This window comes from Grampus griseus (assembly GCF_964374135.1).
Source record: "Grampus griseus genome assembly, chromosome: 1".
NCBI lineage: Eukaryota > Metazoa > Chordata > Mammalia > Artiodactyla > Delphinidae > Grampus > Grampus griseus.
This window is the reverse complement of record NC_139017.1, coordinates 85,828,890-85,900,978: the sequence shown is the minus strand read 5'-3', so window position 1 is coordinate 85,900,978 and position 72,089 is coordinate 85,828,890. Positions and strand designations below refer to the sequence as shown.

At 42.2% G+C, this 72,089-nt stretch overlaps 1 protein-coding gene and 1 pseudogene across 2 annotated transcripts; both read left to right on the top strand.

Moving 5' to 3' along the window:
* The first annotated feature begins 12,201 nt into the window (after positions 1-12,201).
* On the top strand, positions 12,202-40,229 carry LOC309827360 (acidic mammalian chitinase-like; annotated as a pseudogene). Its single transcript has 17 exons — positions 12,202-12,236; positions 12,530-12,586; positions 17,635-17,784; positions 18,327-18,451; positions 18,905-19,076; positions 22,930-23,046; positions 23,839-23,965; positions 31,214-31,237; positions 31,336-31,536; positions 32,863-32,918; positions 33,415-33,580; positions 34,748-34,872; positions 35,331-35,454; positions 36,304-36,489; positions 37,328-37,444; positions 38,330-38,469; positions 40,003-40,229. The product of its transcript is annotated as an acidic mammalian chitinase-like (transcript).
* A 20,646-nt stretch (positions 40,230-60,875) lies between these two features.
* LOC309824320 (acidic mammalian chitinase-like) lies at positions 60,876-70,633 on the top strand. Its single transcript, XM_082657137.1, has 11 exons — positions 60,876-60,939; positions 62,136-62,165; positions 62,978-63,179; positions 64,289-64,345; positions 65,034-65,199; positions 67,792-67,916; positions 68,098-68,221; positions 68,510-68,695; positions 69,209-69,328; positions 69,416-69,557; positions 70,306-70,633. Exons 1-11 carry the CDS (start codon positions 60,909-60,911, stop codon positions 70,545-70,547), a joined length of 1,425 nt encoding a protein of 474 aa, XP_082513263.1. The 5' UTR covers positions 60,876-60,908; the 3' UTR covers positions 70,548-70,633.
* The last annotated feature ends 1,456 nt before the right edge of the window (positions 70,634-72,089 follow it).

Genomic DNA, 72,089 nt, shown 5'->3' with positions numbered 1-72,089 from the left:
TCATTTTTATTTCCTCCTGTGGCAGAACTGAGTTCTGAATTTCCTCCTCAAGCAAATCCCTGAAAAGCATATTTCTGACTAACCTTAGGTTAATAAGTATAGTTTTTTCCACCTTTAGGGATTCAGGTCTTCCCTGGGGTTTGAAACAGAGCTAGATCATCCCTTCCTAGGTCCCTGTTAATCAAGCTGACCCAGAGTTGGCATTGAAATCTGGCCTTATAACCAAAATGGACATCCTCACACTCCCCCCATCTGGTGATTCTCAGTTTCTATGATGCTCATAAAGTTTCTCAGTCACTCTTGTTCCTACCTGGAGACTTGCTTGAGATTTGGCTGCAGTGCATGTTTCTGACTCTTCTCTGCACCCTAGCAAAGTCAATGTCCTCTTTCTAATCCTGTCTGAAAGCTTGCTTTCTGAAGGAAGCCAGCCCGGTTCCTCCCAGCGCACTGCAGCCATTCTCTAGCCAAAGTCCTCCATTCCATTTGCACTGCTGTTCTATGTGTATTTTATTCCCTATTCCTTCATCCTGCATCTGACACAGGTCTCACCTACGTCCCCTTTCCCGGGTTAGATTCAGAAGCTATAAGTAAAGCTCGACAGATCAGACTTCAAAAAAATATTTTTAACTACACAAAGAAAATATAAACAAAATATAAAGTGAAGAAAATGGGAGAAATATAAAATAAATATGAGAGAGAAAAGATTAATGTATACATAATAGAGAGGAAACTCCTAAAAAGCAATACCAAAAAGAAGGATAATCCAGTAGGAATGGGCAGGCAATAGTATCGGCCAATAAACAAATAACATAATTGCTCAATGTTTAATTTTAATATAAATTAAAAATAAGGCATCATTGTTTAATATAAAGGATATAAAAGACTGATAATAACTATTATTTGTTAGAATGGGGGTGATGGGCCCACTCCACATATTGTTGGAGGGAGTATAAACTGAGGAACATTTTGAAGACTAATATAGAAGTAGTAAATGCATTTTTTTGGGTACAAACTCATGTCATTGCAGTATTTACTGTAATTGTGAAATATGGAAACTAAAACATCCATCAGTGGGTAATTGTAGCTGTTGAAAAAGACATATAAATTGATATATCTTCATTGGTGACACATAAGGATGTTTTATCACAAATTGTTGAGTGCACATATGTGCGTGTGTGTGTGTGTGTGTGTGTGGAGAGATAAAGAAGAGAGTTAAGAATGATATATCCTATAGCCACTATGGAGAACAGTATGGAGATTTCTTACAAAACTAAAAATAAAACTACCATATGACCCAGCAATCCCACTCCTAGACATATACATGGTGAAAACAATAATTTGAAGAGATACATGCACCTCAATGTTCATTGCAGCACTATTTACAATAACCAGGACATGGAAGCAACCTAAATGCCCATTGAGGGATGAATGGATAAAGAAGATGTGGTACATATATACAATGGAATATTACTCAGCCGTAAAAAGAATGAAATAATGCATTTGCAGCTACATGTATGGACCTAGGCATTGTCAAACTGAGTGAAGTAAGTTAGACAAAGATAAATATCATATGATATTTCTTATATGTGGAGTCTAAAAAAAAATGGAACAAATGAACTTATTTATGAAACAGAAATAGAGTCATAGATGTAGGAAACAAACTTATGGTTACCAAGGGGGAAAGGAGAGGGAGGGATAAATTGGGAGATTGGGATTGACATATACACACTACTATATATAAAACAGATAACTAATAAGAACCTATTGTATAGCACAGGGAACTCTACTCAATACTCTGTAATAACCTATATGGGAAAAGAATCTAAAAAAGAGTAGATACATGTATATGTATAACTGATTCACTTTGCTGCACAACAGTAACACAACATTGTAAATGAACTATTCTCTAATAAAAATTAATTTAAAAAAGAATGATATATACTAAATTGTTACAGTGGTTTCTTTAGAGAATGACTAAGTACTTTCACTTTCTGCTTTATATACTTTCTTATATACTTCCATATTCTTTAGGGTTTTGGTGCAGGGTACATTTGCTACAATTATATTTTTTTTTTTCAAATTTTCAGTTTTGGGTACAAAGGAACAATTCATTTATGCATTTGTCTCCACCACTAAGGACATAAGTTATTGGAAAGCTGGAACCATATCATATTAATATTTATAAAGTAGATGACATAAACATTCCATTAATCTATTTTGAATTGGTTTTCTTTTATACAGTTTAAAAGCTGATGTTCTGTTTAGGATGTACAGCATTCCCCCCTTACCCACGGGGTATAAGTTCCAAGACCACCAGAATGACAGAAACAGTGGATAGCACTGAACCCTATATATACTATGTTTGTTTGTTTTTTTCCTATACAGATATACTTATTGTAAAGTTTAGTTTATAAGTTAGGCACAGTGAGATAATATCCTAATCACCAGCATCATTACTCTTGCACTTTGGGACTCTTATTAAGTAAAATAAGGGTTACTTGAACACAAGCCCTGAAATACCAGGACAGTTGATCTGATATCCAAGAAGGGTACTAAGTGACTAAATGGGTGGAAGCGGATACAACACAGATATGCTGAACAAAGTATTGATTCACACACCAGGTGGGCTGGAGAGGGATGGCCTAAGATTTTATCATGATACTCAGAACAGCTCTCAATTTTAAACTTATGAGTTGTTTATTTCTGGAATTTTCCACTTAATATTTTCAGACACTGGTTGACCACAGGTAACTGAAACCATGGAAAATGAAACCAGGGAAAAAAAACCATGGATGAGAAGGGACTACTGTACTTCATTTCCCATAGTATTATACTTAGCTGTATAGTTGACCCTTAAATAACTTGGGGGTCAGGGATGCCAGCCCTCTGCACAGTAAAATATCTACATAAAACCTTACAATTGGCCCTCTGTATCCATGGTTTTACATCCGAAGATTCAACCACAGATTGCGTAGCACTGTAGTATGTATTTATTGAAAAAAATTCTCATATAAGTGGACCCATACAGTTCAAACCTGTGTTGTTCAAGGGTCAACTGTATTTTCAAATCTGTCTTCATAAGTACAAGTTCCTTGAGGCAGATCACATGCATCCCCTATAGGCCTCTAGAGGTTCATTGCAAAGTGTCGACTTTGCATAAAGTTTGCTGAACTTGTTGGATGGTGAGTGACTGCAAAACTTACTCGCTGCTCAGGCCTCAACCCTTCCACTCATATTCTCCTTCTCTTCCACAGTGGAGCTTTGAGTTTAGAACATACTGATGTCTCTTGTGAGAGCATGAATCTAGTAAGGAATGTCTCTAATTTAGGCTTTGAGTCAAAATAGACAGTGGAGCAGAAGACCCTGCTTGGGACAGAATCCACAACTTGGACCTGGAAGGAGACTTGTTTAAGCAGAAGGTTTGCACACAAATGTCATGACCTTGATAATGAAAACCAAAATATGTTTGCTCTTTTAGTCTTGGGGGCAAATTTATTATTTTCCAGAATTAAAATAAAGGGAGAAAAAAGATACATCTCTTCTACCAACATAATAAAGCATAATAGCAGGAAAGAAGAGATGAATCCTGAATTACTTTCTTTAGGATACTGTCCATGAGCCTGGCCATCTGATTAAAATACTGAGATGAACATGTGCAAAGAAATGCAAACCAGTGTGCAATTCACAGGTATACTCACAGAATGCTAGGGTTACCTTTTCTAGCAAGGCAGGAAATACTCACCATAGGATGGGAAGACCTCAGTTCAAACTGAATAAATTATTAGTCAAATAAACTAGATTAGGTGATTTGATCTTGTGGAAATATCAAAGATACCAAATTAGGGGCTTCCCTGGTGGCGCAGTGGTTGAGAGTCCACCTGCCGATGCAGGGGACACGGGTTCGTGCCCCGGTCCGGGAAGATCCCACATGCTGCGGAGCAGCTAGGTCCATGAGCCATGGCCACTGAGCCTGCGCGTCCGGAGCCTGTGCTCCGCAATGGGAGAGGCCACAACAGTGAGAGGCCCGCGTACAGCAAAAAAAAAAAAAAAAAAAAAAAAAAAAAAGATACCAAATTGAAATTAAGAGGTTGGGGGTTTGATTTCAGGTTCTGTCTTTAACTAGGTGTAGGATCTTGGACCTGTAATTAAACATTTCTGGGCCATGATTTTCTCTTCTCTAAAATGAGGAAATTAAAATTGATAAGTAGTTTTCAAAATTTTTGTTGTTGTTTTGAAAATTCCAGAACACTTTCTTCAAATGTAAGTTTAGAGAAGTTCCATGTATACAAACATAAAAATGAAACTACTCTAATTGAGGCTGGTATGGGTGCCTGGAACCATTTGTTCCCACAAGGCTGCCTTTGGTTGGAACCCAGGGAACTCCAGACTCCACGAAGCTCAGTGTAAAAGTTGCTGGACAGGATAATCCTTGGAATCACTTTCATTTCTGACTGGCTACAACTCAAGGACCCTAATAAAATTAATTGCTAAAATTCAGACATTATGTTGAGCATAGATTTTAGCCTGGGAACGTGGAGGCACCAACATCCAGTGATGACATGGTTAGTTATTTTTCACCCCTCGGTTGCCCTGTGTCAGAAAATCTTCTATAAGTACTAGAAAATTTCTATAAGAAATTTTCTGTAAGTCAAATCTAGTTTATTGGACTAATTATAAGCAACTGAAAAGGTCCTAATAGATCTTTTTCTACTGAAACTATTGAGACCTAATTCTGAGTTTTATAGCAAGTCCCCTACTTTACCAAGTTCTAACTAAGCAAATGTGATTATCTTAGAATAAACTCAAATTTATCTTTTCCCAGGCTACCTATCTCTGACTGTAGCTAGTTCAGCACTCGTCCAATGACAACTACTTGGGAACCATTGATCTACCCTAGTTTCAAAATTATGAAGCTCTGTATTCACCCAAAAAACAAGCACACTGGTTTTCTATATAAATCCTCAGATCTCCATACTGCTTTCTCCTAAACAAATAGATGAACAAATAAACAAAAATGCTTTCCAAAGCCTCATTTTAATTTGCAAGGAGAATGAACTCCTTTGTATGCATAATGTTAATATTATACACAATAATAATATTTTTCTCTGCTGTGTTTTGTAAACCTCACTGAAGAAACCAGAAGAAAGTTAAAGCTTTCTACACCATTTTCTTGTCCCCCTCTCAGTGGGCTGAGCTGAGTGATTTTCATATTGACTCAGGTTCTGTAGGCTTCTGGAGCCATGGAGAATCAGAGTAGGTAGGAATGAACTCCTGACAGATCAAGTTCCATGGTAAATGGTAATAAATATGACTGAGTCAGCAAAATGGTGGAATAGAAGGTTTCAGCCCTCATCCCCCCACAGAAACATGGATGTGACAATCATTCGTGGATGAAAATACCTGCATAAGGGCTCCAGAATCCAGGTGAGAGATTACAGAACCCGGGTAGAACACAGAAATGAAAAAAAGACACATTGAAGAGGGTAGGGGGGACAGTTTTATTTCACCTGTGCCACCTCTCTCCCAAGCCTACACAGCACCAAGGGCGATGCCTCACCTCACACTTAAGATGGCTTTTATTACAAAACCCAGAAGATAACAAATGTTGATGAAGATGTGCTTGTACACTGTTGGTGGGAATACAAATTGATGCAGCCACTATGGAAAACAGTATGGAGTCTCCTCAAAAAATTAAAAATAGAACTACCACATGATCCAACAATTCCACTTCTAGATATATATCCAAAGGAAATGAAGTCAAGATCTGAAGATCCTGAACTTACATATTCATTGGAAGATTATTCACAATAGCCGAGACAAGGAAGTGACATTCATCAACAGATAAATAGGTAAAGAAATGTGGTCTATACATACAATGAAATATTATTCAGCCTTAAAAAAAGGGAAACCTCACCATTTGTGACAACATGGATGAACCTGGAGGACATTATGCTAAGTTAAGTAAGTCAGACACAGAAGAACAAATTCTGCATGATACCACTTATAAAATGAATCTAAAATAGTCAAACTCATAGAAACAGAGACTGGAATGGTAGTTGCCAGAGACTGGGGGGAGGGGGGCAAAAAGAAGGTATTAGTCAAGTGTACAAAGTTTTCATTACACAGATGAGTATGTCCTAGATACCTATTGTACAGTATATATAGTTAACAATATCGTGGACTTAATTTGTTATGAGAATAAATCTTATGTTAAGTGTTCTTATCACAATATAATAATAATAATAGGGCTGGAGGAAACTTTTGGAGATGATGGATAGGTTTAAGGCATTGATTGTGGTGATCATTTCATGGGTGTATACTTATCTCCAAACTCATCAAGTTGTATATATTAATTATGCACAGCTTTTTATATGTAAAAATGAAATAAAATACAACAGAAAAACATGACCAAGACCAAGTTCTTCTCTAATTCACAGATACATTTTTAAAAGTGTTATCTTGTTCCAGGGCACATCCAAGCACTTTAAAAAGTGACAATTATTGTGTTTTCTTCCTGATCACAAAAGTGCTGCGTGATCATTAAGGAAAACATGGAAATTACAAGGCCTCTGGATTCTTTGATTGCACCAAAGGGAAAGCCAAGCATCCTTCTCCATCCTGTCCTGTTATCAGGATCCAAGTCATATCCTTCTCCATCCTGACCCCCTCTCTTCATCCAGGGATGGCTTCAAGAACTCATTCAACCTATTGGTCAATTAGTCTCTTAAAGGTCAACTCAATATTAACTCCTCCAAAATTAAAACTATTGCTTTTGGTGTACACTTTTCCCCTCTACAACATGGCATGATGAATGTTAGCTTTAATATTCTATGATTTGGTAACCATAAAAATGACTCTAATTCACATTTTGTTTTATTTTACTATCTTGGGGCTATATTTCACATCTAACTCATCTGAGAGGGTCCCTTTAGATGTGGACCCATGCAAAAGAAAACGTTCTCAAGAAATGCATGTGGCATAATATAATGTTATATATTTTAAAAAGCAGAAACAAAAGTGTATATGAGATGTGCTACAATGTTAAACTGCACAGATTCATCAATGAACAGAATATAGGGGCAGAGAATAAAGAAACTTACCTAGTAAATTTGCTACCTGAAAGTGGCATTTCAAAGCAGTTAAGAAAAGATGAATTTTTAATAAATAATATTAAAACATGTAGCTAACTATTTGGGAAAAAACTCCATCCACAGGCATTAAAGAAAAAATTAACTCTGTATAGGTCAAAGATCAAAATGTAAAAAATAAATGACAAAGTCTTAGAAGAAAACATAAGTAATTTTTAAAAATATAATCTTGGGTTTAAAAGGCCTGTTTGCTTAAGCAAGATACCAAAGCCAGAACTCATAAAAAAAAAAAAAAAAAGATTGATTTTAACTACATATAAATTAAAAACATTGTGGGCAAAAGCACCACAAACAAAATTAAAACCAAAAAAATCTAAGAAAATATATTTGCAACATATTTGACAAAGCTCTAACACACTTTATATATAAAGTCAGGGCTAATTTATTTATGGTATAGAGTTCTTTCAAATGAAAAGGAAAATCCAATAGAAAAGTAGACAAAAAAAATGTAGGCAGTGCTCTGACAATGAAATGCAAATGATTCATAAATGTAAACAATAACACTCATTTAAAAGAGTGCAAATTAAAACAATGAGGTAACATCTGTCACCTATGAAATTGGCAGAGATAACAAAGTTGAAAGACGTGCAAAGTCTTTGGAAGGCAGTTTTACAATAACTCTCAAAATTTAAAAATTCAAATACCCTTTGACCTATCAATTCTGCTGCTAGGGATTTCTCCTAGAGATAGACTCCTACACATATAAAGAATAGATATTTTCATGGATGTTCATTTTAGCTTTGTTTTAAATAACAAAAGTATCTAGAGATAAGCTAAATGTTTATCAATAGGAAGTGATTAAGTAAATGAAGGTATAGCCATACAATGGAATGCAATGAAGCCAGTAAAAAGACTGAGTTAGACAGAGACTGATTTGGAAGGATATCTGGGTATATTAAGTGGGAAAAATGTAAAGAAAATGAATATTTTATGCTCCTATTTAGACATAACACTAGATTTCTTAAAAGGTGAACAAGTATGGCTGGTACAGTGAAGTAGCAGGACGTACCGGTTAGAATCATCAAAGCAACTTTACTTTTGGCTCTGGTCCCTTTAAGTTTGCTGCTCAGTGGAGATGGTTCTACCCTCTTCCTGGATTTTTCTTCTGACTTGCAGGTAATAAAAGTTCTACAGGCAATATAAGTTACAAACACAATTCAGTTTACTAACCAGTCCCAGGTGATAACCAAGACTCCAAACTTGACTGAATGTTAAATCGGATCCTCTTCCCCAGCTCAGCCTGCTATGGGATGCTGCTTGAACCCACCTTCCTTTTCTCTTTTCTTGCTTTACTCTTCCGCCCCCTGATTTTCCATCTTGCTATTTTGATTTCTGAACCAGCTTTAGTCAAAGCCAGGGGAGGGAGAAGAGTGGCAAGAGGAATAGGGTAGTTGTCACTTAACTGGTGTGGGCTTAAGAGGGCGTCATGCCTCCAGGGCCTGGCAGATGTTTCAAGATGACATTTTTCCCTCCTGAGAGAATTTGTGCATTTTCCTGCAGCCACTGGTTCCCATCTGTCCCTGCTTTTCAAGTATGTCCCTCCAAACAGCAGACTTTCTCTGTTGGGGTCCTATTGCTCTTCCTTGGGCAGAATTTAAGATGGATCCAGGGCAGTTTTCTTTTCTGCGTGTGGCCCACATCTGATATATGAGAAACAGCAGGCTCAAGGCTGGAGAGAAGTATCCTGGGACTAACACACAGAGCAAGAGAACAGAGTCAGGAAAAGTGAGAGACAGAGACACACCCACAGAGAAAGCCAGGAGACTGGAGAGGTAGTCAGGGAGCAGATCGTGTAGGGCCTTGAGAGTCTGTCTGCACCTTAGAATCTGGGGTACAATTCAATTCTAATTAATGGAGGATCTTCAATAAATATTTGTTGAGGTTTTTGTTTTTCTTGTTTCACTCAGTTCTTGTACTTAAGAACTACACAGTCAAGTTGGGGAGATAGACATGTACACCAGTGCACTACAGTACAGTGTGGAGACATGAGAAGAAATACAATGCTCTGTGAGCAGAGGAGCCAGCTACCCTGGGCTCAGGGAGAAGCAAAAAAGGTTCCATAGAGAAGGCGTCATTGGATGTTATCAGGTAAAGAAGAGCTGTAGGGTAGGACCACCTGGGATGGTAGCACTCTCTGATTAGATGATCAAGAATATGCAGGCCACAAGTGATGTGAATATGGAGGGAGGTGAGGGAAAGAAGAAGGAGACAGATCCTGGATGGTGGAGAAAGGGGATTTGGGAGCCAGAAAGCAGTATGAAGAGGCAACCCAAAGTACCATCTCCTTCCCTTCTCAGGGACCAGATCCCTTCAGGGTGAGACTGGAGGAAAAGGACCTCTCAGTGGTTGTCTCCACTGCAGCTTTTTTTTTGACACTTGGCATTGCACAAATCTGGGTCTCCTTGCCAGGAAGTTTCACAAGGCAGATTTGCCAAGGGAAGTCCCCGGAATCTCCTGGACTTCTTCCTGCTTCCTTCCCATAAGAGAGGCTGTTGAAACCTCTAGGGCGTAAAAGGCCCAGAGACATCCCAGGGAAGCTGACCAGGGATATGGGAGAAATCACCATGGACCAGAAGTCTGTCTCGCTGGGCAGGTGAGCTCTGGGCTGATAATTCAGCAGGAAGATAATGAGGAGAGAAGGGGTAACATAGGTAACATAGACCTATGGAAGAAGCGGTCGTCTTCTCCTCCTGGGACACTAGTCTCTCTGTTCACCTCCTTATCAAAACCTATCGAGTCAAGGCAACTGCCCTAGGGGACCATCTGATCTTTCCTAGATGGGCAAGGGAGCAGCCGTGGCCAGAGCCCTTCAGACCATCAGGAGTGTTTTCAGTCTGCATTTTCACAGAGCCGCCTCTTATCCAGATTGTGATATACGAGCACTGTCTTGGGAGTCCCATGTTTCATGGGCTCTGCTTTCTGCACATGTTAAAACTTTAGGGAGCCTCACCACTTCTTGTCTTCAGAATGATCTGTTGGGGTAAATGTTTTCTAAAATCCCCCTTTCAACTCTAAAGTTCTGATCCAAAACTCTGGCTTTCATGGTGGCTGGGAATTTGGATGAAGGTGAGGATGACACTAAATAAACAGGGCTATGGGTGAAGAAGGGAAGTTTGCCGGGCCGAGATGGATTATGTCTTACGGAGGAAAAGGAGCCATTTCATCGTGTCTTTCCCTCTTTCCTCCTGCCTATGGTCTCAAGGCATGTCTGCCCACTTGGAAATGGCAAGAGCATTTTAAGTTCCCTGTTGAAGGTCTCCACTCTGAGCCCTTGGGGGAGCAGCCCACAGGAAGCTGGCAGTTTGAAGAAGGGCCTGGAGGCTGACTTAACAGCAGATGTGGCAACCAGAATTCTCCTACCCACTTAGCAGGTGTGTGGAGGGCCAGTTCCCTAAGAGTCATGTGAATCAGGAGAGCAGAACCCTTGAATCCAGTTTCCCAGCCCCAAAGTCTGTGGAGAAGGCACAAGCCCCAACAGCTGTCATCCAAGGTTTTATCTCATTTTTAACTGCCCTTTTCTCCATTTTCAGACCCCCCAAATGTCCTAGTGTGGGTAAGTCTAGACAATGTCCCCCGGGTGGGGGCATAGTTCAAGGAGTCTTGCCTGTTGGGTGAGGTTTCCAGCATCAGGGTCCTGCCCTTTCCTTCCCTTTAGGAGGGTGAATTAAGGATAGAATGGTCTCATCAGTCCTCCCAGGGGAGGTGTCCTATGGAGAAGAGGCTGGACATGACCTCAGTCATGAAGGCTTAGCACACTCCCAGAGGCAGCTCACACTCCTCAATTCACCTTGCCTTGTTTTAAGAGTTAGTTGTGTATACACACGGTGACTATTCATTTCAATTCACCCAGGAGAGTTCTGGTTCAAGCTGGTGCCCCAGGGGAATTATTAATAATACTCCTTTTCACCCTCCAAACTGTCCCATTGGATGATAAACTATTTGGTCACCTTAACTATATTCAATTCCAGACAAGGCTGTAAGCTCCCTGAGTACAGGGACAGCATCAACCTCATTTTAGCTTTCCCAATATCCAGGACAACACTTGGCACAGAGCAGGTGGTTCAATTAATTTCTATTGGATAAATGAATGAGCAAATGAATTCCCAGTCTGGAAAATGTTTCTCTGTAGGGCTGTAGACTCCACAAGGCACCCAGGAGCTGGGGACCTCAAGGCCCTATAAAAAGACCTCAGTAGCTATGCCTGCAGTGTCCAGAGGAAGTGTAGCTATATTTTGCATGTAGGCACACCCGCACACTCACTGCCACAGTCTGAGACAGAGAACCAGCTGCGGCTTAGCAGATTTCCTTCTCACCCACCTCTTACAGTTTTAGTGGTCTTGTTGCTTCAGGAAGTCAAGTAGTCAATGAGTTACCACTGCCTGGGTCCCCTGGGCTGTGTCCCTTCTGATGTTTGGTTTATATCTCTGCTTCATTTTGTTTCTCTTGATGACTCTGCCAGGTTCTGACACTAACATATTGATGACTCTGAGGTTTTGGCCTGTGTGTCTCTTTGTGCACGCATGGCTCTGCTTCTATCTTTTGAGCCTCTCTCTCTGTCTCTCTGTCTCTCACCCACTTCAGTGTTGTGTGTATCATCTCTTTTTTTATCCACTGATATTTCTGTGTCATTCATCCATCCATCCACATTGAATCTCAGTGCTCTGGGGATGAGTTCCATAGGGATGATATCTCTGTCTCTCATTGTATCTCTTAACTGGGGTCTGGATGCTGAAGAGCCAGCACTGAGGGCCCAGGTTGAATGACCCTCAGAGGCTCTGGCTGAATAAGCAAAGGAGGCCATGGTTTTTGGGGGAGAAGCTTGTGGCATTCTGGGCTCTGAGGCCACCGCACTAGGTTCACCATTGGCTCTCTTCCCTCTACTCCAGGATCTGCCTACAAACTGGTTTGTTACTTTACCAACTGGTCACGGGACAGGCAGGAACCAGGAAAGTTCACCCTTGAGAGCACTGACCCCTTCCTATGTTCTCACCTCATCTACTCATTCGCCAGCATCAGTAACAACAAGGTCATCATCAAGGACAAGAATGATGCGATGCTTTCCCAGACCATCAGCAGTCTCAAAACCAAGTCAGTAGGATAGGAGTGGGGAGCATCCAGGGTGGGTTCTGGGGGAGAGAAGATAGTTCTAAACTGGGCCTAAGGCCTTCTAGCTCCATTCATTCATTTGTGTGTTTATTCAAGTGTTTTTCCTTGGGTATAATCCTGATGCTTCCTGGTTTTCTCCCCCATGCCTCATCCCTTCACTGAACTTAGCTGGTAAACAGCTGGAGCCCACTTACCCATAATCTAGTCCTAACCCTTTAGGCAAAGTTTTCCCTGGCAGCCAGTAAAGAAATAATCAGCTTATTCTTCTACTCCAGGAATCCCAAACTGCAAATTCTCTTGTCCTTTGGAAGGTATCTGTTTGGTTCCAAAGGGTAAGACCACAATATCTCTATTTTTTGTTTATTCTGCCGTGTAATCTCTAATCATCACTGCTTTTCCTCCTCTTGAAAAGAGACATTGAATTAGGCTTTAGAAAGGTCCTCCCTTGACTTAGATGGCAAAACTGATCTGAATTTTGTCACAAGTTGAGGCATAGCACTATGTTTGCTTGTGTCTTGGAAGGAACTCTGCAGGAGTTTAACACAAGCTCAGATACTTAAGTCGTGGGAGAAATTGAACTGGAAGCAGTATTTGGTAAACTTTCAATTATTTACATGAAGGTTTTTCACCTAATGGACTATGGGGAGATACAATTTTTTAAAGGGTTTTGAAGGTTTGACTTTGTACCATGGGGGTGGGTCATGTAGGTGACTTCCACATAAAACCAAGTCCTTAGCAGCCATCAGGGGACCTCGATTTCCTGGGTCATGGTTGTACAGCTGGATGGCCTGGAAGTGCAAAGCAGCATAGGGGCAATCGGTCTGTTTTGCTTAAAAACAAAATAGTTATTAATATGAGACATATACTATAAATTATAATTCCTATTCACAGGAAAATGATACTCCATTTGCATCAAGCTAAATAAATACAAATATGTAAGGAAGAAAGGCACCTTTTTTTGCAATTTTTAAATGCAGTTAATCTAATTTTGAATTTCTTCTGCTTTAATTTTTTTTTAAAGTGCCAACATTTTAAAATGTCCAGAGATCTTAATCTCAGTCAGCAGAGGCTTTCCGCTTTCACGAGAAGTCTGGTAAGACATCTTTCTCGTGTAGCAGGTCAGTACTCTTTACAGCTGGAGTAAGCAGAGGAAAGAAGTAACATTAGAAGACCTATGTAGATGAGTGACCTAGGGAAAGTTAACTCACCTCTCTGAGCTCAGTTTACCCATCTGTAAGATGTACATCACAACATCTACTTCATAAGGTGCGTGCAAAGACTTCGAATGAGGTAACATATGTCATGTGCCTGACTTAGTTATCGACCAGTAAGTGTCAACTTTTTCTTCTCCTTTTTTTATACTGAATATTTTCATCTATGAAATAAGAGGGCTGACCTAATTAATTTCTAAAGTCTCTACCAGCTCAAAACTTGTAGAATACTTAGTAAAGCAATTTCTATACACATAAAGAAAAAAGATCAACCTACCTAACTTATCTGGTTCTGCATTAACCTCACCATGAACTCCTTTTAATTATTAATGGGTTTTCATGGCAATTATCCATCTGATTCCCAAATTCCCTCTCATTCCTAATACCTGCTTATCTTCGATTCAATTAAAAATATCTTCACTCATTCATTCTTACATGCATGCATTCATTTATTCAATAAATAATTTATTGAGTACTTATTGTATATTAGTTTAGTGGTTAAAAGTAGGACTTCGGAGATAAACAAATTTGGTTTGGCTTTCTCTTTAGCTATATGCAAGCTGCATGCAAGTTGTTTAACTTCAGGCAATTTCTTTTTTTCTTTTTTCTTTCCTTTAGGCAATTTTTTTAATGTCTCTATGCTTCAATTAAAAAAAAAAACTACACAATGAGGCAAATAACAGATTCAACCCAAGGATGAAGTTGTGAGGGCAGGCAATGCAAGCAAACTGTTTAGGTAGTGCTGATGTGCAAAAAGGACCTAATGGTTGCAATGATTATTGTTGTATATTAACGTTGTCATTATTATTAGGTAAATGCCAGGCTTTGTGCCAGGTGCTATGCAGCAATACTTAAAAATATGTAATGCACAGACTTGCTTCTAAATTTCTAAACAATGTTTGTCTTTCCTAAAATTGGAGGTTTCTGCCCAGAACATCAGATGCAACTGCTCCCTAAAAGAGGTATCCTTGCTTTTCTTCTAATCACTGTGAGCACTTCTGAAATATAAGAATAAAGTTACAAACCTACTTCTACCATGTTTTTCAGATAATAGTCCAAGTTTTGCTATCTCCTCCACTGTGCTGCTGAGATACATGCAGGAACCAAATCCTCAATTTAATTTTTTTTTCTTTTTTTTTTTTAACATCTTTATTGGAGTATAATTGCTTTACAATGGTGTGCTAGTTTCTGCTTTATAACAAAGTGAATCAGTTATACATATACATATGTTCCCATATCTCTTCCCTCTTGTGTCTCCCTCCCTCCCACCCTCCCTATCCCACCCCTCTAGGTGGTCACAAAGCACAGAGCTGATCTCCCTGTGCTATGCAGCTGCTTCCCACTATCTATCTATTTTACGTTTGGTAGTGTATATATGTCCATGCCACTCTCTCACTTTGTCACAACTTACCCTTCCCCCTCCCCATAACCTCAAGTTCATACTCTAGTAGGTCTGTGTCTTTATTCCTGTCTTACCCCTAGGTTCTTCATGACAGTATTTTTTTCTTAAATTCCATATATATGTGTTAGCATACGGTATTTGTTTTTCTCTTTCTGACTTACTTCGCTCTGTATGACAGACTCTAGGTCCATCCACCTCACTACAAATAACTCAATTTCATTTCTTTTTATGGCTGAGTAATATTCCATTGTATATATGTTCCACATCTTCTTTATCCATTCATCCGATGATGGACACTTAGGTTGCTTCCATCTCCTGGCTATTGTAAATAGAGCTGCAATGAACATTTTGGTACATGACTTATTTTATCTTATTTTTTTTGCGGTACGCGGGCCTCTCACTGTTGTGGCCTCTCCCGTTGCAGACCGCAGGTTCCAGACGCACAGGCTCAGCGGCCATGACTCACGGGCCTAGCTGCTCCGCGGCATGTAGGATCTTCCCAGACCGGGGCACGAACGCGTGTCCCCTGCATCGGCAGGTGGACTCTCAACCACTGCGCCACCAGGGAAGCCCCATGACTCTTTTTGAATGATGGTTTTCTCAGGGTATATGCCCAATAGTGGGATTGCTGGGTCGTATGGTAGTTCTATTTGTAGTTTTTTACGGAACCTCCATACCGTTCTCCATACTGGCTGTATCAATTTACATTCCCACCAGCAGTGCAAGAGTGTTCCCTTTTCTCCACACCCTCTCCAGCATTTATTTTTTCTAGATTTTTTGATGATGGCCATTCTGACCTGTGTGAGATGATACCTCATTGTAGTTTTGATTGGCATTTTTCTAATGATTAATGATGTTGAGCATCCTTTCATGTGTTTGTTGGCAATCTGTATATCTTCTTTGGAGAAATGTCTATTTAGGTCTTCTGCCCATTTTTGGATTAGGTTGTTTGGGTTTTTTTTTTTTTTTTTTTGTTATTGAGCTGCATGAGCTGCTTGAGAAATGAAAATAAAAACAAAAGTAAACAAATGGGACCTAATGAAACTTCAAAGCTTTTGCACAGCAAAGGAAACCATAAACAAGACCAAAAGACAACTCTCAGAATGGGAGAAAATATTTGCAAATGAAGCAACTGACAAAGGATTAATCTCCAAAATTTACAAGCAGCTTAATTTAATATTGATTGAAACAAATGAATTCAAGACTCTAAATCTGTCTGGGGATGGGAGGTGTTGTGAGAGGTGGGAAGTGACACAAGTCAAAGGATATGTCCTCTGGAAAATACCAATATCTTGTCTATAGCTTTGGATTTTAAATACTGTTGGTGCCCTCTGTGTGGGCAGCTAAGAATCAACTTCCTGGCTTAAGAATTCTAGTTCAGATAAAAGCTCTTGAGGGGCTGCTGCTTTCAGGGTCCTCCTGGCTTTTCACCAGAAGCCCTGGGACTGGGGAGATCTGGGTTGCTAATTCGTGCCTGGGTTTATTGTTTGGGGAATGTGAAGTCCAGCTCTGCTTTCATGAAGCTTGTCAAAATGTGATCACTTTGAGATAGATGAGGCAGGATCAGTATCTTCAATCCCAATTTAGAGATGGCCAGACTGAAGCCAGAGAGCTGGTTAGTGAACAAAAGGTCACTAGAAATGACTGTGACCTGGGACTTGAACCCAGATTTCCCAATCCTAAGCCCACCACACTGCAAACTGCTTTCTCAAGGGTGTAAGATGTTAAAGAAAACCAGAGCTGGACAGTAATTAAAGAGGTAAAAATAGCTTTTATTCAGGAAATATTATAAGAGGGGAAAGGAGACCTCAGTATAGTACTGGGCTCAATTCTGGATACAGCAGGGGCAAGTGGGGAGGTATAGCCAAGGAACAGGTTGCAGGTGTGGGTTGGTGGATGGAAAAAGAGGGAACATTAGAGGTAGGGAGATTCTTGCTAAACTGACTCAACAGAACTCTTGCTGAAGGCAGGCCAGGGTGAACAGATATCACCTGGGGGATGGTAGGGGAGGAGGAATTTGATCAGATATTGAAGAAGATCTGATATCAAGGGTGGGGCAGTCTCATTAAACTGACTTAGGATTCTCTTTTTAAACATCTTTATTGGAGTATAATTGCTTTATATTGTTGTGTAAGTTTCTGCTGTATAACAAAGTGAATCAGTTGTACGTATACACATATCCCCATATCCCCTCCCTCTTGTGTCTCCCTCCCACCATCCCTATCCCCCACCACCAGGTGGTCACAAAGCACGGAGCTGATCTCCCCGTGCTATGCGGCTGCTTCCCACTAGCTATCTATTTTACATTTGGTAGTGTATATATGTCCATGCCTCTCTCTCACTTTGTCCCATCTTACCCTTCCCCCTCCCCATGTCCTCAAGTCCATGACTTAGGATTCTTGCTAAAACTGCACTCTGCAAAGATAGGCACAGAAGTCCAAGGTCAAAGTCTAGTTGAGAAGAGGGTTCAGAGGAGTCTGGCTAAAGTTTGGTCAAGGAGTGTCTTTGTTAAAGGCAGCTCCATTACCCTGCAGAAAGGTCTGCAGAGAACCCAGTTGTCCTCTGCCCAATCCAATCAATTTTCTGGCCCAACAATCCTTCCTCTCCTCTTTTGTTCCAAAAGAGGCAGGGGTTGGGATAGATAAGTGGTGAGAAAATATTGGGGAACAGAAGACTATTTCAGGATTTCTGTGAAAAATATGTTGTGCAATGGTAATTACTTCCTCTTTCCAAAAACATCTGTATTGCTTGTATTGCTTCTACCCAGGTTCCACCGCATGGTTGGTTCTTCTACATTACGCTTGGAATTTATCAACTCCGTAATCCTGTTTCTGAGGAACCATAACTTTGATGGGCTGGACATAGCTGGATTTACCCAGATCTGAAAGACAACACTTGTTTCACTGTGCTGATTCATGTAAGGCAAACTCTGTGGTACCCTTAGTACCTTAACAAGTGGAACCCATGGCCACACCAGGAGAAAAAAAGGAAGAGATTGGCTCTGGCTTGAAGACAGTCCCTTTCTTCCAGAAGCCCCCACTGATGAAGGAAAAGCCCTTGGTCCTAGTTTAGGGCAAGGACAACATCAAAGAACAGAGCCTCCTTATACAATAAACAACACTGAAACAAAGCAACACCCACATAAAAGATTGTGGGACCATAGAATCTCCTGAGCACTGAAAGAGTCTCACAGATGTTCTATCAGATAGATTAGAGAATCCATTCGGAGGAAACTCAGTTTTTCCTGGGTACAATGTGACTGGTTGTCCTCCTACCTAATGTGTAGATTTCCTGACCACAAGGCAGGAGGCATCCCCATGTGGGAATGGGGAGAAAAGATTTGATCTTTCCATCTAATGCTGTTTCCATCTAGAAATGTCCTATCAAGCAAGAACTTTAGCGCTTTCCTCTGGGAGGGAAAATTGACCTCTTCTGGTTTTTTTTTGTTTGTTTTCATAGGAGTTAGCAGAAGCCTTTCATCAGGACTTTGTAAAATCCACCAAAGAAAGGCTTCTCTTGACTGCAGGAGTTTCCGCAGGGAGGCATATGATTGACAACAGCTATCAGATCAAGGAATTGGTAAAGTAAGTGCATTGGAGCACCCCCTCTATCTCTCTGCCTCCAGCCTGGCCCATGCAAGTGATGCATGCCAGTATGTCTGAGGGATGAAGGGAAGAGGGAGAGCATGAAGGTCACTATCCTAACCACATCATCTGGGCAGGAACTTTTCCTCTATGGCTAATTTCAATCCTTCTAACAGCATCCAAAGCCCTAAACAAATATGTATACAGTTGACCCTTGAACAAAGCGAGGGTTAATCCACATGTAATTTATAGTTAGCCCCTTGTATCCATGTTTCCTCCACATCTGTGGATTCAGCCAACCACAGACCATGTAGTACTGAAGTATTTACTGTTGAAAAATACCCTTGTATAAAGGGACTGTGCAATTCAAACCCACAACGTTTCAGGGGTCAACAGTAGTTGCTCCCACCTCTGCTCATCACAGAATCTTTTCCTTTGCTTTTGGCAATCTAGAGAACTGGATTTCATCAACCTCCTTTCCTTTGACTTCCATGGATCTTGGGAAAAGCCCCTCATCACTGGCCATAATAGCCCTCTGAGAAAGTAGCAGCTGGACAGAGGGACAAGCTCTTACTACAATGTGGAGAGTTATAAGGAGGAAGGGTGGTGGGACACTGGCTGTGGGGCAAGCTGAGGACAGTGCAGCTTGTCCAGAGTTATTTCTGTCTTGAACTGAGGAGGGGATGTGTTGCCAGAGGGACTCAGGTAACCCTGGAAGCTGGTGAGAACAGGGAAAATGCTTTGACCAGGCACAGTAAAATGTCACCAGGAAAATGTCAGAGGACCTCATATTTGAAGCGCCCTAAACTTTGTCTCTGGCCCAAGGTGTCAGCCACCCCAGTCTTCTCTTAATTCTCCATCTTTGATACATTTCCTAGTGCCCACATGGATGTACAGGACTTGGTACTCTGCTGTGTCTGTCCACATTCCCCATTAATTTGATCTTCAACATAATCCTCTGAGGTTGGCTGGTCAGGAAGCATTACTCTCACTCCACAGATGATGAAATGGAAGCCTGGCATTAATTGGCTGTTCAAGGTCATGCTGATGTGAAGGTCCTGAAAAGTGGTGGCAAATGAAAAATGCAAGGGAAAAATGTCATTAACCAAACAATTTTATTGTTGTGGTACATATATAGAGATGTGTATTCTTAAAATTGGGTGAGAGAAAATGTTGTCTAGGTTGCATATTTCCAGGCCTTCATGTTTAAAATTAAAAAATGGGTCAGTCCAAAGCTGGGTATTCTGATTTCTAGTCTGGGGTTTTCTAGAACTCCGTATGATTGTGTCACATCAAGTTCCCTTCATTCTTTCCTCTCCATTGATTATCTTTAAGGGTAAGGAGACATATCCTCATCCTCTCCAACCCCTTATTCTGTTCTGGAGGGCAGTAAGGCCCCAGCTAGCCTCTGACCTCTTACCTAGCCTCTTGGGTCTGATGTCATTGTGAGGCCCCACAGACTAGGGTCTGACGGCCACCTCCCCCCACGCCCGCTTTCATCAGTAACACAACTAGCCATAGTGTAGACAAACTCCATAGGCAATTGACTCAAAGGGGAAAGAAAGATGGCGACAACTTTGATTTCATGTTTTCTAGGTCACTTGCCCGATTTCTTTCGTGACCCATTGTTCAGTTTTCTTTCACGATTAGAAAAAGCTGAATTGGTCTCAGTGCTGAAGAGCATTAAGTGCATTAGAATAAGCACTCTGGTTCTGGTGGGACCCTCCATAGCCACTGATGTAGAAAGGGAATCAAGGAGTCACTTCTGTGAATTTGGGCTGGAGGCTCAGAAAGGTCTGACACCTTTCTTTCCCATACACACTGTGCCTCAGTCTACTTCTCTTTCTAGGAATATGCTGTGGGATACTGGCTAAACAAAGGGACGCCTGTGGAGAAGGGGGTCATGGGCATCCCAATGTATGGACGTTCCTCTACACTGGCCTCTGCAGAAACACTTGGGGGCCCCTGCCCCTGGTCCTGGAGCTGCTGGCCCCATCACCAAGTTTTCAGGCTTCCTGGCTTTTTATGAGGTACCTGGAACCACCCTGTGCCTTCAGCTGCCCCCTGTCTCTGGGTAGGAGTTCCAGCTTCAATCTGACAATAATAAAGTATCACATCCTGAATGCTGGGAAGGGAAGTATGGAGTACTATTGGAGCATGTAAGAGAAGCACCTCCCTCTGACTTGGGAGGGGGTCGGTGAATGCTTCCTGGAGGAAGTGATGTAGCTGACATCAGGAGAGGAGGTGGAACTAGTGAGGAGTGGGGATGGGTGGAGCAGTATGGGAGACTGAAAGGGGAGACGGTCCTAGGTTTCTGACTTGGGCAACTATGTGGATGGTAATGCCATTTTTACTGAGTTGGGATAGGAAGGAGCAGAGTGAGCATTGGTCTCAATCATGAGATCAGTTTTGGTCATTCTGAGTTTGAGGAGCAAGTGGGACATCCAAATGCCTGTGGGACATATAGATAAAAAGTGAGTGGTTAGGTATATGGGTTTGGATCACAGGAGGTCATTCTGTGCTAGAGATGTAGATTCTAAAATCATCAGCATAAAGACGGTATTTGTAGTGACAAAACTCAAGAACCTCCTGCACCTAAGAGATAGGCAGAAGAGGAGCCCACTAAGGAAACTGACAAGATCAACAGAAGCTAGGCAGAACCCATACTGTTCTGTGCCAAAGACCTTAGAGAAGAGGGTGTTTCAAGAAGAGAGGAGTGGTCAAATGTGTCAGATTCTGTCCAGAAGTCAGACAGACTTAACATCACAGAGATAACAGTCAAAGGTGTTTGGCTGATTAGACCATCATTTCTTTCTGCCCCTCAATCTGGGAAAAAAAAAAAAAGTTTTTTTTTAATGTATAGGAAACACTAAGAATCAAACAATAATTCACCCAACAGAAACTCTTGGGACCCTGCCATATCACAAAGACTGGGTACTGTGAGAGCTAGAAATAAGTAATTCTTCATCCTTGTCTCAAAGGGCTTACTGTCAAGGTGGAAAGAATGTAGAGTGCATTCATAATATAACAAGTTAAATAAGAGTTTAAAAACAGGATAACTATGGGGAATTCCCTGGCGGTCCAGTGGTTAGGACTCCGTGCTGTCACTGCTGAGGGCCCAGGTTCAATCCTTGGTTGGGGAACTAAGAGCCTGCAAGCTGCATAGTGTGGCCAAAAAAAAAGAAAAAACTTTAAAAAACCCCAAAGATAACTATAATAGTTAATAAAATTATGTAGGTATTGCAAAATGAGATGTGATTAAGTGGCCCATGTGGAGGGTCATGAGTTCAAAGATGGGTAACAGGGGAAGAGAGATACATGCTGGCCCTTGAAGGATGGGAAGGAGTTGGATCAGGTAAGGAAAGAATAATATCTTACATCTTGGTTTCCCCTTGGAGTCCTAGTCTAGCCTCTTGTCACTGGCGTGAGCAAGCTATAAACCCCTACTGAGGGACTTGGCATCCACTGAAGTACTCAGTGAGTGTAATGTTCAATTTTTCCTCTCTTCTCACACAGGGGAATGATTGAGGCACCTTGTTCAGTTGGCAGGGGGAAAGGGGCATGGGTCACCATGGTAATCCTCACTGAATCATTTAATATAAGGGATAAGAGAAGTCAGTGCTCAGAATCTGCTGGTAGGATTTTAGTACGGACCACTGTATACACAGTTCCCTGTTTCATGGAAAATTTAATTTGATTGTTCAGTTTACCACGCTAGATCATTATAATTTTGACAAACTGGTATTTGCTTAAATATTCAACTTTCCATTTTCTACCCTCTTTGAGACAAACGTGAGTGTAAATAATCTAAAAAATGTAAGCAAGATCCAAAATGAGTTTTCTACATGACCTTAAAATACATTTTTTGCCACTGAAGATTTATCTCTTTTAGTAGCTCTTACTTATGCTAACAGAAAGAGAAAATAGCTGATGATAAAAGTGGGGATCCCAACACAGGCACATTGGGAAGGGGAAAGGGGAGAGGGAGAGCAGCGGGATTGAAGCAGGGATAATCTACAAGGTGGGGGAATGATGGTGATTGTCATTGTAATGTTACATATTTATAAAGCACTGTACTGTTTGCAAAGTTGTTTTTTTCCTAACGAGTGTTAGTTCATTTGATCCTAACAACAATATTGTAAGATAGGTGTATAGGAGACATAATTATAATAGTTTCCATTTTTCAAATGAAGACATGGGAAGATTTACTGGTCAGTGCTGAGGTCTGATGTGGAACTCAAGTACTGTCTGCCCTCTAGCTGTTTGTGGCTCCTCCTGATGAGGACTTAGCACAAACAATTCCCAAAGGTTCACCTTGGACCATCCATTCTGTATGCTGTATCTGGTCATTTCTCTCATTGATCTCTGGAGTGAAGACTCTGTTGTCCCCAAGACCCTAGTGTCTTACCTGCCCCTTCTATTTCTAAATTTCAAGAACAACCCATTACTGACCCTCTTGTTCCTCCTTCCCCTGCCAGATCTGCCACTTCCTGAAAGGAGTCAAGATCACGAGGCTCCAGGATCATCAGGTTCCCTATGCAGTCAAGGGAAACCTGTGGGTGAGCTATGAGGATGTGGAGAGCGTGGAGACCAGGGTAGGTAGGCAAGAGGCTCTGGGACAGCAGAACACTCATGCGGGTGGGGAATGGGGTGTGAGGTCAAATGCCTTAGTAGTCTGTGTGGAAGGAAAGAAGCCTCTGGGGCTCCATTCTTGGATGGGATCCAGTGGCCTCTGTGGCTCAAACCTAGTAGTGACTCTAAGCCACACCTGTGAGCACCTATGGTACATGTGGGAGAGGTGGAAAGGACGCAAGGAAGAATTAAGAATAAGGGGAGAAGCGAGGAGTGGAGAGGAGGTAGGAGGAGAAGGGAGAGGGAACAAAGGAGACATTGGTGTCTATATAGAGTAGTTACCCACCCAGTTGATCATCTCAGGACAAACCCTTCCGTCCTTCTTATGGATTACCTCTCTAGGAGACCAAATTTCTGAGCCTACCAGTTCTTAGATCTTGCTAAGACCTTTGTTTGCCTTCCAGGCTTAGAGCAGGACAAAGGCATCAATGTAATTGACAACCCAATTGTAATTCAAATCTTGCTAGTGGCTTCCAAGTTCCCACTCCTCACACCGGAGCCTCTAGTGTTTCAGAGCCTTCAAGAACACTGAACCTAGGGTGTGGTTATTCCATGAGAAGTGGTTAATAGTGGGTGGCCTTCTCTTCATTTTATAAGCCTCCCTAAGTGACCTTTCCCTTCAGGGAATCCATGACTCCATAGGCTATAAGTCTACTTCTGCACTCTAAGCTCAAACCCTCATCTGAACCTGACTTGGGTCTTGGGCCCTTAACAGTCTCTTCTAACCTCTGTATGCCCTTCTGTGTCACCCTCAGGTTCAGTTCCTAAAGAATCTAAACCTGGGAGGGGCCATGATCTGGTCCATTGACATGGATGACTTTACCAGCAAATCCTGCAGCCAGGGCTCCTACCCTCTTTTTCAAGCTGTCAAGAGAAGCCTTGGCTCCCTAGGAAAATAACAGAGTCCAGGACAGGCTGGGAGTGGGCGGAGAGTGGGCAGAGTGGAACACAGGGGACTGGGGGAGATCATCTTCACATATTTGGATTGATCCATTCTTATGTCCTTTGGACCTTCTGCCTTGTTTCCTTATTGATTAAGCTGGTTCTGTCCTTTTGGTGGGCTTCCCATAGTTTAAAAAATATAACAGTAATAATTTGGTTACTATTTATTGAGAACAGTCTGAGCTAAGGGCTTTCTTTTCATGTAGAGTGGGCATAAATGTTGACTCCACCACAAAATCATCAGCCTGTTTTAATTTTCTAAATCAGAATAAATCTGATTTTATGTCCCCCACTCACTGCTAAGAAACCTAATCTCAGTCGTTAGTAAAGCTCCCTCCCTCTCCACATCCACAGTTGATCTTACTTTAGACATTCAGGAGGTCTCATGGTCATCATGGATGACCAAGCCCACTATTGCCTTAACGGCAGGTGGTTTGGCTCTGCCCCATCTCGGGGTGCCTGGTTCCCCAGGTGAATGGTACGCATATCCTCTTGTGCAGGTGAGAGCCGTTGCTGACCAACCAGCTGTGCTGACATCCATTGCAATGGAGGAGCAGGAGACTGGGAATCACTGCAGACAGACAACTGGAGAGGACTGGCCATGTTGTCCTGCAGAAAGGCCCAGAACAGTTTGAAATCTCCTAGACTATATGACTGGGCAGCAGCTTTCCAACTCTGAACATCTATGGCTTAGTAACTTGACTCAGGCCTCAGGTTACTGACTTGGGCTTTGAAATAGTCTTTCTTTTGTACCCAGGTTTAACTCGTAGCTGAGCAGGCAAGGAGCTGCCTGCCCCTCCTCTGCAGGAATTCCTGAGTGAGATTCTCAGAGGTTAGAAGAGGCTCTCCAGATGTCTCTCCTCCAAGCCACCCCTTGACTTTCTCTCAGACTTCAAACTGGGCCTGGCTTTGTTCTCCTGCAGCTGCTCACTTGTTGTCCTGAAGCACAATAAAAGAAGCATTTGCTCCAGTCAGTGTGGCCTCATTTGTGCAATCTTTGACCTTCTGGTATAAGGTTGTCCTGTCTCACCATTTGTGGCACCCAGGGCTGGGGTACAAATGGAGGCCTGCATATCATATGTCTAAATATTTAAATGAGCCAAGTATTAAAATATGGTTTATATTCTTAACAAGTATGATTTCACAATGACCTAAAAGACCAGGTTTGAATTCAGAATTCTCCGACTCCTCGGAATTCTGCACCAGCATGCAGCAGCTTGTGCTCTTGGTTCCCAGCCCATGTTCAACACCCTTCTCTTCCCATCTCCATCCCTGTCCCACAGAGCAAGGACCTCACGTACACACTTTGCATCCAAGGTTTGTCTACACCCCACCCCACCCCAACACACACACACACACACACACACACATACACACACGCACACACACACACATCCTCTAGCAGGTGTGTTCACACTAGCATTGTGTTCACACTCAGGATCATGGGACCAGGAAAAAGGGCTGTGCAGGCCCTGAAAGTGGGCACAGGCTGTTTGGGCTATTTGAGCAGGAGTCCTGGGTATCTGGATTAGGGTTTAAAAGAGCAGGGATGTGGGCTTCAGGTGGATGTGCCCTTAGCCCTGCAGTCTTCTCACCTCACGGGGAGGGGTGCAGCTGGAAGAGGACAAGAATGGAGCCATCAAAAGCAGGGGGTAGCAAACTGCGGCCGATGGGTCAAATCTAACGCACTGCTTGTTTTTGTAAATCAGATTTTATGGGAACACAGCTGTGCCCATTTTTGTTTACATATTGTCTATGGCTGCTTTCTCTCTACAGTGGCAGGGTCAAGAACTTGCAACAGATTCGGTATGGCCTACAAAGCCTAAAGTATTACTATCTGGCCCTTTATGGAAAAGTTTGCAATTCTTCCTCTAAAGCATGGTGTCCGAAGCAGGGAGTAAGGCTGCTTGAAGTCTAAGGCTGTTTCTGAGTTCAGACACCCTAATTTCAGGATAAATTGTGTTTCCCCTCATTCTCCCACTACTCTTCGAATCCTTTCCTTATTGAAAAATGATTTTTATCTTAAACTTTCTTTTTTTTTTCTTTTTTTTGGCTGCGCGGCATAAGGGATCTTATTTCCCCAACCAGGGATTGAACCAGTGTCCCCTGCAGTGGAAGCGCAGAGTATTAACTACTGGACCGCCAGGGAAGTCCCTTATCTTAAACTTTGAACAACACTTTCATTTGCATATTTAATCATCATGGCTTATGAAGGAGGCATTTAAGCCCAATTTGCAGATGAGCTGACTGGGGCTCAGGGAATGTAAGATCATATATCTAAGTGGTGGCAGCACTGATCTCAGAGAGACAGCAGTGAACGAGATCTTAGTTCCCTGACCAGGAATTGAACCTGGGTAACCTGGATGAAAACAGGGAATCCTAGCCCCTAGACCACCAGAGGCTAGAGGCTAGAAGCAAAATTCCCCTGGCCCTTGCTCCCACTGAAAAATGTATTTCTCAAGGAGGCAAAAACTGTAAAACCAGGTACAAAGTTTATTATTAGAGACACAGTACAACGAATGGGAGAGCCCACAGAGAAACAGTTTGTTTAGTTAAGAAAGAAGCAGGGCAAAGATACACACCAGGAGAGAAAGGGTGTGGGTGTCCTCCCTAATGAGTGCAGTAAAGAGGCGGTTAAGTCATTTATATCGGGCAGTTCTTCCGGGTCTTTGTTTACCTGTGGCCAACGACCTGGTTTCTTTTTCCACACCTGACCTGTCCTAGGACCCTCCCCAACAGGTGTGCACTACTTTTTCCAAGATGGATTCCAGCCCAGAGGCCTATGGGGGGCCTTGGCAGCACCTATTCTGGGATGGTGCCCCCTCCGGTTTGACCAACAAGGAGACTTTCTGTGCATGTGCAGTATCTCCCTTGACCCAAGGATGGGAAATATGTGACCTCTTGATCTTTTACTCAAGCAGGGTTTAGCCCTCTCTGTCCCTGCCTTAACTGTTATCTTAAAGTGTCCACAGGAGGCAAAGTCCAGCTATTTACCCTGTTCCTGTTGTTATTTCCATCTCGAAGGGCAAACAGGAGGCTGGTTGTAAGTGTCTAGTCTAGAGCCCACATGCCTCCTTCCTCAAGAAATGTAAACAGGAGGCTAGTTGTAAATGCCTAGCCTGGAACCCATCTATCTCCTGCCTCAGCACCAGAATTTCTGCAGGTGAAGGGGCTTAGAGGTGGCTACGTGATCCGAAGGTGAGTGAGAGTGGGAGTGCTAGGGGATTTATTCCTTTATGGTTGAGAAAACATCAGATGTACATATGAAAAAACAGGGGTGGCAAACGCTGCTGGAGACTAGGGGGAACTTTGTGCCCAAGGCCCCCTAAATGCTGCCCCAGAGCTCAGATCTTCTTACTATAAGGTATACGTTGTTTGGGGTACCTCTCTGGTTTTCTAACTCTGGCTCAGTCCTTTGCTTCCTCAGGTTGTTGTGTTCTTGAGAAGCAGAAGAGTGAAATGATTAAGAGCACAGTCAGGAGTCAGACTGCGTGGATTCACATCCTGGCTTTATCACTAACTTACTGTGTGACTTTGGCCAAGTTACTTACCTTCTCTGTGCTCCACTCTTCTCTGTAAAATGGGGATAATAAGCGTGCCTGCTGCTGGAGATATGAGGGGTAAGTAAGGTAATATTTGCAAAGAATTTAGGCTAGTATGTGACACATCAAAAACATTATTTGTGTCTGTTGTTACTTTGATTATCATGGACAGCTGTCCAACACAGTTACCTTGGCCTCGCATGGAGCCCAAGAGTCCATCAAAGGTCTATGTCTTGGGCTCCAAGCCCTGAACTCTATGGATTCCTTTCTCACACCTGCTGTGAGGAGAGAACCCTTTGCTTTGCAAATATCCAGGAGTAGATTAAGGAGATTAGGGCCTTTTGTTTAGCTGAGATTGGAGAGGAACTCTGATCAACCTCCTACCCACCCCCCCCACCCACCCCCGACCCCAGACAACTTCTTTCAGGAGACTTTTTAAGGCTAGGTAGGAGTCCTTTGCCATAGAGGAGCCGTATGTGCCGTTGTATAGGGTGGTGTGGGTGAGGGATGGTGGAGCAAGAGAACCCAGGTCCCAGAGGCAGGGTGTCTCTGCTTGGGTCTCAGCTCTACTTATTCTCAGTGTGACCTTAGACAGTTAATTAATTTCCCTTAAATCTCAGTTTCCCCAGTCTGTAAAAGGGATGACAATAATCTGCCTCAAAGGGTTGATTTGAGGATTAAATGACTTAATCATCTCGCACATTGCACAGGCTGAATGAATGTGAGCTGTTATTACTATTTTCAAGACCGGGCCAATTCCAGTTAGTTCATGCCTCAAGTGCTTGGCAGTCAATGACTAGAGGCCAACTGAGTCAAAGGCCTGGGAAGGATAACAGCCATGGGATTGCCAGGAGCCCATCATACTTATATTGAAATCTGTAGGAGCCATTCCTGTATTCTCTGTGAACCCAGATTGCCCTTAAATGGGTCTGGATTAGAAGTTCCCAAAGGTCTGATCAGCATCTTTCAGAAGACATTGAACACTCACCTAGTAGGTCTCTAAGCAGCAGGTAGGTGTTGCCTGGAGTGCGGCCAGCAGTGCCACCCGTCCCAACTGGGATTTTGGTCGGACTCAGTGGGTGTCCTGGGGCTGGTGGCAATGCCAGAGGAAAAACCACACCTTTGCTCCTCTCATTGCCTTCTGGGGCTGAGTGACCCTGAGACGCGGTCTGGACATCTGTGATGTGGCCTCATAGTGGGCTTCCTGTAGGTGCATCCCCTTCTGTCTGGGCAGTTAGCCTGGGAGTGGAGTGGAGGGAGGGAGACAGGTCCTAAAACATTGTGATTCTCAGTGCCTCGATCCACGGACATTTTTGCTGCTGTCTTTGCTCTGATTTTTATGGCTACCTGGGGCCTTGTCCCAGGACTTGCTGCTTCTCCCGTCTGAAGCAAAGCCTAACTATAACTGTCTGCACCCCGTGAATTTCCTCCATCCTCTGAAAACCGAGCCACCTTCAGTTAAAAGGAAGCAAGTTTGAAAAGTGATGCTTTCTCACTGCAAACTTGGTGAAACCTCACAAACTGGTAGCCATTACCTGACATCTATTTGCTACGATGGAATCAAGGAGTTGGAGGCTGGGCAGGGCTGCCTACCCTTGTCTGGCCAGCGATAAATCCTGGTCAAATTGCAGCCTCACTTCCCTTGTCCATACTCATCCCCTAGAGTCCAGATGGTCTCTTTGGACATGTAGGGCCTACTGGGACCTGTAATGACTTTGAACCCTAGGCCAGCCTTATACCTGTGCCAGATATACCATTTTCCTAAACGTACCTTCAGTCAATAACCTTTTAAGGCTGTTCTTACCGAGTCTCCATTGTGTCTTGGGGTTGATTACCTAAGAAGGAAAACACAGATAAGGTTCAGAGGATAAGTGGGAACCATGTGTCACCTGCTACCCCTTTATTCCTGGGTCAGAGGAAGGGAGCCTTGCTTGCTGAAGGGAGCCAGGTGCGGGATGGCAAGGCCTCCAGTGTTCCCTATAAAAAGCTGTCGAGTGCCCATTCAGCCCTGGAACTCGCAATGAGCATTTCCCATCAAAAAGGGGAAATGGCTGATTCTTGCCGGTGAGTCTGTCCCAGGTGGCCCAGGTGAGCTTTCAGAGTATCTGCTTTTTCTCCTCTATTTATTCTACCTCCACCCTCACTTTCTATGCTCCAAGGCTTCCTTGTCCCCTTTCTCTCTTGCAGATTCCTTGGGTTCATAACATAGTGGGGAAGGAAGGAAGGAAGAGAGGGAGAGGAAGAGGAAGGAAGGACCTGCTAATCACCCAAGGGCTTCAGATGGGAAAGAAAACGGATAACTCTGGTGAATCAGGACAAGGCCATTTCCCCATGTAGGGTGATGGAAGACTTGGGCTAGCCATTCTAGTTCTGATGTACCTGTGGGGAGGAAGGTGATCTCCGTGTCTTACTCTTCCACCATCTTCCTCAACTCCTGGGCTAGCCATTCTAGTTCTGATGCTCTGTGATGCCTCCTCACTGCCAGCCACAGAGCGGGAACTCAGTGCATACACTTGACCAAGGATTAATCAACTAACAGGAACAGTTAGCAGAAAACTGGATGAGGCAGAGGTTTTTCTGATTGTGTACTTTGGGGATAGGTGTGAGGGTTCCAGGGAGAGAGGCAGACAAGACCTTAAAGAGCTAATGCAGTTCCGCCAGTGCTAACTCATCCCTAGAGATGACGCCGCAACTGTGGGTAGGAGCCCAATGAGAATGGTCACTGAGTCAGATAGCACAGCACATCCTGGGTACAACTGGGTAGCTTGGATGGAAATAAAATTTAGGAGCATAATTTCGGTTGAGAAGTAGAGTGAAACTGGTTCTGGAAAAGTGAGTTCTAGTCCTTAGTGTGAAGGGTATGGCTACCGGAGGGGGCCCTCTGCCTGCCCTCCCCTTCTCCACCTCTGGTGCCTCCTCTGCCCTTCTCCACCACTTTGGTTTATCTTTAGGGTCTGTTTATTCAATACATATGGACAGAGAGTTGACTATGTGCCAGGCACTGGGCTGGGTAGTGGGGATTCAGCGGTGTAAGCACAGTCCCTGCCCTCAGGGAGTTCATATTCTAGTGGGCAGACCAATAAACAATTAATGCTTTCAGGGTGAAACATGCTGTGATAGGGATAAGAAAGCACAAATCCCAGAGGAGCCTAGAGGGAGAACAGAGAGCCCAGTCCCAATGTCACCTCTCTTGGGAAGTCTTCCCTGACTTGTTTTCTATAATATCCTGTGCATATCTCAATTTTAACACTTGTCTCATTGCATTGAGCTGAGGTTTGGTTGTGCTTACAGGTTTGACTTCCCCACCAGGCTCAGAGTTCTCTGAGGGCAGGGAGTTTGTCTAGTTTTTCTTTTTGTCTTCGGAACTCAGTACTTAATATGAGTTTGTTGAACGAATAACAACATGTGTTCCTGGTTCCTGAACTGCTCACTATCATCTGAGCTTCCAGGTAGCTCACCGAGTGCCTACATTAGTTACTTTCCCTGAAATCATCATGCAGGGGTCCATGTTGGGAAAAGATTTATAGAGCAGAGGGGGTACCAGGCCCCAGCTCCCCTTCTCCATTTACTGCCGAGTGCTGTCCCAGGTCAGCCAGGGAAAGAATGACCCTGCTACCCTCTGACCAAGATCTCTTTTCTTCTTTAGGGCTGGCCCTCTTGCTGCAGCTGGGTAAGTGCCCCATGTGAAGATGGGGAGTACCAGGGTGCCCTGGGGACAAGGGATATTAGTCAGGGCAGGGGCCACCTCTTATTTCCCTGCCGTTCCAGGCACAGCAACCAAAATTGTCTGTTACTTCACCAATTGGAGCCAGTACCGTCCTGGATTGCCCACTACATGCTCGAGAATGTGGACCCTTGTCTCTGCACACACATCATCTTTGCTTTCACTGGCATGACCAACAACCAGATGACAACCATTGAGTGGAATGATGAGACCCTCTATGCCAGCATCAATGGCCTCAAGCGCTAGTGAGTTCTGGGCTTGGGCTCTGGGCTGGGTTGGAGGTTTTCACATGGGTCTTTCAGAAGTCCTTAGAGACACCAACACCAGAATGCCTCGTCTTTGAGTCCTGTTTGCAATCACTCTCATGCCTCATTGGCAGAGCTATTGGCATCATTCTCCCTAGGAGAGGCAGGTTGCTGTCATTTGTCTGGATTATTTTCTCAGCAGATCCTTTGCATTGAATGCTATGTGTCCCATGCGGAGCCATCCACAAGGGATTCATTGTGAATACAGTCCCCTGGAGGTTGCCATGTTGCAGTACAGACCCACACCAACCTATGGGCTAGCTGCCAATTTAACCCGAGATGGTTCTCGTGCCAGTTAAACACTTAGCACATGTACTGAGTGACTACCAATGAATTGGGTGGGCCAGACATTATGCTAGGTGCTTTTCATTTATTATTTATGTAACCCCCACAACAAACACTAGGAAGTAGGCATGTTAAAGTTTAAAAGATATTTTAAGCTTGAGGAAACTGCACTGTAGAGAGGTTAAAAGCTTTCCCTTGCCCACAGAACTAGTAAGTGGCGGAACTCAGGAATGCCTGATCAGTTTATCAGAGAGGTTAATTGACACTTTGGTCCAGTTGGGAATCCAGTGGGTAGTTTTTAAGATCAAGCTCACAGGACCTGGGTGCCTGCTGGGAGACACCATGGAATAGAAGAGTTAGGTTTAAATCCTGGCTCTGCCAACCTTAGTAGCTGGGTGATCTGGAACAGATTGCTTAAGCTCTCTGAATATCACTTAAAGGGCAAAGTGAGATCAATACTTCCTGCCTATTGGGATTGTGAGGGTGACAGAAGCAATGTATGTAAAGTACCTGGCATTTGGTAGGCACTCAGTAAATGGTAGACACTTCTACTGCCTCTATTCCTTGTTCTTTCCTTTAAGAGTCTCAGACTTTCAGCTTTCTGGCCTAGTGTATCCTGGCAGCTCCAGCCCTTCTACCATCTGTGCTAAGGGACTACTTTTAGGTTCTTCCATCCTCCCTAGGATGCCCTGCCTTGTCTTCCCCTGAAGCTTCCTGTTGAATCAGGATCCACCAGCCCACTGGCAAGGCCAGGAACAGGAACCTGTTCAATGAGCATTTATACTGCGTCCTGGAGGTACGCAGAGTAAGACAGTACTTGGCTCCTACAGAGAGCTCTGCTCCCAGTGTGAGATCAGAGACTGGTAATGGGGTAGGCCTGGCGCTGCTCAGGTGTGGGATACGAGGGTGGAGAGACTGACCAGCAGATGACATCTCCTTGCCTGTGGAATTTTATTTACATTGGGATCTTTCTATCTCCAGCAACAGGGGACTGAAAACCCTGCTATCTGTTGGGGCTGGAACTTTGGAACCCAAGGGTAAGACTTTGCATTCACAGAGGAATCGCTCCCAGATCACTCAGTCTCTTCCAAACTCCAGGGGCTCTGAATTCTCTGAAGTGGGTGGCCTCTGGCTTCAGGTATAAATTTAGATATCCTATAACCTTCTGGTCAGAGCTCTCTTTGAAGTCTGTCCTTCCTTTATCACAGCTCTTACCACCTGCCTATCTACTTATCTATACCTTCCTTTATAGGAGCTCCTCCAGGGCAGAAACTCTATTGTATTCACCACTATATCCCAGCACTACCAAATGTCAAATGAATGTCTGAATAACTGAATATGCATCTGGACAAATAGGAGGCTAAGTGACAAGACAGAGGACCCAGGAGCTTAGGCCACTATTGTTTCCTCCTGTGTCCCCCCACCCCACCCCTACCCCAGCCCCAAGTGCCGCATAATAGAATCCTGCCCTTGAGAGAGTCCACGTTGAAGCCCATCACTGCCACTAAGATCATAATGACTTGCTGACTCCAGATTCTCCAACATGGTGGCCACTGCTGAGAACCACCAGACCTTCATCCAGTCAGCCATATGGTTTCTGAGGAAGTACAACTTCCATGGGCTGGACATTGATTGGGAGTATCCTGGCAACTGTGGCAACCCAGCTGACACCAAGCAGCTCTTCACTGTCCTGTTGAAGATGACTCACATTCCCTGTGTCCAAAGAACATAGGATCTGGTCCACAATGGACTGGGGAGAAGACCACTATATGATGAGGGGTTCTGAGAGAGGCTAAATACACCTGAGGGTGTGAATCTCAGTTCTTCTGGCTCAAATCCTGATTTCTATAGTGTAAGATCAGATTTTTCTTGCAGGGAAAACTTGTAGGGCCAAGTTATAGAGACTACTGTAAGGGAGCATGAAAGTTAATTTATTTACAGTAAGAAATCTGCCAAGGAGTCTGAAACATTCATGTTCTAAGCACAGCTATGGGAAGTCAAATAGTCCCCAAACAGGTCCTTCCTTGGGGGGCAGCATGTAGGGCAAGGTGAGCTAGTTACAGACTGAGATGTTCAATGGCCCCTCACTCTGGTAAGTAAAACCAGATGCTTCCAGTGAAGAGGTACTCCTGCCACCAGGGCCAGACATAAAGTTGTTGGGCCAGAGTGTCCTCTCCCCTGGGCAGCTTGATTGAGCACCAATGATTGCGTCAGTACTCTTATTTCCTCTTCTTCCATGATTGATTTTTCCAATTGTTAGATTTAATCATATATAGTCTGTAGAGCTAAGAGCCATTTTTTTTGGTCCATATATTAGCTTTCTTTTTTTATTTTTCTGCTCTGGACATTATTTGTGACTCTTAGAGGGTCACCAAATTTCCCTCAGTACAAGTTTTGGGGAGACAACCCATTGTTGTTCCCAGAGACCAACAACAGTTCTTTTTGTTTGTTTTGTTTTTTTATTTATTTTTATTTTTGGCTGTGTTGGGTCTTCATTTCTGTGTGAGGGCTTTCTCTAGTTGTGGCAAGTGGGGGCCACTCTTCACTGCGGTGCACGGGCCTCTCACTGTCGCGGCCTCTCTTGTGGCGGAGCACAGGCTCCAGACGCGCAGGCTCAGTAGTTGTGGCTCACAGGCCCAGTTGCTCCGCGGCATGTGGTATCCTCCCAGATCAGGGCTCAAACCCGTGTCCCCTGCATTGGCAGGCAGATTCTCAACCACTGTGCCATCAGGGAAGCCCCCCAACAACAGTTTTTGAAGCAAAGGACTCTAAGCTGAACACTGTTCAGCTTTCTTTGTAAGAATCATGACCTTGTCAAATGTTCATTGGTCCTTGCAGCCTGAGTCCAGTGTCCTCTGTTTCACAGGAAATGTATGAGGCTTTTGAGCATGAAGCCACCCAGAGCAACAAGCCTAGGTTGTTGATTTCTGCTGCTGTGTCAGCTGGCAAAGGTACCATTGAAACTGCCTACCAGATCCCCGAGATATCAAAGTAAGTAAACCCCAAGCCCAGGAGCCCAAGTTCAGAGCTAAGTAACTCTGAGACCTGCCCCATAGATTAGCCAATGCTCAGGTACCTTGGAGAGAGAGGGCTCTGTCCCAAAAGAATAAGATGACCCCAAAGCCTGAGAGAGAGACGTGGGAAGCCAGACAAAATTCTCAATGATAAAAGGCTATTTAGAAAAGGTTAGTTGAGTTTCAAACTTCTACAAGACCTGAAGGTCTGAGTGCAGCCAGATATTGATTATGGGTTGTATGCCTTCTATATATCAATTTTTCAAATAAAGGTGAGAGAGAATGAAATAAAGAACAATAAAGCATATTCCCTCATGATGTAATTACAAACAACACATCCAGTAGGGACTAGGAGCTTTAGGGGGAGTGGGATGGAGACTATGATTTCCTCTGGATCATTTTTCTTCTCTTGTATCCTACCCTCAACAGCCCAAGGTACATGGACCTCATCAACGTGATGACCTATGACCTCAGGGGCTCCTGGGATGGCTTCACAGGAGAGGACAGCCCCCTGCTTGCAGGACCCAATGACAAGGGAGACTACAAATACTTCAGTGTGGTGAGTAAGGATTTGGGACAGCTAATTCTGATGGATATTTTCAAAGCATGTTATGGGATCCCTGGCCAAGGACCAAAAGGGAAGCTGAGGAAGCTTGATGGACAAGATAAAGATGGTGATCTTTTTTAACCCAGTTCATGTTGCCTGCTTCCTTTTTCCGATGATTAATTGTACCCATTCATCTTTCACACCAAAGGAAGCAGAATAGTGGCTTGGGATAATCCCAAACATTGAAAAAATAATTTAACTATCATTGTCATTGATGCTAGGAGCACATTTCATGATCTATCTTGCCCCTAATCTTCCTCACCTCCCTTCCACTTTCTCCCCATCCCATAAGATTTATCTTCTTAACTTGTATGGCATAGGCAGCTGTAATAATAAATCTTAATGATTAGTAGGTGTGTAAGTTGGCTAGATGTGATTTCAGTGTAGAATGCAACCAGAGATATAAAAATTGGCATGGGAAAGTCTCCCAGGAGCATACCCCATGCTCAAACAATTCTGAGCTGCTATATTCCACAAGTTGGGAAAACAAGAGGATGCATAGCTGAAATCCAGTCCCATCCCAAATGCCAAGTCCCGTATGAGGGGAAGGAGGATAGCGAAACATTTTGTTCCCAGTTGACACTGGGCCCTGCTACCTAAGTACTATACCTCTTGACTGACGCTGCCTCTAACACCCAGTTCCAGAAGGAAGGGTAGGTTGGGCTGTGGAAGGGTGAGGACTGCAGGCTATGTCTGAAGTAGCCAGTAAATTGGGTAGAAAACGTTGGCTATTCCACAGGCCTCTGGGCACATCCTCAGCTGCTTTTTAGTACAGTAATATGTTCCTTACCTTGCCTCTAGGATTATGCAATGAACTACTGGAAGAATCAAGGTGCCCCTGCTGAGGAGCTGATGGTGGGCTTTGGGGCTTATGCCAGTACCTTCACTCTCACTAACCCTGCCAGCCATGGCCTGGATGCTCCCACCTCTGGCCCTGGGACTGCCAGGTCCTACACTCAGGAGGCTGGGAGTCTTGCCTACTTTGAGGTAATGTCCCAGAGGGCCGGAGGAGCAGAGAGATTCACTTTCTGTTCTAAAGGATCATAGATACTTCCAAAGAGAAGGAATTTATACTCTGATTTCTAATACAGGATACCCCATTGTTGCCAGCTCTGAGTGTATGGGGTAGGGAGGGAAGGGTAGAATGAACTATTGATAGAACATCTCAAATTTTAACCTTTTAGAGTAAATGTGCATCTTTCATGCTAGTAGTGGTTAACATTTACTGGGTCCAAATGTATAGCCAGGCTCTGTTCTCAGTGATTTTTATATATCATCCTATTTAACCCTCACAACAGTGAGGTGCTGATTTTATCCTCTTACACAAGAAGACACAGAGGCACAGAGGGATCAAGAAACCTGCTCAGGGTCACAGAACTTGTAAGTGGCAGAGCTAAGATTCAAACTAAAGTTGTCCAGCACCAGAATCTCAGACCCTAAACATTATGTGTTCTCACCCCCTTGTTGGCTCTTGGCTCTTTTTGGCAAAAATTCTTTCAAATAAGAGAAACAGGAAAACTCGTTTCAAAGGGAAACTGGGCCACAAGGCACAAAGAAGCTGGCCTGTCCCTTGTCTCACAGATGGGTATTGGCAGACCCAGGACTGGGATTTAGGTCTTGTCTTTCCAGCCTGTGCCCTTTCCACTGTGCCACCCACAAGAGGGAAAGCAGGGGAGCTGGGGTGAAACTGGAACCATGAGCTCTTATTTCCAGCAAAGAGAGGTGGGGAGAGGAGTGTATTCCAGAAAATAAAGGGAGGGAGGAGGGAGATGTGAGCCAAACACAGGCAGGTGCATCTGAGCCGTGATTTGTCCTCCTGCCCCAGGTCTGCTCCTTCTTGAAAGGAGCCACCGAGGTGTGGAACGCTCCCCAGAAGGTGCCCTATGCCTACAAGGGGAATCAGTGGATTGGATATGCCAATCCCAAGAGCTTCACCCTCAAGGTAAGGCCCTCCACACCCTTCCTTCTGCACAGTTGGGAGAGGTAGGGAACCTGCCCTCCAAGTGCCTTTGAATTATAAGAAAACACCTAAGAGAGGTAAGGCAAGACCCAGGGTGGCCCTGAGGTCTCAAGGGGGCTGGTGGCCCAGCTGCAGAGCTCGGCGGTTGGAACAACCCCTCTGCTTCCGGGCAGTTGCAGCTGGTTCCTCCCTTCCCTCAGCTCCTGTGCCTTCCCGTCCTCGGCCCCCATGCCCACTCCTGGAGACTCCCTTTTGGCCCCTTTCCCTGCTCTGCTCTGCTCCTGATCCAGCGCTCTGATTCGTGCTTCCTGAATTAGGCACTCTTCCATCCCGAGGGCCATGGTGTAGATCAGTTTCTTCCTCTCCTTTTCTCCTCTCCTGCATACAGTAACTTCATACAGGAGGAACCCACATCAGGAGGCAAGAGATCCTTGGAGCCATTAGGCTTCTGCCCACTGGCCTTTACATGCTCATATCTGGGTGGTTACTATTTACCAGCCCCAAAGCCCTTCACCCTATACCTCGCCATCAGAGCCCTGTCTCTCTGCCCAGACACTTGCCAGGTGAAGGGCCCTGTATCTCTTTTGCCATCACAACCACCCAAGCTCCAACTCGGACAAGCCTTCTCAGAAGGTGGTTGGTGATAACAGAGAGCAGGGGAGAGACTCATTCTCCCTGACTTGGTAGTCCTAAGATCTCTCCTTGTCTACAAATATGTCCATGACTCCCTCAGAGTCTCTGTGGGAAAGCCACTCTCCCATTCCCTCCTCTCCATGACTGGATCATGGCCTTCCCCGTCATCCTGCTGGAGTCACTCCCTGCACTTGTGCAAGGACATCCCACAGTGCCCCCGATTCTCTCCCACAGGGTGAGTGGCTGCTGAAGAACTAGTTGGGGGTCCATGGTCTGGAACATTGGCTTGGATGACTTCACGGGCACTTTCTGTGGACAAGGCAAATACCCTTTCATGCATGCCCTCAAGTCTGCACTCAGCGTCTCCACTCCCAGTAAGTAGTGAAGCACCACCTACCAGCCACGAGGTAACAAACTAGACATTAAGGAGGAAGAAAAGACTATCCAGAGCTCCTCCCAGTCTGGCCTCAAAGAAAGCCTCCTTCAGATTTTCTACCTGTCCTAGCATGTCCACAGGGAACTGGCATGTGGGACCCAGAAAGAGAGACTCAGGTGGCTGCTAAGGGACAGCCCCTGAGTGAGAGAGAAAGGCCCATCCCTGTTCCCGAGGGCTTTCCTTGTAGAGCTGTTCAAGGAGCTCCTGGAGAACATTCCGGAGCCTGGGTAGAGAGAGGACCACAAATGCTTTGTTCCTGTTCCTGTCTGCCCAGCTCCAGCCTTTAGGAACTTTGTGGAGCAGAGAAGACAAGGCAAGGGAGGGATGGCAAAGTTAGGTGGTGAGGAGAGGGAAGAGAGAAGGAGAACCCTGAAGGGGTCCAGCTGGCCCATTCCCTGAAGTGAGGAGCAGAATTACGATTAGTCTCAGCACACAGCTTTGCCCCAGACCCAAAGGCCTGGGCAAGTGCCGAAAGCACAAGGGGCCAGGAAGACATGTGGACAGCCAGTGCTGACTGCTGGACCATGTCAATTCTGCTGGTTCTTTCAGATTTCAAGTTATCCTCACAGGTGCTCTTGGAGACAGGTGTAGTCTACTTAAACATAAAAACTAGGGAGGGAGAAACAGGGAGGTATTAGTCAAAGGGTGCAAGTTTCAGTTTTACAATATGGATGAATCCTAGAGATCTACTGTACAACATAGTGCCTGTAGTTAAGAATACTATATTGTATACTTAAAAATTTGCTGGAAGGGTAGATCTTGTGTTCTTACCACAAAAAATAATAATAAATAAAGAGGACAGGAGGAGACTTCTGGAGGTGATGGGTATGTTTACGACATTGATTGTGATAATCGCAATGTGCACTTATCTCCAAACCCATCAAGTTTTATGTAAACACTTTGTATGTCAATCATACCTGATAAAGTGGTTTAAAAAAGAAAGACAACAGTGTAGTAGGCATAACACAGGCTCTGAACTCAAGGTAGAACTAGTTTTGAATCTCAGTTCTCACCTTAGCTGACATGAATAAAATAATCTTTAAAATTCTTCCACTTTGTAGGATTTTGGGGGGTTATGGAACATAGTATTTGGACAAGCATTTAGGTGATAAATAACATTACTTTCCTCTTAAAAATAAAATAAAAACAAAGCTAATTATTCTGTAGCACTTACTATTTTATACAGCATACACATGGGAAAATGCTTTATGTAATAATTCTAAGAGATAGTACTAGTATTCCATCATTTAAGGGAGGAAATTGAGGCTCAGAGAAGTTAGTGACTTGTTTGTGGTCACATAGCTCATAGCAGAGCTGGGCTGTGAACTTGGGTATCACTGATTCAGGCCCAGAGCATTTAACCACTGGTTCAGATAAGATGAGGAACCCCCAGTGACACTACAGACACAACACTCATGCTGGGAAAGTAGTCCACCCCAGAACCTATGGGGGCCTTTTCTTACTCTCTCAGGTTGCAGAGTGCCCACCTCTACCATGGGCTCCCGCACCAACACTGTGGCTCCCGGGAGTGGCAGCACTGGCGAGAGTGGATTCTGTGCCGGAAAGTCCAACGGTCTCTATCCCAGCCCCACCAGCAAGTGCACCTTCTACAACTGTGTGGATGGATGTACCTACGAGGAGGCTTGTCAGACAGGCCTGGTCTTTGACACCAGCTGCTCTTGCTGTAACTGGATTTAAGCCATCTGCTTGTGGGATCCATTGGGGACTGTAGGACAGAAGGATGATTAAATGGAAGTTTTGCCTCAGACTACCAAGTTGTCTACTTTGATTTGTGAATCTATGTGATACTCCCCTGTGTGTAAAACAGAAGCCTTACCTTCTTGCTTCCCAGAGGTCTCCAGAGGTTGGGGCTGGGAGACAAGGATGGGTAGTGTCTGGGACCTCTCTGAGCATTTCCGTGAGAAGTTCTGGTGTTCTGGACTCCTCTTGAGGCAGAAGGGGAAAAGAAATGAGAGGCTCTAGGGTCAAGAGAGATCAAGGGAGATTTGATCTCTCATTTTGTTCTTTCCCACAAATATGCCTCCAAAGTGTCTTGCAGAAGAACCTAGAAAAGTGGTTGGACTCAGAACACAATTTACTGCATCACCTTCAGGAACTCTTCCTTTACCAGGTTAACTCATCTCCCAACTCCAGGGCTAAACAACCCAAGCAAACCATACTTGTTTGAAGACAGAGCATGAGGGCCACCTGTAGGATGGTCCACACACTCCACTTCCACACCTGTGAGGCTAGAAACAAAGACCATCGGCACAATTATCTAACTTAAAACAATATTAGTTCATTTTCATCTTTATTGCCACACTACACCTGAATGTACCCTCAGAGAAGGTACCAAGAAAGTGGAAAGAAAAGGCAGCTTACAGCAGGATGGGAGGTTTCGCTCCTACCATCTCCAGGACAGCATGGCCCCTGCTCTGAAGAAGCTGAGGAAGCGTGCAGCTCACCAAGCAAGGAAGCTTCCACACTAATCAGCTCGTTTAGGAGCTCAGGGAGGACTGGTTCCGGAGATTATGTTATTTTGACAAAACCAATACAAACAACAAGCAGAAGTTAATTTCTTTCCCTCCCATCTCATCAGCTGGAATATGAGCAGAGTTTCTACCCATCTCAGTTTGCCTGAGGTAGTCCTGGTTGTTAACTATTGTCCCAGCTTCCCATTCATTTAGCAATTTTACTGGTTTAAGAATTTTATTAAAAGTTTTTTGTTTTGTTTTGTTTTTTACTAGTTGTATCAAAGTTATCTGGAGTGGATTTGACACACCTCTACTTTATACTACTTCCAATTTCTGCCATGGTCTGTACACAGCATTCTTACTTTAACACATGGTTAAATGTAAATGTTCACTGGTAATAACCTGTCTCTCTTTTCCTGATTCTTTTCTGACAAATCTTAAATTATAGCCTCTCGCGACTGCCTGCAGATGCTCACTGAGAAACGGACGTGTGCTTGGATGGAAGTGGCTAAGGACAGCTATCTCCTCTTGGTCTGCAAGGCTTATGGGGGAGGTATTGACACGGCTGCTCCTTGGTGGGCCACCTACTGTGTTGTGGCCTGAACCACGGCCTGCAAGAATCACAAAGTCATCAGGCCACCAAGGGAGGGATCAGTGGGAAATGTGGGAAAATATAGGTTAGAATTATGTGTAATATGAACAGGGAAAGAGAAACCAAGCAATCGGACCATTGAACTTATAAAGAGTAGTCTGAATGCTCTTGCTACAGGGTTTGTCATTTATTGTGTGGCATAAATCTACAACCACTTATTTTATTGTCTGACAACACTTTCTATTTTTCAAGTAAATGCTTTTGTCAGCAATAAGCTATATACAATTAAAATGACTATATAATGAAAAATTAAGTACTGAATTTCCATTTTCCAAGAAAGTTGAGCTGAATGTATAACTTGCATTAGATGTTAGTTGACATTCACTATCTACCATGGGGCTGTTGGGTCTTGCATGAAAACCAGAGGTCACAAATCTGCTGAGCAAGCATCAGCATCTATGTCTAAATTACTAACTATTTTAAGAGAATTTTACTTAAAGATGCTGATTTAACAAAGGTAGTTGCCAAAGGTGTTTTATATCACTTGGTGAAACATAAATTTCATTTAGGCAGATATTAGAATAGATGTGCCAAGTTCATTTCTCTCTTTTTCTAATCTCTGTGTGTGTGTGTGTGTGTGTGTGCACGCACACATATTTATAAAAGTGAAGCTCTGTTTGCTTCACAAGCTTTTAAGTAATGCCAAATTTATATCGCTGCCATCAGGTGCTTTAAATAGAAAGTCACATAAGTTAATTCTAGTAATAGTTGAATTTTTTTCACTCAGTTCATGAAATCAAAGTAAAGTTTTTGGCGGTTCATTTCGTCAAAGGTGAAACATCTGACATTATTGTAAATGTTGCTGTAAATTCGGTTAAAAATTTCAACATTGAAAGTTATTTTTGCAATGATAATATTTGTGGTGATGAATTTAAATATCAATGGAACACAACATTATGTAAAAAAATATTCTTTCTAAATTAAAAAACCTACAGAGCAGAAATATGCTGGGAATTAGCTGTAGGTCACAAGTCACTCATTAATGTGTTAAAAAAAAGTGACATTCTATCATTCAAAATAAAAGTTGTAAAATTTTCAAATATTTTTATATACCTAGAGTAACTGATCTATAATTTTTGGACAATGCTGACGCTGAGTACAAGAAAATATACATCAATGTGTCAGTACAAGTTTCCTCTCTTTGCTGCCTATTGTCTGTTGGATTTTAGAAATGTTTGGACCATTGAAGAATTATGTCTTAATTCAAAGTGTTCCACAGTGGTACTGAACTTTTAAAAAAAATTTTAGATATCTTCTAGGTTTTGATTGCATTTTATTCCAAAACGATTATAAATATTTTATCAAAGTATTCAATGAAGAAACTCTAAAGCACTTTAACTTTTGAAGTTTTAATAAGTTAATATTATTTAAAAAATGAATTTTGCAAATAGGAAGACTCTGAAAGAGGCATCTAACAAATTAAATGAGAAGTGAACAAATTAAATGAGAAGTGCTCAAATGTATATGACATACAGTTTTGAAATTTTAAAACTGCATTTTCAAATATTTCAATTTGTAGGAAGAATATTTTGATTGAGCCACTATTTTTAGCTACAATTTTTAATTGGATATATTTATTGCTATATTAGATTAGAAAGAAACTGAAGAGGCATACAATCTTGCAGCATCTAAATTTGGGGAAACATTCAAAGGAGTAATGAAGATATTTGTTGAAGAAAGCTTCTCTGGATGGAAGCAAAAAGATAACATCTGTGAAAATATTTGAGTTAAAATATTTAAACATTTTAATAGAAAAAAGTAGAATTGAGAATATCCCCGATTTAGCAGAATTTCCTCTGAGCATCTGTAGAGAGAGTTTTCTCAATTAAAAACTGTCTGGCCTACAAAGAAAAATCAACAGAAGTTTTATGGACTGAATTGTGTCCCTCTAAAATGCATACGTTGAAGTGCTAACCCTGAGTACGTCAGAATGTGACTGTATTTGGAGACAGGGCCTTTAAGAAGGTAACTGAGGTAAAATGAGGTCATTAGGGTAGCCCCTAATTCAGTATGATTGGTGTCCTTATAAGAAGAGAAGATTAGGATACAGACACACGCGTGCGTGCACACACACACACACACACACACACACACACATGCACACACACACACAAACAGAGGGAAGACTGTGTAAAGACACATGGAAATGATGGACATCTACAAGCCACAGAGAGAGGCCTCAGAAGAAGCCAACCCAGCAGACACCCTGATCTCAGATTTCCAGCCTCTAGAACTGTGAGGAAATAAATTTCTGTTCTTTTATGGCAGCCCTAGCAAAGTAACACCAAAGGTATCAGCATCTTTGAAATGATTAACCATGAAAAGCAATTTTGAAGATTTCAGGCAACATTATAAAAAAAATTTTAAATAGTAAAACCACATTGAAAAACCTTTATTCTTCAGAAAAATGCCAGTGACATCTTACTAGAAATATGGCTAAGAAATTGATTGAAGTTTGTGAATATGGAGCAAGAGTAATCATTCAGAATTTAAAATTTTGATTTACTGGGCATATATATATTTACTTTTTAGAAAAATAATTTTTTGAAAAAAATTTTAACAGAACTATTTGGTAAGTCCATTTGTATAACATAACATCAATCAAAAATAAACATTTCAAAAATTACATATTTCTAATGCCCCTTTCACTCAAACGTGTCTGGGTTTGGATGATAAATTATGTGAAAGGACTCAGAATTGTTGATCAGATATTCCATTATATACTGAATGTACTCATACATCCGCAGAAAAGAAGACCCCAGATTTGCACAAAGTGCTCACCCAGCCATTTTGTAAACTAACTACAAAGAGAAAACTTGAACTTAACTTGAACTTATTTCAGAACCATTACAACATCTCTGGCCCAGGGTTTCCCCATCTCCCTGTGATCCCTGTGGCTTGCACTTTAGCCGTTTGCACATGTGTCTGGATTGCTGTCTTTATCCTGGGAGTCCACACACCCTCATGGCTCCTTATCTCATTGTCCTGGCTCTGCCAAGAAGGAAGTCACCCTCCATATTCCCCCAGTCCTCGCTCCAAGTTCCTTCCTGCTGCTTTATTTATTTAACCAACATTTATGTAGCACGCTATGAACAGCCCTGTCCTCAGCACTCTAATGAACATCCACTCACTGGATTTTCATTAGGACACCCCTGTGGTAGTCATGGTGATTATTCCCACTTTACAGGACGCCTGCACAGAGAGGCTGAGAGACTTGCCTAAGGTCAAAGGGCTGGAAAATGCATTTCAAAGCTGGTAGTGTGGCTTCCGTCTTAACCCACACTCCATGCTGCCCTCTGGCCCATCCACACCCGAAGGCCACTCCTCATTTACAGCCCGGGCTCCAGTCTCTGGATCATACTCAGAACTGAGGGGAAAGTGAAGTGGAGCGGTTCAGGGGGCAGTACCCAGTGTTTTAGGACCCGCTCCTCTGACTTCAGCACACCCCATCCAGGAATCTGAGTCATGCTGCCCCTGACTGTCTCATCGCCCTCCCGGCGGGGCAGGGACCTCGAAGGGGGAGCGGGGTGGTTGGAGTATGCTGGCAGGTGGTGACCCAACCAGCGGGGCTGTCCTTGAGCCATCTCGCTAGGAACCACCAGCATCCTCATCACTTGCACGGAGTGATCCGCCCCGCTTGCGGGGCCGAGACAGCGACTGTCCCTCTTTTCCCTCCCGCGGGGGCACTGGATCCCAGCCAGAGCGACCCCAAGCCGCTTCCCCCGGCAAGCGCACTTGCTGGCCCCTCGGCACTCTGTCCCCTCTTCTACCCGCGTCCCCTCCCCCTATCTTCCACGCCCCCTCCCCCCTCCTTCGCGAGGGTTGTCGAGCTCAGAGCAGAAGTTAAGGGCAGAGGAGCCAGAATCTCTTAGGGTGATGAAGAGAGCCGGTTTGCTGTCACGGCTGGACTGGACGGGAAGCCACAGGGAGGAGTGAGCCCAATGAGGAAATCCCCATCCCTGTTCCTCGAAGGAGACAATTGAAGGTCAAGTGACAGCGCGCTGGAGGTGTCAGTGACCTACACCTCCTGCACTTCACAATTCTCGCGGCTACCTGCGCCCTTCATCCACACGCACGGGCTGTGTGATCCATTGCTAAAGATTGACTTTTTTTTTTTTTTTTTCAGAACCTCTGTAGGGGCGTCCTGAGTTGGCTTGAGCTGTCAAGGCCAGAATCCAAGGCTGGATTCTTGGCTGGAAGGAGCAGTCCATGTTGGGTTCTGCCCCAGGAAAATCGTGAGGGAAGTGAGGACCCTCTCAAGCGCAGGCCGCCTGGACTCCTAAGGCCGCTTGGCGCTGGCTGCGGGACTTCCCTTCCCACCAGCCGACCTGGGCCACCACAGTCTAGCCAGGAGCGGTGGCCACCATTCCCAGCAACAAGGAGCAGGTGGGCCACGCCCTGGGTCTTTAAAACCTCCTGGCTGGAAGCTCTGAGAGCCCAGATGGGAGGCAGGCAAGTCTGTGGGACCAGACCTTGCTCGTTATTCCTACACATCGACGCTCACCTGCTCCACTCTTGTCCTGCTGTCTCTAGTTCCTCACTCCATCACCATTTTTTTTCCTCAAACATCACTATCAGAGCTATCATTTGGATCTGACAGGTTGCTCTTCCATCAGCTGCAGCATTTTGCAAAACATGTTCTAAATAACACCAGCATTTTGCAAGCTGGTAATAAATGAAACACATTTGGGAAATGTATCCTATATGCATACTATGTGTGGGCCACAAATTTGATTCTACATTTCAGGTAGCCAGTAAAAAATAGGAAAAGAAATTAGTTACACAATATATAATATCCAGAAGATCAGAGCAAACCAACAGGACAGATCCAACTAGTTTAGATTCTAAGAAGAGAAATAAACTTCTCCCCAGGATTTTCCTAAAGAGAACACTGTATAATGTGAGGGTGAACATCCTCCCAGTACACACAAGGCATATTTTACAAATGGATGCTCCCTATAGCATCCCTCAAAAGAAAGGGAGGTCCTAAGTCCAAAATGCATGTCAATCAAAGCAAAACTCTGGGGAGCCTATAATATAAGAGCCAAATCTGAGTTCTCTGCTGGGCTCTCTGGAGCTGGGCTGTCCAAAACAGTAGCCACTAGTCACAGGCAGCTACTGAGCACTTGAAACATGGCTCATCCAAACTGAAATGCATATTTAAGTATGAAATACACACCAGCTTTTGAAGACTCACTAAAGGGAAAAAAAGTAAAATATCTCAATAACTTTTATATTAATTGTATAAATGAGTAGTCACATGATGAAATGTTATTATAGATAAATTAGATTAAATAAAATATTATTAAATTAACGTCACCGGTTTTCTAAATGTAGCTGTTAAAAATTTTAGAGGTATATATTTCTACTTAACACAGCTGCAGTGTTACTTAAACTATATACCATATAAAACTATATATAAACTATAAATATCAAGTATGCATGACAAAAAGATTTCATATTTAATAATTTGGGAAACACTGTCTACTGTATCCCCTTCTTGGTGTGTTCTGTAGGACAGTAATGTGGAAAACTTGGGAAAAAAAATTCATGAATTAAACGTATTTGGGAAATGCCAGGTTAAGCATAGAGGACTTCTTAGGGCTTTCAATACCATGAGAATTGTGATTTTCCAAGAGATGCTTCTCAGATGCAGCATTTTCCCAACACCTTCAACCAAAGAACTCCTTTTATCATGAACACAGCACTCATTGGCATAACTCTGAAGGGCAGTTTAGGGAACACTGGCCTAGAGGATAAGTCTCACAGGACTTACCTTGGTCCCTAAGGCTCTTGTGTGGCTTGTGGTTTGGCTCCAAAATCTTTTCTCTTGCTATTTCCTCCAGTTAATATCTAATATTTTCACTAGATTTCAAGTCTTCACCCCAGACTTAATGAATCAGACCCTTTGAGACTACCCTTTTTATATCAATTAACTTTTGCTGCATGATAAAACTCCCCCAAATACAGTGGCTTATAATAGTGACAATTTTACATGCTATGCCATGGATGAACTTTGCTGAGTGAAATAAACCCATCACAACATGACAAATACTATATGATTCTACTTACAGGAGGTATCTAGAGTAGTCACAAGCATGGATACAGAAAGTAGACGGTGCTTACTGGGAAATGAGGAGTTGTTGTTCAGTAGGTATAGAGTTTCAGCTTAGGATGATGAAAAAGTTCTAGAGAGCTGTTACACAGCAATGTGATTATAGTAAACACTACTGAACTGGACCCTTAAAAATGGTTAAGAAGATAAATATTACAGCATGTGTTTTCTATCACAATTTTAAAAATTTAAATTAAAAAAAAACCAGCAACAGTAAATTTAGTTTGCAATTCTGTAGATCAGCAATTTGGGCTAGGATGAGCTGGGCACTCCTTCTACTGGTCTTGGTTGGGCTGAAGCATGCCTCTATGGTCAGCTGGCAGTCAACTGGCTGACACTGCTCCTGGGGTTGCCTGGCTCTCAGCTAGGGCCATTAGGGTGACTGGCCACATGCTTCTTGTCCTCCCTCAGGCTCACTCTGCTCACATGGCAGTCTCAGCACTCTAAGACTGTGAGAGCAAAAGCCACACAGCCTCTTCAAAACTAGACCAGGAACTCACACAATGTCATCCCTCTTGCTGCTTTCTATCAAAGCAAATAACAAGGCCAGCTCAGATTCAAAGGGTGGGGTAAGTATCTCTATCTCCTGATGCAAAGAGCTAAAAAGCCGAGTGACTGTTTTTACAATGGTCCACACATGTTCTGTAGTCCCATTTTCCAGAACAATCCATTATAATCGGTTTCTTATCTTTGATATGTACAGAAGCATACTTTTTTTTATGAGGCTACCTTCCTGTTTATTTTATATAATGTACAACCAAACATAGTGTATAAACTTCTACTTGATATAATAAAACTTCCTATTTCAGCACAATGTCAGAAGCAGACTCTTTTGTACTTCACTTTTTTCACTTTCTCAGACACATATCATCAGCAGATCAGAGCTATTTTATTTTTTTTAGTGGTGAATTTTTGCATTATCACATTGCTAGGCTTCCCTTGCCCCCTGTCACTCCATCATCTTTATTGTATCTCAATACTAAATGCAGGATATTCTCAATATGATCTTTTCCAAATACATTTTTTGAGTCCTTCCACCTACTTCTGACCATTTTCTTTGGAATCTTTAACCCCAGGTGCATAGCTGCCCGCTCCTCAAGCTGAACTCCTTTTTGCTTGGCTCTAGTGGTTACTCTGGACCAACTTGTCCTGTAGCACTTAATTCACCAGATCATAATTTTCCACTTATTTACCTATCTGTACCAGTGATGGTGAGCCCTGTGTCTTGTTTACTCATACAACCCAGCATCCTCATGGTACCTGGCACAATGTAGGCATTCACTAGGTCATTATTTTTTGTTTGTTTGTTTGTTTTTGCGGTAGGCGGGCCTCTCACTGCCGCGGCCTCTCCCGTCGCGGAGCACAGGCTCCGGACGCGCAGGCTCAGCGGCCATGGCTCACGGGCACAGCCGCTCCGCGTCACGCGGGATCCTCCCAGACCGGGGCAAGAACCCGTGTCCCCTGCATCGGCAGGCGGACTCTCAACCACTGCGCCACCAGGGAAGCCCCACTAGGTCATCATTAAATAAATAAATGAACATTAATGAATAAATAGTTCAATGCAGGTGCATTCCCATGGTTTTTTACTGTAAGTACGGTATCTGTCCACAAGGTTATAAGGGATGGGAACTGTACCTCCTCCCTTTATTTCTTCCAACTTGTGACTCACATTTTACTGGAAGAATGCCTTCTTTTAATACCACTACCCTGGTTTCCCATATGCTCATTACTATGGCAACACTCTCAGATTTCTGTGTATACATCTATGAGTACTACCTGTTAGATTCTGCCTCTTTATCAGAGTATTTCTTCTTTGTGTGTGCTTTAAGTGATGGGAACTCTCTGGAAACAAGGGCCCCTACCCTCCTCACTCCTTCTTGTGCACTTGAAAAGAATGATTGTGCAACTGTGGATACAGTATTTTATGCATGTCAATTAGGTCAAATTTATTAATCATCTTCTCAGATCTAGACACTGACTTTTCTTTTTCTTCTTACTGTGGAGAGGTACTTTAAAATCTCCCTCTGTGATTTTGAAGTTGTCTGTTTCTCCTTTTGGTTTTGTCAATTTACATATTATAGAGACTTTGAATTTTGATATCTTCTTGTTGGATCAACCCCTTATTATTACAAAATGTCCTTCTTTATCTCAAGGAATACTTCTTATCTTAAAATCTGCTTTGTCTAATATCAGTATAGCTACATCAACTTTCTTTTGGCTAGTGTTTACATGGTATATTTTTCCCAACCTTTTACTTCAATCTTGCTGTAGCTTTGTGGTATGTATCTTGTAAGCAGCATACACTTAAGCAGTATTTAAACAAGAAAATAGATTGCCAATCTTTGACTTATGCCTAGAGTATTTAGCCCATTTACATTTACTGTAATTACTAGTATATTTAGGTTTAAATCTACAATCTTTTTTTTTTTTTCCACTGCTCCAGTCAACTAAAAGGAAACTTTATTGACACTCCCAGGACCATGGGGGTATGACCCTGAAGAGCAGGAGGGACTATATTTGACCTTCTTCTTTGGGTGCATGTTGTTGGTGTGGCTTGTAACATTTGACAGCATAGGGGTGCAGGTGAGGGAAACTCTTGGGAGAGCTTATCTTGTCGAAGTTGTATTTCTGGTCTAGCTTGTGGGAGGAAGCCTCAGTAATGCCACCTGGTAGGTGCAGCACCAAGTTCAGGGTGGATTTTTCCTGGATGTTATAGTCTGAGTGAGTATAGCCACCCTCCAGCTGCTTACCCATGCAAATCGGAGGGTGCTGGCTAGGTGGGATGCCCTCCTCATCTTGAATTTTGCCTTTGACATTCCTTTGACATCTTTGACATGGTCACTGGGCTCAACCTCAAGAGCAAAGACCCCATCAGGGTCTCACAAAGATCTGTATCTCTACATCTTCTTATTGGCTGCCTCATTGAAGAGAAAGAGCTAAATCTACAATCTTTTTTGACCTGCCTGATTTATATTGTTTTCTCTCCCCATTGAAGAAATAACAATTGTGAAAAGTGAAGCAAGGAGGAAACTCTTCAGACTGTAGACTAGTTTTCAGGCAGACGAATTCTAGCAGAGAGTACATAGGAAATTTGAGAATCTGGACATTTATTCTATTCAAAAGTGTTGTTAGATATTCTAGCATCAGGTGTGAAGGCACAGGGGAAAGAGAGAGTAATAGCATGTTAATCTGTTTCTGGAAATCGTTTCCTACTAATACATGAGATAGGAAGCCAGAGAGATTAAGTGACTTTCCCAAGCCCCTCAGCTTATTAGTTCCAAGTCCAGTCTCACCCTCCTCCCTCACCCTGTCCCCATCACTGCTGTAATCCCAGTTCTTACTGTCCTTTGAGAGGTGTGGGCAGCATACCGCTGCTCTAGAATCATAGGCTGGGGTCTGTCCTTACTGTTGAAAAAGAGGCCAGAAAAAAGGAATATTAATAGCCCTGTAGGGCTTTCCAGGAGCCCACAGTAGGGTTGGGAGACTTTCAAACAAACCAGCTGAACTAGCACAGATGGTTGTGAGCTTTCTTAAACTCACCTGAGAGACTTAAGATCTGGTAGTAAGAACAGGGTCAGGACCTCAACGCCATTCTACAGATTGGAAACCCAAAATAAATCAGAGATAGGACTGAGTCCAGACCCACAGGCACCAGCAAAATGCTTCATATGCTACACTGCTAGAACTCCCTAGCTCACCTGTTTTACTTTTAAGGGAGAAGAATGCTTTGAGCATTCCGAAACATAGCTCGGGAGACATAGTAGGAACTAATGATGATCTGGGAGGGCTGGAGTACAAGATGAGAGAAACCATACTTGCCTTTCATCCAGGTGTACCTGGTGTGCACACTACCTCAGTGCCTCACTCTTACGGCTATGAGTTTTACAGGAACCCTTCTCAGACTGCAAAAAGGCTCAGCTAAAATCCATCCTGCACTTCCTAGTGCTTGTACTAAGGCAGGTGGTATGTCTGGACAGCCTTCTACAGCATGTGATTTGAAAGAGATCAGAACATCCCTGCCCAAAAGTATGCCCTTGGGCCAACCAGTTCTTGTATATAAAATATGCATAATAGTTACTCTTACTAAAATTAATTCATTTGGTATTCAGTGAGTGTTTATCCATGTGGCCTATTTTGCATAGGAAGTAGATTTTAGGTGTGATATGGGAAGCAACAATGGTTTGGTTGGTGTTCTTAAGGAGCATTAAGTCAAGCAAGGAAGATAAGGCACATGTGCAATATTCTATAATGACAATTATCATTTGTAGAGTGCTCATCGTGCACTTGATTTTTTACATATATTTTGTTTAATGCTGAGAACGGCTTTGAAAAGTAAGCATTTATGTCCCACTTTTACAAACTAGGAATCTGAAGGAATTTTCCAAATTTCCCACATCTGAGCAGTGGTAGAAAGCACTCGAACCTCAATCTGTGTGGCCCTTCTACTAGTTCCACACTTCTTCCCAAATGGTCCATAAAATAAGCAATGAATTATCTGAAAGGTGCAAATAAAATGTCAGGGAGCGGGTTTCCCTGGTGGCGCAGTGGTTGAGAGTTCGCCTGCCGATGCAGGGGACACGGGTTCGTGCCCTGGTCAGGGAAGATCCCACATGCCGCGGAGAAGCTAGGCCTGTGAGCCATGGCCGCTGAGCCTGCATGTCCGGAGCCTGTGCTCCGCAACGGGAGAGGCCACAACGGTGAGAGGCCCGCGTACCACAAAAAAATAAAATAAAATAAAAAATGCCAGGGAGCAAAGATGCTCACTTCCAGCTGTGATGATTGGGGAAGGTATCATGGCAGAAATCATTTGAGCTGGGCCTTTAATGATGGCAATGGATACAGGAGGAATATATTCTAAATTCTAGATAGAGAGAATGGCTTCAGAAAAAGCATAGAGGTGAGACTGGTTTGGATCTCATAATGGGGAATAGTATAATTTAATACCCAAGGTGTATACTGAGGGGCAAGCAGTAGGCAAGGCTAGAAATGTGAGTTCAGGCCAGATTGTGGAGTCTTGCTGACAGGTGAAGAAGAAAAGACGCTATGAGGCAATAGGAGCCATTAAAGCCCCCCTCTCAGACCAAGGGAATTGGGGATATATATACACTACATTTAAAAGGAAAATGAGGCCACAGAAGACTTATACCTCATTTTATTGCACTTTGTTTTATTTCACTTCGCAGATACTGCGTTTTTTACAAATTGAAAGTTTATGGCAACTCTGTGTTGAACAAGTCTGTCGGAACCATTTTTCCAATAACATTCTTTTACATTGGGTCTCTGTCTTACATTTTAAAAATTCTCCCAATATTTCAAACTTTTTCATTGTTATCATATTTGTTATGGTAATCTGTGATTCTTTTTTATTTAAAAATTTTTTTTAACATCCTTATTGGAGTATGACTGCTTTACAATGCTGTGTTAGTTTCTGCTGCATAACAAAGTGAATCAGTTACATGTATACATATATCTCCATATCCCCTTGCTCTTGAGTCTCCCCCCCATCCTCCCTATCCCACCACTCTAGGTGGTCACAAAGCACCGAGCTGATCTCCCTGTGTTATGCAGCTGCTTCCAACTAGCTATCTATTTTATATTTGATAGTGTATATGTGTCAGTGCTACTCTCTCACTTCATCCCAGCTTACCCTTCCCCCTTCCCATGTCCTTAAGTCCATTCTCTACGTCTGCGTCTTTATTCCTGTCCTGGCCCTAGGTTCATCAGAACCATTTATTTTTATTCCATATATACATGTTAGTATACGGTATTTGTTTTTCTCTTTCTGACTTACTTCGCTCTGTATGACAGACTCTAGGTCCATCCACCTCACTACAAATAACTCAATTTCATTTCTTTTTATGGCTGAGTAATATTCCATTGTATATATGTGTCACATCTTCTTTATCCATTCATCCAATGATGAACACTTAGGTTGCTTCCATGTCCTGGCTACTGTAAATAGTGTTGCAATGAACATTGTGGTACATGACTCTTTTTGAATTATAGTTTTCTCAGGGTATATGCCCAGTAGTGGGTTTTCTGTGTCATATGGTAGTTCTATTTTTAGCTTTTTAAGTAACCTCCATACTCTTCTCCATAGTGGCTGTACGAATTTACATTCCCACAAACAGTGCAAGAGGGTTCCCTTTTCTCCACACCGTCTCCAGCATTTATTGTTTGCAAATTTTTTATGATGGCCATTCTGACTGGTGTGAGATGATATCTCATTGTAGTTTTGATTTGTTTTTCTCTAATGCTTAATGATGTTGAGCATTCTTTCATGTGTTTGTTGGCAATCTGTATATCTTCTTTGGAGAAATGTCTATTTAGGTCTTCTGCCCATTTTTGGATTGGGTTTTTGTTTCTTTGATATTGAGCTGCATGAGCTGCTTGTAAATTTTGGAGATTAATCCTTTGTCAATTACTTCATTTGCAAACATTTTCTCCCATTCTGAGGGTTGTCTTTTCATCTTGCTTATGGTTTCCTTTGCTGTGCAAAAGCTTTTAAGTTTCATTAGGTCCCATTTGTTTATTTTTGTTTTTATTTCCATTTCTCTAGGAGGTGGTTCAACAAAGATTTTGCTGTGATTTATGTCATAGAGTGTTCTGCCTATGTTTTCTTCTAAGGTTTTGATAGTGTCTGGTCTTACACTTAGGTCTTTAATCCATTTTGAGTTTATTTTTGTGTATGGTGTTAGGGAGTGTTCTCATTTCATTCTTTTACATGGAGCTGTCCAGTTTTTCCGGCACCATTTATGAAGAGGCTGTCTTTTCTCCACTGTATATTCTTGCCTACTTTATCAAAGATAAGGTGACCATATGTGCGTGGGTTTATCTCTGGGTTTTCTATCCTGTTCCATTGATCTATATTTCTGTTTTGGGGCCAGTACCATACTGTCTTGATTACTGTAGCCTTGTAGTATAGTCTGAAGTCAGGGAGCCTGATTTCTCCAGCTTCATTTTTCTTTCTCAAGATTGCTTTGGCTATTCAGGGTCTTTTGTGTTTCCATACAAATTGTGAAATTTTTTGTTCTAGTTCTGTGAAAAATGCCAGTGGTAGTTTGATAGGGATTGCATTGAAGCTGTAGATTGCTTTAGGTAGTATAGTCCTTTTCACAATGTCAATTCTTCCAATCCAAAAACATAGTATATCTCTCCATCTGTTTGTATCATGTTTAATTTCTTTCATCAGTGTCTTATAATTTTCTGCATATAGGTCTTTTGTCTCCTTAGGTAGGTTTATTCCTAGATATTTTATTCTTTTTGTTGCAATGGTAAATGGGAGTGTTTTCTTAATTTCACTTTCAGATTTTTCATCATTAGTGTAGAGGAATGCAAGAGATTTCTGTGCGTTAATTTTGTATCTTGCTACTTTACCAAATTCATTGATTAGCTCTAGTAGTTTTCTGGTAGCATCTTTAGGATTCTCTATGTATAGTATCATGTTATCTGCAAACAATGACAGCTTTACTTCTTCTTTTCTGATTTGGATTCCTTTTATTGCTTTTCCTTCTCTGATTGCTGTGGCTAAAACTTCCAAAATTATGTTGAATAACAGTGGTGAGAGTGGGCAACCTTGTCTTGTTCCTGATAATGTTGTTTTCATGCCCACTAACACAGCGTCCATTCTGTGTTAACCATTGGATCAAGGAGTAATTTCAACTTGTTATTCAAAAAATACATTTTTAAAGGCTGTTGTTGCCATAGATAGTGATTCTTCTGATGGATTTGAGCAAAGTAAATTGAAAACCTTCTGGAAAGCATTCAATTTTCTAGATGACATTAAGAACATTCATGATTCATAGAAAGAGGTCAAAATATCAACATTAACAGGAGTTTAGAAGAAGTTTATTTCAACCCTCATGGATGACTTTGAGGGGTTCAAGACTTCAGTGGAGAAAGTAAGTGCAGATGTGGTAGAAATAGCAAGAGAACTGGAATTAGAAGTGGAGTCTGAAGATGTGACTGAATTGCTGTAATCTCATGATAAAACATGAATGGATGAGAACTTGCTTCTTTTGGATGAGCAAGGAAAGTGGTTTCTCGAGATGGAATCTACCCCCGGTGAAGGTGCTTTGAAGGTTGTTGAAATGACAGCAAAGGATTTAGAATATTACATAAACTTAGTTGATAAAGCAGTGGCAGGATTTGACAGGATTGACTCCAATTTTGAAAGAAGTCCTACTGTGTGTAAAATGCTATCAAACAGCGGTGCATGCTACAGAGAAATCATTCATGAAAGGAAGAGTCAATTGATGCAGCAAACTTCACTGTTGTCTTACTTTAAGAAATTGCCGCAGCCATCCCAGCCTTCAGCAACCACCACCCTGATCCGTCAGCAGCCATCAATGTCACAGCAAGACCCTCCACCAGCAAGAAGATTAAGACTCTCTGAAAACTCAGTTGACGGTTAGGGGTGTTTTTTTTTTTTACAATAAACTATTGTAAAATTATGTTATGCACATTTTTTTAGACATCATGTTATTGATGATGTCTAAAATACTAGACATCATCATGTTGATACTAAAAAGTATCAACATACTTGATATACTACAGTATAGTGTAAACATAACTTTTATATGCACTGGGAAACCAAAAAATTTGTGTAACTTGCTTTATTGTAATATTTGCTTTATTACAGTGGTCTGGAACTGATTCCACAGTATCTCTGAGATATGCCTGTAAACGGTCACAGATGATAAGCTCTGAGAGCAGTGGTGGTGGAGAGTGGAATGGAGGATACTGAAGAGAGGGGACCAAGGAGAGGAGCGCTACCAAGCTCAGTAACCAATGGGTTGTGGAGAGTAGAGAGATGATTCAAAAGGGATATTGTAGTGAGAGCCATGGTGACCAGAATGTTGGAAGCATTCACAGAAATATGGGCAATAGGAAGAGGTGCTGACCTGGGGGAAATAACCACCTGGAAAGTGTCACCCTTAGGCTCAGGGTCTGGTGGTGAGGCAGCTTATGCTGGGGGCAGCTGAGGAAGGCTGAACCCAGGGAAGTATCACAGTGGGAGGGAGCTTGAGCAGAGTGGAAACAAGCTAGGGCCACTTGAGGGGTAGATGTTTGGGACAAAGTAGGAGGACTAGGAACAGGAAAAGGAATAGGAAGAAAATAGGTAAGAATTGGAGGGCAAAACACCAGAGTAGGTTACTCCTCTCTATGCCTTTGCCTAAGGAGGGACCTTTGTTCTTACAATAAATGAATGAATTCAAACAATAAATAAAAGCAAAGTTAGTTAATGCTTCTGCCTATCAAAGAGAGTGTGTGTGACACAGCCAATTAGTTGCTTCACTCTCCAAACAGATTGTAGCCCACTGTATATGAACCATCTTGAATTATGTAAATTATTCCTTAATAGAGCTTATTAATATGGTTCCTGGGCTTGAGTCCCATCTTTTCTTCTAGTAAAGTGAAATCAAATAACATGGTTTCACTGTCGATAATGAGTTCTTAAATGGGCTTGAGCTTTGTTAACATTACCAACATCAACATGATTTCATTATTTCTGGGGAAGAAAATATAGGATAATATTCAAAGATAATATTATCTTATTCAAACTGGGTGGTGGGACAGGGGTTTCACTTTAATACCTTTCTTTAAAATGTATATCTAAACTTATATATATGGTACCATAAAATTGATAGAGACTAAATAATACAGGCTTACTGAAAGAAAAATGAGCAATATGGAAAGATACACAATGCCCACACTTTTAAACCTTTATTATTCTACAAATCTTATCATGCTGGTAATTCTTTCCAGCACTCAAGTGCTCAGATGGAAGGCAAGTTTGACAAGGACTCAGTTGGAGCTACTAAGGAGTTATTAAGAAGGGACGTTTTACCAGCAGGTCTTTTGTACAGGGCCAGGAGGGCCAAATTCAATAGAAAACATCTTACAAAATTTAAACAACATCTAGATATGTTAGTGCCAAATAGATAAATCTGGGACTACCGGCCGTGCTGCTTGTTTTTGCATATTTTTGACTTGCCCTTGATTTGACACAGTTCTGACTCTTTGTCCCAACCATATTCTCCTAGGTACCTCATGGAAATGTCTTTCCTATTTCAACGTGTGCCACCAACTAGCCCACTTCATTTAATATAAGGAAGTAATGCAGTGTAAATACTAGGAGATTTCCATTCTGCATGCTCCTGCTCTTGACACTGAATCCCAGACCTGGTACTTAAGATTTGTTTGACAATTTTCTCACCTACAAAGTTGAGGTGACAGTAATAATTCTCATTATAGGCCAAATAAAATAAGGAAGTAGAGCCCTCTGACGAATATTCATTGTTTTCCAGTCACTCAGTATTCACTCTCCATTCTTTTAGAATTTCCTTTTATGGCCAATTTGGATGGAAATTTAAATGCAAGTGCCCTGTCCTCTCTCTAAGTGAGGGGCTGGTTCAAGCTCAAAGCTACACAATCAGACTATTTCTCACAGGACTTTGATTCTTGTATGGACTGATGCATGGATAAAAAGTAAAATTGGAGCTTACTTATCCTAAGTTCTCCTTCCACTTTGCTCCCCCAAGAAATGTGATTTCTGTCATAATCAGAAGCAGGTCCTATATTCTTATCTTTGATTCTGTGAGCTTCCTCATATTCTCCCAATATACTGATTTGTGCTTGTTAGAGTTGGTTTTAATCACTTAGAAAAAAGTAATCCTTCATAATATAAAAACCAAGAACAATCTCTGGCATATAGTAGGTGCTTGTAGTGTTTGTTGATATTATTATTTTTATAACTGAAAATCTTCCTGGCAGCACTTCTACCAGACTTTCTCTCTGGTCCTATGAGTGAGAACCAAACACCCAGGACCTAATTATCATTGAGTAAATGGACACAATTTAGTTTCTAAATGAGATAAAATAAAAAATTAGTCTATATTTACAATAAGTCTGCTAAGGTGTCAGCATCCCATCATGTGCACCCATAAGTCTACCAACTGCTTTCCAGTTACTGTCACAAGACGGTACCATATAAGCAAGAATAGACAATATGTACTAAAGGACATAAAGTATTTCAGAGGAAGGAGAGATCATTGAGCTTCAAGGAGAGGATCTGAGCTGGACTTTGAAGAACTGTAATACTGGGATAGAAGATATTACAGGCAAAGGGTGGAGAGACAGTGTGAGCAAAGGCATGAAAGACATGTTTGGGGACAATGAATAGACCATTTTGGCTGAAGCAGAATTTTTTTATAGGACAATAGTAGTGGATAGTGTTTGGAAAGGTGGGCTGGAATTAACTTTAAACAAAAATTCCATAAATGGTCAAGTTGCAAATATTTCTATTAAAAGAAACTCTTCAATATCATCTGCATCATCTTTATCCATCAGCAGCACAAAATATTTTTAAACATCTTCTGGATGTAATTTGGAACTATGGATTAGAGAGTTCTCATTGACCTTCAGAGGGTACATTTTGGGAACCATACGTTCCTAGATAAAATTATCGTATAATTATGACTAAGGTCATTCCAAATAACAGGTATGGATAGAATGTTCATAAAACAGCACCTGAAGATGAAAGCCCCTAGGCACTGATTATACAAATCATATGTGAATAATTCCATGAAAGAAAATTTTTGTTTTGTTTTGTTTTGTTAACATCTTTATTGGAGTAAAATTGCTTTACAATGGTGTGTTAGTTTCTCCTTTATAACAAAGTGAATCAGTTATACATATACTTTTGTTCCCATATCTCTTCCCTCTTGTGTCTCCCTCCCTCCCACCCTCCCTATCCCACCCCGCTAGGTGGTCACAAACCACCGAGCTGATCTCCCTGTGTTATGCGGCTGTTTCCCACTAGCTATCTATTTTACGTTTGGTAGTGTACATATGTCCATGCCACTCTCTCACTTTGTCACAGCTTACCCTTCCCCCTCCCCATATCCTCAAGTCCATTCTCTAGTAGGTCTGTGTCTTTATTCCTGTCTTACCCCTAGGTTCTTCATGACATTTCTTTTTCTTATATTCCATATATATGTGTTAGCATACGATATTTGTCTTTCTCTTTCTGACTTACTTCACTCTGTATGACAGACTCTAGGTCCATCCACCTCACCACAAATAACTCAATTTCGTTTCTTTTTATGGCTGAGTAATATTCCATTGTATATATGTGCCACATCTTCTTTATCCATTCATTTGATGATGGACACTTAGGTTGCTTCCATTTCCTGACTATTGTAAATAGAGCTGCAATGAACATTTTGGTACATGACTCTTTTTGAATTATGGTTTTCTCAGGGTATATGCCCAGTAGTGGGTTTGCTGGGTCATATGGTAGTTCTATTTGTAGTTTTTTAAGGAACCTCCATACTGTTCTCCATAGTGACTGTATCAATTTACATTCCCACCAGCAGTGCAAGAGTGTTCCCTTTTCTCCACACCGTCTCCAGCATTTATTGTTTCTAGATTTTTTGATGATGGCCATTCTGACCTGTGTGAGATGATATCTCATTGTAGTTTTGATTTGCATTTCTCTAATGATTAATGATGTTGAGCATTCTTTCATGTGTTTGTTGGCTATCTGTATATCTTCTTAGGAGAAATGTCTATTTAGGTCTTCTGCCCATTTTTGGATTGGGTTGTTTGTTTTTTTGTTATTGAGCTGCATGATCTGCTTGTAGATTTTGGAGATTAATCTTTTGTCAGTTGCTTCATTTGCAAATATTTTCTCCCATTCTGAGGGTTAAGAAAAGTTTTAAGAACAGCTAATACCTGCCAAGGGGTTTTACTGTTTATTTTCCAATAAAAACATGCTTTGATGCCAGGCACAAAATGTCCACCTCATGAAAACCACAATGTTTAAACAGATGCTTATCAGCCCTGAGAACTGCCAAAAAAGCTAATAAGCCGGTGCTTTTCATGGTGATGGTCTCTACCACCCTGTTAGGAGCCATGACATTTTGTCCTTATTGAGCAGAGAAGGTGGTGGTGAGGGGAGTGCAGGTTGGAGGTACACAAAGTGGTGTTTGTAGGGGAGGAGATCTGTTGACTTACTGATTAGCTATATACACATTTGGGTTAAATGCTCTCCACTTGGAAGATATCCTTTGTGATAACCTGGTACTCAGATGGTATAAAAAGAAAATCCAGGCTCTGCTAGACCAGAGCCAATGGCAACCATGGCAAAGCTTATTCTCACAGGTGAGTCTGTAATTGGAGATAAAGCCTTGTTCTTACCTGATTTATTTTTCTCTCTGCATCTGACAGGCATGAAATAGTCTTCACACACACTTCTATGCTTTTCTATTGTTCTTTCATTATTTCAAATTTCCAAGAGAATCCAGACATACACAAATGAGTCTACTTCTGATTCTTTTAATCTCAATTGACTCTGGCAGCATTTCTACCTTCGTTGATGCCACAAGCATGGTCCTAAAAGAAAGGCTAGTTTTCTTCCAATGCTCGTCTTACACTCCCATTCCTTGTTGGGTTGTTCCCATTTCTCTATTCATCTTCCTGCACCACCTCATTTTAATTGATTTTATTTTAATTTACATGTTTGTGTTTTTGGTCTATCTTTTTCAGAGATGAAAATCAGTGGGAACTGAGACAGAGTTATGCAAGTTATCTTTGATCTACTGTTTTCAGAATTATTTCTCTTTAATCCCTTACTGTCTTACTGAGTTGCTGATGTATTATAAAAATATCAGTTATAATTCAATCATTTAAAGGGGTTGATTCAGTACATTGTTTAGAGCCAATTTATATCCATAGCTTATTAGTTGCTCTAGAGCTGAGATTTACAAACTTTTTATAGCTTCAGAACCTTTTCCAAATGAAACCTCTAGCTCAATTTATAAAGCAATCAGGTCAAAAGTGTCCTGGTAGAAGCCAGGGAACAGCATCTGGAGCCTTGCCTAACAGTTTCTAGTTCTCTTCTACCGTAAGAGCTCTTAAAGTTGGTATAAAAAAACTTGAAGGCCCCAAGAGATACTGAATTCACTGATTTAGAGGATGCTTTGTGTGTGAAGCTGTATTCATCCCAGTTAAGGGTGGTGAAGCATGGATGGGTGTGTAGTCATTGAGTAGAGTAAATTTTGGGTAGTTTCAGTACATAGATCTCCCATAGGTAGTAGACTTCCAACTCTGTCTTCCGTAACATTTGTTACTGACATGGAAGAAGGAAGAAGAGAGAGCCATGCTCATTTTTGACTAAGAGAAGGGAAGTACAGATTTATTGGTGCCTTCACTGAAAAGCCTACTCTTTGGCATAACCCCTAAGTGCCACTTGGGCTATAAAAACCTATGACCCATAGGATGGTACCGAAGGCCTCAGAATTATATTCTACAAGATATAGACAATTGGTTCAGAATACATGTGTTTTCTTTCTCTCTAGGTCTGGCCCTTCTGCTGAATGCTCAGCTAGGTAAGTCATGGACTCTGTATTATATTCTTGACATAATTTTTTCCTACAATAAACCTAAAATCTTTATAAATTACTCATAATGCAATTGTCTGCGTAATGTATTAAATGTGATTTTTTTATATTCTAATATTACTTTTTAAAAAGCATATCAAGGGCTTCCCTGGTGGCGCAGTGGTTGAGAGTCCGCCTGCCGATGCAGGGGACATGGGTTTGTGCCCCGGTCCGGGAAGATCCCACATGCTGCGGAGCCGTTAGGCCCGTGAGCCATGGCCACTGAGCCTGCGCGTCTGGAGCCTGTGCTCTGCAACGGAAGAGGCCACAACTGTGAGAGGTCCGCGTACCACCCAAAAAATAAATAAATAAAAATAAAAGCATATCAAGAGATAGATAAGCTATGCTAGGAAAGAAAGCTACTGTCTTCTTTACAGACAGATGGATTTGATGTTGGGAGAAACTGTTATTTTGCATTGGCTGCCACTGTTATTCTCTTCAGCATGACCACCTGAGAGTTGTAAGTTGGTATTCACTGGGCTTCATAGGACTACTGGGCATTTTTTCTTCAGTGGTTCCTAGGCTTCACCAAGATCCCAAAGTGAATCTGTCAAAGTTAAAAATAACCAACTTGAAAGTCAGTGACTAGTTCCCAAGTTAGAAGCTTTGAAATCATTTGCAAGATTGTTCCTATTAACCACCCTTACACAGAGATCAGGTATCTGAGGCAAAAGGAGGGAAACAGAAGCAGGGCTAAAACTTACAGCACATTTCAGTGGCACCTAAGTCAGGCCATTTTTCTTACTTCTTATTACTCTCAGGTTCTGCCTACCAGCTGATGTGCTACTTCACCAACTGGTCCCAGTACCGACCAGGCCTGGGAAGTTTCAAGCCTGACGACATCGACCCCTGCCTCTGTACTCACCTGATTTATGCCTTTGCTGGGATGAGAAACAACGAGATCACCACCATTGAATGGAATGATGTGACTCTCTACCAATCTTTCAATAGCCTGAAAAACAAGTAAGAGAACGGGAAGATATCTAAGTTGGTATCTCTGCAGTTCAGGTTCAGTGAGTCTGAGGTGGGAACCAAGACTCTGTTATTTCTAACAAGCTTCTCTATGATGCTGATGCTTCTGGTCCAGGAGCTACGCTTTAAGTATCGAGGATATAGGTAACGTAGCACGTTGCCTGCTCTAGCTAGTATTAAAAAATAGTTCTGTATCTTCCTTTCACTGTAATTATCTTTTTTATGACTCAGGAAACTGCAAACCATCTTAGCTACTTGCATCAGAGAACAGGAGGCAGAGGATACCGAAGATTAGACATAACAAAGCCCAAGAAATCAGAAGAGTTTGCTGTATTTTAATAGAGTTCTGTTCTGTGTAAAAATGAAACAAAACAAACAAAAACCCTGGTATCTTTTAATTTCTAATTTGTTCAGTTAGTTACATCCAGGAGAAGTAAGGCTACAGGCCATTGCTACCTTCAGTAGTGGCAGTATCTTGAATGCAGCCACTAGAACTTGAGTTATGATACCTAAGAAGAAATAAACCACTTCAGAGTGGTATTTCTCAAAGTGTGATCCATTGACCATGCAACAAAATCACATGAGTCACTTGACAAAAATCTCAATCCCTAATCCAACTGAATCACAATCTCTGAGAAAGGGATTAAAAACCTGGAATTTTAATGTTGTCCTCCAACTCTGGTCCATGTACTTCATTCTTATATAAACTGATGTTTGAGAACCACTATTCCAGAAAATGTGTATGATTTTAAGCCAACTGATTTATATTCATTATCATAAAGTCTGAGAAAGTAATTATGTTCAAGCAATATTTACCATTTCATCTGATAGAGTAGAATGTAAGAATTGCCAATACATTCCAATTTTTAAAAAAACCCGGTTGCTTAATTTAGATTTTTCTAAAGAACTTTGAGTACATTCATAATGATAACACAAATAATTTTTCTAAAGTGTTCAGTAGTGAAGGAAAATTATTATACAGAATATTTTATCAAGGCAACATCAAAGTTTCTGACCAGGCCCAATACCGAAGCAATGTTATTTTAAATTGAGGGACTCATAGATTTTGAAGTTTTTCTTTTCTATCCTTTGTTTTAAAGGAACAGCCAGCTGAAAACTCTCCTGGCCATTGGAGGCTGGAATTTTGGAACTGCCCCGTAAGTCCTCTACGAGAGAGCCTGGTATTCATTTGTTACAGAAAACAAGTTAGCCCAATGTGACCTATGTCCCTTCAGATTTCACATCTTAAGACAGGATATTAAGGATATACATTAAACAAATATGCTACTTAAATAAATTACTACTCCAGAATCTCAGTATTAATTAGAATACCATTTATTTTGTACATTTACATTTAGTTGGATATTCTGGGACTACATTCACAGAAGCTTAGTTACTGAGATTTCAAAACAACCTCTTCTCAAAATGTTTCTGAAGTACAACCCCTGAGGAGAGTGTTATAGCACTTCTGTCTATTTACCTTCTGGGAGAAGGGAAGAGAAAGTCATGCAAATAAACAAGAAGAATTTTTTGAGGTTATACAAACATCAGGGACTATTTGGAGAGACAACACAGTGGGCCAAGGTAGCCAGGTGTTCAAAGTAACAGGTACAATTTGGGAGAAAGATCAGAGTTGGGTGGATAACAAAACAAAGAGAACACTGAGGTACCATGGCTGACAGAGCAGTGATTACAAAGCAAGCACAGGAGAAAGCCAGGAACATAGTTTTATCTGGGATGTGGGTCTTGGTGTAAAGCTCTGAGGCAGAAATATAGGAGTTTGACTTTGTTACAAGGTGTTGGGACTACCAAGGCCTCACCCTGCTTTCTTTGGATCTCCTTCAGTTTCACTGCCATGGTTTCCACTCCAGAGAATCGCAAGACTTTCATTTCTTCAGTCATCAAATTCCTGCGTCAGTATGGATTTGATGGGCTGGACTTCGATTGGGAGTACCCTGGCTCTCGTGGAAGCCCTTCTCAGGACAAGCATCTCTTCACTGTCCTGGTGCAGGTGAGGAGGGAGGTGTCAGTGTTTAGCCCAAGAAAATTCAAAGCCTGTTCTTTTCAAGGAGAACCTGGTGGTCCAGAGTGAAACTAAACTGGAATTTAGAATTTTGGAAACTTTACATTGCAAAGATTCTTAGATATCATGCCTACATTCAACAGCCTTTAATAATAATAATATTATGATGTGTGCTATGTGTCAGGCACAATTCTACAAGCTGGTTTTAGAATCATAACTCATTTCATCTTCGTATCTACTCTATGATATAGGTACTGTAAGTACCATAACCTTTATTTTACAGACGAGGAAGCTAATATATAGCGGGTTTAAGTAACTTGCCTAATATCACACAACTAATAGGTGTCATAACTACCCAAGTAGTCTGACTACAGAGCCCATTGCTTCTAACCTTTATATTAGACTGCCTATTATCACTGAGCACTTACACCATCCCAGACACTGCATTAAGTGTCAGGCTAAAGATAAGAATAAGACACAATCCTTGGCTTTAAAAACTACACCATCTTAGGTGGAAGCCTGAAAAATAACCAACAATTACAGTACACTTAGGTAAATGTCATGATAGAGGTATTCAGAGTGCAAAAGTAGCAAAGAGAGAAGGTACCTAATCCTGCTCTGGGGCAGGATCAAGAAGAGCTTAGTCTTAAAAGTGGTGTTAACCAATTAAGTGACGATGGGATTGCACAAATGAAGACATGTAGATATGTGTGAGCAGGTATGTGAGTAATGGATTATGAGGCTGCACCAGAGACAAGAATCAGATCATGTAGGATTTGTATATTACGTTAAGTAATTTGGACATTATGTTCAAGGCAACTTTGAAGGATTTTTAAGTAATGGAAAGATATGACAAAGCTCATGTTTTAGAAGGATCACTCTGGCTTTAACCACGGCGGATGAATTAGAAGGTAAGGAGTCAGGAATAGAGTTAGGAGGCTATTGCAATAAATCGAGCAAGAGATGCTGAGGGTCTGAACGAATACCCTAACAGAACAGAAAAAGGAAGTATATAAGAGATATTAGGAGGGTAGAATCAATAGGATTTGGAGACCAATTGGAAGTGGAAAAGGAGAGAACTTCCAGTTTTCTGACCTTGAGAACTAGTTTGACTATGGTCCTGTTAACTAAGATGGTAAATACAGGAAAAAAGGTAGATTTGGAGCAAGAAAAAGGGCTCATTAATTTGTCTTTGAACATGCTGAGTGAGAGGAATCTGTAGGACATCCTATAGTTTTGCCTAATAGACACTGGATGAATAGATATTGGGTGAATGCCAAGCTGGAGTTCAGAACAAAGGACTTGATTTGATATACCGTATTGACGTCATCAGCAAAGGTAGATAACTAAGAGATCACCAAGGAAAAATGAATGGAGTGAGAAAAGCCAAGGATGGCTTTTAGATTTACTCTCCCCCAAGACAGGGTTTTTTCCTATACCATCTGTTATACCAGATTGTCAGGCAGCCTCCAATAGTTTCAATATTAAGTAATTCACTGGTTGAAAAATAAACCTACTTACTTGTTGAACAGCTCTAGAGATCAAAAAGAACATCTGTATTCTTAGTCAATACATGCGTCCAGTCATAATTAATAACTTCCAATTAGTGGTTCTAGCTCTGCCCACTGAAGTAACATAGAATAAAGCTGCACCTTTTGCAATATATTAGTTTGATATTTGAAGACAGCTATATCTTGCCTATAATTTTTCTCCTTCTAGTTAAATAACCTAGTTCCTTTAACAAGTACCCATACAACAATTTTCAGACCCACTCTTCACTGGAACACACTCTGGTACACCCTAATAATGCAGTTATAAAAACTAAATCCATGGATTCCCTGGTGGCGCAGTGCTTGAGAGTCTGCCTGCCGATGCAGGGGGCGCTGGTTCGTGCCCTGGTCTGGGAAGATCCCACATGCCGTGGAGTGGCTGAGCCCGTGAGCCATGGTCGTTGAGCCTGCGCGTCCGGAGCCTGTGCTCTGCAATGGGAGAGGCCACAAGAGTGAGAGGTCTGCGTACCGCAAAAAAAAAAAAAAAAAAAAAAAAAAAAAAAAAAACTGAATCCAGTGCTCCGGGTAAGATTAGAGTCACAAAATAACAGTGGATTAACCTCTAGCATTGAACGGGAACCTATCACCTGGCTGTTACCACCTTCCTCACTGGCCAATTCAGCATTTCATTTGATGGGATGTCAGTCCTATAAAGTAGCTCATTTACTGGACAAAGGGAAGCAAATCTCTATATTGCTAAAAGCTGGATATGGGTTACTGTAGCAAGTATAACTTCAAAGTGTAGTGATATAAGTAAAGCTCTGACTGGTCATCTGGAACCTGGGTTCTCGTCATGACCTGGATACTCACTTGCTGTGAGACTTTGGTGAAATTGTCTAACTTCTATGCATATTAGCTATAAAATGAATACCATCAATTCTGTCTACTTTATAGGGATATGCAGAAACTAAAGATAAAATATGTGAAAGCACTCTGAAAAAGAAAAGCATTATACAAACATATATTTATTAATATTTAAGGAGGTGAAATCAGTTTCATAGATGTCCTACTATACTTGATTATTCTATAGGAAATGCGTGAAGCTTTTGAGCAGGAGGCCATCCAAACCAACAAGCCCAGGCTGCTGGTCACTGCTGCAGTAGCTGCTGGCATCTCCAACATCCAGTCTGGCTATGAGATTCCTCAGCTGTCCCAGTGAGTGACTCACCTTATCCTCAAACTCCTATAGGTATCAGTTTTGCAAAACAGACTTGTCCTTAGTCTGTCTTGCCACTCAGGGACTTTGTTTAAGAGGCATTGGAAGTGGTATCTTTTGTCTGCACAGGTGTGGGAAATAACAATTGGAAATGCTTTTAAACGCTTTATCCCACCTCAGGTACCTAGACTACATCCATGTCATGACTTATGACTTCTATGGCCCATGGGAGGGCTACACTGGAGAGAACAGCCCCCTCTACAAATACCCAACTGACACTGGCAACAATGCTTACCTCAATGTGGTGAGTACCCACACAGATGCAGGTTCAGACCAGAGATGTTGTAAATCACATGGAGATTCAGAGACAAAAGAAATATAAATTCTGCAAAAGTCTCATTTGGGCAACTCTCTTCTTAAGTGGCTGATCATATTTCATTAACTATAACCTCACCAAAATATTTCCAAAAATACCAACTAATCTATCTGTTATTAGCATCATTCAATTTTACCTTTTAGGACAGTGGACTAGCATAACTAAGCAATGGGTCATCAGCTGGGTGGGCCTCTAACTCACCTGCTACATTTTCAGGATTATGCCATGAACTACTGGAAGAACAATGGGGCCCCAGCTGAGAAGCTCATCGTTGGATTCCCTACCTATGGACACGACTACATCCTAAGCAACCCTTCCAACAATGGCATTGGTGCCCCCACTTCTGGTGCTGGTCCTGCTGGGCCCTACACCAGTCAGGCTGGGTTCCTGGCCTACTATGAGGTAGGTAGCCTGGGCTTTACAGTTGAAATTCTGTGAATTTCATGCCCTGTGCTGCACAGTAGCCTTAGGGCTAGAATCTGTGTAAAGCTTGAATGTTCATTTTGTCCACTACTTACCTACTGTAACACAGATATTACTCCAAATGCTTCAGGTGTTTAAGTAACCTATTCATTTACCTAATCCAGTATGAAGAACATTTGTAGTGTGCAGTATCCCTTCAAACAACAGACTACATACTTAAGGTCATTTATATTAGCACTTAAGGGAATTAAATAACTGTATCTCCCATACTAACATGGGTTCTCAAAATCAAGCACTAAAAATAGGGATAACATCTGAGTATTTCAAAAACAACTTGATCTTATTTACTGCAAACAAAAACCCATAATTAGAAATCTGAGGAAATCTCCTATTGCAGGCATGACAGAAAAAAAAAAATCAAAGAGGAAATTGTATGTTTTCTCTTTTTGGGGAGTCATACTTAAAGGATTTGAATCTCTTGACTTTTTAAAGATCTGCGCCTTCCTGAAAGATGGAGCCACTCAGGCATGGGATGCCTCTCAGTACGTGCCCTACACCTATGAGGGCAATGAGTGGGTTGGCTATGACAACGTCAAGAGCTTTAATATCAAGGTAAGGTCAGCCCCTCCAATGTGCTGTGAGCTCAGCCCTGAGTCCCCCGAAATAAAATGACTGCTGGTGTCCTCTATCCTTAAACAGGCTGAGTGGCTTAAACAGAACAACTTTGGAGGTGCCATGGTCTGGGCCATTGACATGGATGACTTCACAGGCACATTCTGTAACCAGGGCAAGTTCCCCCTGATCAACACCTTGAAGGATGTTCTTGGCCTGAAGAGTGCAAGTAAGTGACAGCAGGGGGATGCCCATGGTGTATAAATGCTCCTTTTCCAACTCAAAAGACAGCCTAACATCTTCCCCCTTTGCCCCAGGAGTCTCTTCCCATTTTACCTCACTGTTCTTGCCTGCCTGAGAGAGAAGTGCTATATTCTTTCCTTACCCTTGAATGTCCACATCAGGAATTTTATGTTCTTATGAGAAACCAGGCTTACTGGGTGGGTTTTCCAGGTCTACTAATTCTTAAAGGTGTGGAAAAGCCTCAAGAAATTAGGCTGACCTTCAATATAAGCATTTATTTTTCTATGAACCCCTTATTAAAAGTCTCCTTCAGCCTGCTTGGGGAGATTGAACAAAAAACCCTAAGCAGTACTGAAATATTTCTAATCTATAATTCAGAGGAAGTACCAATTCCCTAAAATTTGTCCAGATTTTCTCTTACAGTTTATTTGCTTACTGCTTATAACCAGATCCTGGAAAAGCATTTCGCATATATTGGGTGCTCAGTAAAATTTTTTAAAAATGATTTTAACATCATAAGAGAGAACTTTTAAAATTTAAAACTGGGCTGGCTTGAAATTATAGCTGTTCCTAATTCCTAAGATGGAGTTATCTTGTGAGCTCCTCAGTTACAGGGACCCAGAGCGAACTGCACTCCACCTCCAGACCTCACCCCAGGTCTGCTAGTTCTTCACCTCTAGGTGAATCTGAGAGCTTCTGCCAGGTCCACTAGTACACTCTTCATGCTGTTTCAGGTTGCACCACCTCCACTCAGTCCAGTGAGCCCAACAGTCGTACCGGAAGTGGGAGTGGAAGTGGAAGTGGGAGTAGCAGCTCTGTGGGTAGTGGATACTGTGCCGGCAAAGCCAATGGCCTCTACCCTGTGGCAAATAACAGAAATGCCTTCATGAACTGCGCAAATGGAATCACATACGAGCAGTATTGCCCGGCTGGGCTTGTCTTTGACACCAGCTGTCAGTGCTGCAAGTTGGCATAAATCTGACCTGTGTCTCCATTCCCTAATGTACTGAACAGTCTCCTTTGTTTAGCACACCTTGCTCCTACCTAGAGTTCTGCAATAAAATCCATCAGTCAAAACATGAGTGTCCTTGGTTTTAAGTGATTTGGGTGGAGACCCTTCTAGATTTGAAAATACAGGTTGTGCATGGGGGTGGAGTGGCAGAAGAGAGTGTGTGAGGAAGTGATGACACCAACAAACCCACAAGCCTTCTACTGGCTTAGGTTGATCTGCATAAAGGTTGGATGTTGTAGGAGGAAACATCTGAATGTTCGGTGTTGGCATGGGATGAGGACATGAAGAAGATAGGTCTGCATCTTGGTGACTGTTCTCAGTAGGGAACCAAAGTGATTCTGGGAGACTCGGGGGCACAGGCCTGTTTGGCATGCTCAAGGAACAGAAGGCCAGGACATTCTTTCCGTGTCTGCTGAGGTCCCAGAGCTGGTCCAGCTCCCCTGAATTGGCACCATCGGGAAGGTCTTTGCAGTGGGCTCCTTTGGGGATGTCTGCCTTTCTCAGGAGTGAAAGCAGAGGTCCTTTCCTTGAAACCATAGCTGTGGTCACTAGCAGCTGTGGTTTTACTGCATTATCTCCTCCCCTGGCTTGGCTGATTGACTGGCGTAGACATCAGATTCAAGAGGGCTTATCAGATTATCACCCCTTGGAATCTGCAACAGAGAACAAGGAATGGCAAACAGTCCCTGAGACTGGCTTTGCCTATAATATATAAGCTTAGGATCTGTAGTGAGAAACTGAAGAGAAGGGAAAGTTGCCCTGGACGCAGAGCAAGAAGACTAAAGGGGAGCAGTGGAGAAAAGCCACGATTAAAGATGCAGAGAGAACATTTATCAATAGCTTTCCAACTCTTCATTCTAGCTCCTTCCTGAGGCCCAGATGCATTTCTGCCTTTGGGTTCTGTGAAACACCCCTATAAGTATGTAATAACCTCCTCTTTGCTACATAAGCTGGCTTAAGTTTGTTTCTTTTATTTTCAACTGAAAGAATCCTAAGTAATAAGAATATAATGGCTCCTATTTTCTGGCATGCTTACTGTATGTCAAACTCCATTTTAAGTGTTTTACATGTGTTTTGTTATTTAATTCGCTCAGCAACTTTGTGAGGAAGATAACATTAACCCAAGAAACTGAATAACCTGCCCGACATCTCACAGCTATAAGTTGCAGAGCCAGATCCAAAAGAGGTCACAGTCCTAACTATTATGTTTTACTGCCTCCTTTGACACAGATCTCAGTGTTCTCATGGTAGATGGCAGCACTGGTGGTAATGATGAGGCACATGCAGCTTTCTGGGTAATGACTATTTATTCATGAGCCCACAACATTTCTTGATTATTATGTGCCAGATAATGTTCTAGGTACTAAAGACATAGTGGTGAATAACATAAAGAGTTCACCCTTATGGGGATTATATTTTGCTGATGGGAGTGTTAAGCAATAAATTAACAAAAAAAAAAAAAAAAAGAAAAAGAAAAAAGAAATGAGCAAAGTGAATCAGTGATAG

Bases quoted from the DNA above. Each gene is read 5' to 3' on its own strand.
- LOC309824320 (XM_082657137.1), top strand. From the start codon at position 60,909: ATGGCAACCATGGCAAAGCTTATTCTCACAG. The intron at 64,346-65,033 runs GTAAGTCCTCTA...GATCTCCTTCAG, and splicing joins TGGAATTTTGGAACTGCCCC to TTTCACTGCCATGGTTTCCA. The intron at 65,200-67,791 runs GTGAGGAGGGAG...ATTATTCTATAG, and splicing joins TCTTCACTGTCCTGGTGCAG to GAAATGCGTGAAGCTTTTGA.